Source organism: Zingiber officinale, chromosome 1B, assembly GCF_018446385.1.
Source record: "Zingiber officinale cultivar Zhangliang chromosome 1B, Zo_v1.1, whole genome shotgun sequence".
Classification (NCBI taxonomy): domain Eukaryota; kingdom Viridiplantae; phylum Streptophyta; class Magnoliopsida; order Zingiberales; family Zingiberaceae; genus Zingiber; species Zingiber officinale.
The window spans coordinates 120,163,620-120,235,708 of NC_055986.1; the positions used below are offsets into that span (position 1 = coordinate 120,163,620).

The following is a 72,089-nucleotide window of genomic DNA, read 5'->3' on the forward strand; positions in this document are numbered from 1 at the left end:
CAGTTTTTCTTTCTGTTGTGATTTTATTTCAAAGTTTTAAAAAATTACTCTGGTTTAAAAAACTCGTGATTCACCCCCTCCCCCCCCTTTCTCTCTCTCATGATCCAACATAGATTGCTGTAGCAAAGGCATAAAGTCAGAAAGTGAATGGAATAGATGCTCTGTGCCTATATGATGATTACAATGTTCAAAGTATCAATTGTATTCAAGAGTGTGTGGAGGAGTGATAAGATGACTGATATCATGAGTAGTAAGAAAGGAGAAAAGGGCTTAGAATTTACCTCCATTGTCAGTGAAGAGTGTTTTGATAATAATTGAGAATCGATTTTCAATAGGAATTTTAAATGCAATAAAGGTAGAGTATACATCTATTTTTTTGCATAAGGGATAAAACCATATATACATTATAAAATAATCAACGAAGATAACATAATCTTTGAGTCCATCAAATGATGATATAGTAGATGTCCAAACATCAGAAAAAATAATATTTAAAGGAGTATGAGACGAAATACTAGATTCATAAAAGGGTAATTTATGACTTTTATTAATATTGCACGAAGTGCATGAAAAATTAGACAAAGTATCCGTACGAAATGAAAGACCCAAGGATAACAAAAAAAAAAAATTGCAAAACACCTAATGAAGGATGACCTAGACGACTATGCCATAAGGGAATAGATCACAAGATAGACACAAAAAGGCGGAAGGAGATGATAGTGTAGACACAAATAATACACACCAGCTCTATGGACCCCACAAACTAGAATTGTCCCAAACAACGATCCAACACTTGAAAATCGGAATCAAAGAAAAGAAATGTAATAGGATTAGTAACATAAAGTGCAGCGATAGAAATCAAATTTTTTTAACATGGATGACACATAAAATATTAGAGAAAACTAAAGGCAAAGATAGAGTGGAGAAAGAAAAAGAACCAGTATAGGTAATGGGTAGTCTAGAACCATCACTAACAACGACACTATTATTCCCTGAGTAAGGCTCATGCAACAAAAGAGTAGTGAGATTAATGGTGATATAATGAGAGGCGCCAGAGTCAACCATGCATCCATTCTCGAGAATTAGATGGCGGTGTAAAATGAATGACAATGTGCGCAAACGGTGCACTATACGCGGGACTTGAAGCACGCGGAGGAGCCGACCAAAGCAGAGCAGACATCGAGGTAGTCATATGACCGCACTAGCGAACAAAGTGACCTTGGACACCACAGATCTAGTAGTGCCCAAGATAATGATTGGGACTGAACATAGCTGGATGTGCAGGAGGACGCATAGACAACCCTGGGGTAGACAGGCATGTCTGATGGGACATTGATAGAATCGACTAGCGACCACCTCGATAGTTTGAATACCAATTATGAGAATTCCCTGTTGGAGCCACAAGAGCAGTCATTGGCGTCAAAGATGGAGATGATGTCGAGACTTTTAACTAGGCCTCATAGTTGAGGAGCTGCTTGAATAACTCATCAAAGGTAATAGTGATGTTATGAACTTGCAAAGCATGTAAAATATTACAATAGTCTTAGCTAAGACCATTAAGGACACGAATAGAGAGTTCATCAAAATCAACTTTAACATTCATAAACGTAAGAGTATCAATATTTCTTTTGATGTCTTGCATATAATTAATAATAGATTTGTTACCCTAGTGAGGGCTGGTAAGATTTTAATGATGTGTCATAATCTTGTTATGTGAGGGAGCAACGTAGGTTCTCTCTAGCATCTGCCACACCTCTTTAGATGAAGTTGATGAAGAAATAAACTACACAAGAGTAGGAAATATTGAACCTATAATAGCGTTGAGGAGAAGTTGATTTTGACGGAGTCAGATAATATGATTAGGATTCGCTTGTGGGAGTGTGGTGCCTGTAGATGTTATTTGCATAAGGGGCAGGAACGTGAGCCATCAACAAATCTCAATAAGTCATATCCGAATAGAAGAGACTTGAACTGTAAACGCTAGGCAGAGTAATTAGAGGTGATGAGTTTCAACAGTGTCTGAGCATTAACATTGAGAACCACAAGACCGAAAAGTGAATCAGGAGCATTTGTAAGAGATAGCCGACGAGGGATGTCATCGGCGACAACCATTGTAGAAGATGGTTGATGGATATTATGGAGAAAAGAAAAAAAAGTTACTATTAAGTTTAGTGCTCTGATGCTATATTGATGATAAAATTCATATATTTTATTAATGATAATACGTAGTATATAAATATTATTATAAGTGTAAAATAGAAAAACAAATAAAATATTAAGAAATAAATAAATATTCTTTAATAATAAATATTTTTTAATAACACATAAAATATTAAGAAATAAATTAATATTTTTTAATAATAAATATTTTTTTAATAATGCACGTACTTTTCGAGAGTTGAAGAAACCCAGTACAAGGAAATACTAGGCTGTTTGCACCATGGAGAGGCTTCAAGCCCGAGTGGAGGAGCTGAAGAAGCAATTGGGAAAGTATGACTCCGTTCTCAAGAATACTTGATCGAACTGTGTTTTTGCTCACGACAAGTCATATTTTGTAAGGTTAGCAATCTTTCTATTATCTGTACGAAGGTTGTCTATCTTTGTCTATCATTTAGCTTATTTTGTCTCCGTTATCTTTGTAATTTTTTTACACTCTGAAAATCTGACGATAAGAACTTTTAATGTAATCTAGTTACCCTAAATATAAGCCGGATATCTTTGTTAAGTGGGTTTTCCTTAATATTTCTTAACTTCACGGCAAAATTTACGTGCAATCTTTAATCATATTTAAATTTTATATGTAATCCTTATTGCTAACAAACTTTATTTCTACTTCCTAACTAAATATAATAGATATTAATTTATCTAATTTATATTTTTTAGGTATAAAAATCTAAAAATAAATATATATATTTTTAAATTCAGCATACTATTTTTTTATTAAATTGAGCACTTTTTATTTACCTTAATTGAATGAAAAATATATTATATTCTTTTTAAATAATACTCAATTGGATGGAAAATATACTAGATTATTTTTAAATGATGTTAAATTTTTTAAAAAATATATTAAGTAAAAAAAATTATACTTAATTTGATAGTAAATATACTAGATAATTTGATAAAAATATACTTGATTTTAATTTAAAGTGTTGAATTTAAGAAGAATTATATTTATTTTTAGATTTTTTTTAATTTAAAAAATATGAGGGTCAATTAGATAATGATATTTATATGAGAAAGTTAATGAAAGAAATAGAAATAAAGTTTTTGATTTTTTTTTAAAAGATGGCATATATGCAAATTGAAGATATATTTTAAAAAATTTCTTCAATTTACTCTTTTTTGGTATTTATAATTCATATATTTATTTCAATTAAAACTTTTTGTTTTTAATAACAGCTGGTGCATTCGAGGCATTTTGGGGAAAAAACGGAGTCTCACTGTATACATTTTTGTTCTTCCAAGTTTCTCCAGCGAAGCAAAGCATCGTTTGCAGCGGTAGAAGAAGAATTGATGGTGGCTCGCAATTTGTTCGTCCGTCATGGCGACACTCAATTCTCTATTGAGTGCGACACAGATTTAGGTTTCGAGGTAATCCATAATCTTCCTTCTTATTGATTCTTATCTCTCATGCTTTGTGCTTGCTCTCGATTATCTTCTTCGGTTTACTAGGTTCTCCAGTATCAGATCTTCTCCGTCACTTCCGTGCCGCCTGAGGATCAAAAGGTACTATTTTCCCCTCGATCTATTCCCATTTTATTTTATCTGTTTGATTATGATTGAAAAATCCTAGATGATTGACTTTTCCCTCTAACGCAGATATTGGTGGAGAATGGGGGTGTTGCTGTCTCGGATGAGTCAGACCTTGAATGGATTTCGGAAAATCTTCTTCTGGTATCCATTCAAGATGGAATGGGGGAGAGTTCACGAGCAACCAACGTTGACAAATCCGACGAGGAATTGGCTCGTATGTTGCAGGTTTCTTTTTCTTTTTTGTTGTTTCCCTTTACTTTCTTCTCTACTAGGAAAAGGTTTTGTTAGAAATGGATTTAGTGGACTTTGAAGTTACCTGTTGCGTCTATCAAGGTCGAGAAATCAGACGAGGAACTGGCACGTATGCTGCAGGTATTTTTTTGTACTGCATTTCAAGAAACAATTCGTCATATACTTATTAATAAAGCTTCAGTCATCTGTTGGAATTGATAATTTAACTTTCAGTTATTCGTTGCTTATATTGTTATTACCAGGCAGAAGAGGAGGCACTTATGTTTCAACAATATGCCGTCAAGAGTGATGGGAGAGAATTTGAACAGAGAATCCGTGCATACGTTCAGCAGGTTCTCATGGTCAGTTGACTCAGCTTGTGATATTGAGTTCTTAGGTTGTTTCCCCTTTTGTAGAATGACACTAGATAAAATGCAGTATGAGGATCCTGTCCGCCAAGATGCTGCAAAGAAGACAGTTCCTCTTGACGAGATTGAGGAGAAGGCATCAGTCGCCCTTGCTAAGGTACATATAATAATAACTTTGTGTGTTTCTTTCTAGTATTCAGTTGCAATAAGGACATTCTATCTCTAATGTAAATGGATATGGGGAAAGATTAAACTTCAACAACAGAATTGTACCATAAATTCAAAAGGAAGCTGTTATAAAGCATAAGTGCTGCATATGATAGATATTTACACAGAAATGACCCATATCAATGTCATTTAATGAAAACGAACTATAGAGTAGATATTTGTATTAGAAACATGGGTGATTCTAATTCTAGAATAACTGGCAGAAAATAATATAGTAAATCGCTGATGCTAGAGTACAGCAGGACATTTCCACTTTTGACTGCTTGTATCAAACTATCAATAGGACAGTCATTGTTTGAGTTGACTGTGATGAAGGCCTTGTGTTGGTGGAGTCAAGCCAAATCCTATTTTGACCAAATTCCAGAAGCTTTAGACTAGTTCATAATGATACTGCTTCAAGTCAATATGCGCAAAAATTATAATTGTGATTCCAAAATTACATTACAGTTGTGGTTAGTGCAATGAAACCTATTTGTACTTTTAGATTCAACAAATACAAGATCCTAATTTTGCCATTCGAGTTACCATGTTTGGAAGTGTTTTGATAGGTTAGAAATTAAATTAAATCAAATTAGGGCTTTCTGGAACCCAATTCCAATTTTCATACAATGATTTGATTGACTATAACTTGAATTATTTGATTCCATAAACTTTTGGTTCCTTGCTTGTAATAGGAGGGAATCTTCAAACCTTCAAAGAATGAGTTAGATCATGCAATCTTGCTACAATTGCTTTTCTGGTTCAAACAATCATTCAGGTGATTCTAAAACACCCAAAAATGTTTCTTTGTTTGTGCTTAGAAGATGATTCAGTATGGGTATTACCTTTCTGCAGAGCAATTGGTTTGGCTATTTCTTTTACCTGTTTATCGTATAATTGTTATAATTCTCAACCTACTCTAGCTTTAGTTTGATGAAAGTTCATTAAAGAATTCAAAATAACACTATAATGCTAGTAAAAAGCACATGTTTGGACAGGTACAAGGAGAAACAGACTGATGATATGCTCAGTCACATTGTTTGTATACATAAAATAGTAAAATTTATACACTGATTCTACAAGTCAAATTGATCTTTACCAATGTATTTAAAATCTTTGGATTTGTAAATGAACTTGCATACATCCAGGGCATATTTTAGCTAAACACAAATGAGATCGCTACATTAACGGCCCCCCTAGTGTCCCATGGATATGGAAGGAGGTAAATGTACGTACACAGGCGTTAGGCGCATGGTGGGGTAAACCTCATATCATCAGTTCCTGAGAATCGACCTGGCCATTACACCAAAGATGTCATGCACCCACCATTTGCGCTATGCCCTGGGGGCTTTGTAAAACCCCTTTTGAGGTCATATATGTCGTTGTCTACTTTTGTCGTCGTCTACTTTTGTTGATTATGTGTGATAATTTGGGGGCGTAAACTTTGTGCTCACAAGGGTTCATTTTTGAAACAACTAAGGACATTTGAGGAATTAGAATGTAGTGAAGTTTTGAAATGTCTAATCTTGAAACTAAACCAACATGGTGGCAAAAAGGTGATTCCCTCACTCGCAGCGCCTCCACCAGCCCGTCCCAGGCCAACACGGAAAATGATTAACCAGGTTAGGTAACGGACGATCGGCCAGACCCCACAGAAGTTTTCCACCGGCTGCTACGGTAAATCGAGGAAGTATACATGGAGGCCTATTATGATAACCAGTATTCTCAAGTCCGCTACCCATTAAAGAGAAAAAGTTCAATAAGTCTCGAATTCTAGATCCCTAATCTACCATTGGAAGGTCTAACCATGACACCCTGCTCTCGGGGGCACATATCTTCCATGAATAAATGAAACTAAACCAGCATGATAGCATTGAAGATGTTGTTCTTATACTGCTGTAAACTTTGATATCATATGACTAGTGCAAGTTGGTGAACATAAGTAATATTTGCTTCTACAATTTAATTATCAATGATGAGGATATATGAGAAGACCTTGTAACAAGGTTTTGTAGTCTCTACATCTAGAGATCGAATGTGCTAGAAGTGGGAATACACAAGAAGTGTCTCAAATACTAAAATGTAAAAGGAACAATAACTCTGGAAGAAGAAGAAGATGGTTCAAATACTAAAATGTATTGGTTGAGAAACTAAATAAGGAATTTTGGTGTCACAGTAACACAAGTTAGTGCATCAACTGTAATATTTTCTTTGACAATTTAATTGTTAATGATGAGGATTTATCAAATGATTTATTTTTCTTTATACTCATACTCAATATGTTGGTTGAGAAACTAAACTATAAGTACGACAAGTTACAGCAGCATTATAGGAAGAAGAAATAGTTATTGCTTGAGAAACTAAATAATGACACAAGTTATGAAAACATTATAGGAAGAAGACAAGATGCTGGTCTAGATATAAATCTCACTGCACTTAACATGGAGGGAACATGGGTGTTGTTTTCTTGATGACCTTGTCGTGTAGGGAAATGAGCTGTGGGGAATACAAGGGATGCTGGTGTTGACATGCCTGTGTCAGTTGACCAGTTGTTTTACCTGTTCATGGTTCTTGTGACCCCCATATCTCATGGTTTACAATGAGATGTCAGTTTGCATCTGAACCTGCATGTAGTGTATGCTTATTTTTTTATTCTTTTTGCACATTAAATTTACTGCCCCAGCAGGTTGATAAATTTTACTTTACAATTCTAGAATGTAATGTACCCTGCTGAAATCTTCTGTTTGGACTTACATTCATCCAAGATTCCGTTTCTCTGTTGACTAGAATAACCAAAGAAGTGCCCTAGAGCTTTGGAGAATGGGGACCTTTGGGTGTTTCTATGCCATAAATAACCAATGAACAAGCAGGGGTCGTTGAAGTTATTATGAAATTGCTACTCAAACCATGCAGATACATGCATGATGAATATACATGATGCATTACTATCTCATGAAATGGAATCGTGAGTGTGAATTAAAGCCATTTATCTCTCAAGTCTCTTCTCTCTATTTTAGTTTCCTGCAAAGGAAGATGCCTGAAACCTAGAGTGTGTTGATTTAACTAGTTATGCATGAAAGGCTACTTAATAGATTCTTTTTAGCTTAAGCATCTAATGCAAACTATGTTTGTAAATTAACTAAAGTAAACATTGTCCCCTCCTTGCTAGGTCATTGTAGCAACAATAGCCAAAGTCACTTTTGGGGAGGAGGATTTAAATCTAAAATCTCTCTAAAAGAAACAATTTTTTTATAACCCATTTTAAGTTTATATGGTGTTAGCATTGGTTGCCTTTGTTTTTTTTTAGCTGTATGATAGCCAAATGTATTAGGTCGTCTCTTGTCACTGGGAGATGGGCATAAATTGGTTCTCCTCCAAATTGAAATTTTATTTTAGGCATACAATGTGATGTTTATTTGAGGACTTACATTGGAAAAGGCTTGGTAAGAATGTCTTGGAAAGTTTTGGTAAGGTTAGATGAAAATTTATACTCATATATAGTCAAATTTAATGTTAGAATACACTCAACAACATGAATGAACAAGCACACCTTTGTTAATGAATAGGCAAAATTATAGTTTCAAATGGCTAGAATGATTTTTCTTGTGTTATTGAATTAACAATATAGAACTTTGCATTGTGCTTTCGAATGAGCATTGTCATATATCTTGTAGGTCAATTTACAGGATTATTAACTTGATGTGGCACAAGAAGAGAGATTGAGTGTTGGAAGGTTTGGGGAGTAGAAATCTGGAATTAAGTGAAATTGTAGAAGCTTAGGTATCACACCTAAGGTTCCTAGGCATCTGTCACACTGTAGGGAGATTGCATCACACATTTTAAGAGAACTCTCAAAAACTCATAGACACATAAAGGACTCATAAAGACTCACATAGTGAACATAAAGGACTAATAGGGAACTTAAAGGACTCTTAATTCTTGATGGAATTGTTGAACTTTATATCATTTACCAAGTAGGTTCATCATCTTCCAAGGTATGCCATATTAATAGTTGAGCTTTAGAATCTTTATTTCTACGTTTATAAACTTTTAATGGAGATTGCCACTTATATTTTTGCGGTTATGAAACACATGTCTCAATGAGTCAACTATATCCTTTAATTTAGTTTACATTTTGCAGATGGGTCAATTCCCCTTCTTGCGAAAAATGTGGTGGTGAAACTATGAACATTGGCATGGGCAGTGCTGAGCAGTCTGAGATAAAATTTGGCGGTCATCGTGTTGAGATTTATAGGTATCTATTTAATATCAAGATTTAATTTGAATATCTTAGATATATTTGTACATGCTTCGCACAAGTTTCTTTTATATTGATCCAGTTAATACTTACCTTACAAAATTTAGACTAGAAACATACTAGTTTCTTTTATATGTGTTTTCCATTGCGTTTAATAAGTTGTTTTGTACTGCTTGACCTGTTTTCATTTCTCTTTTTTTTTCTTTTTCTTTTTCACCAGACCTTTACTGCTTGGAATGGTATAGTTTGTTCATTACAGTCATAATTTTTAAACTCATGATACTCCATTTTGTTTTTTGGTGGTTAGTTGGCTAGGTTCCTTTGAGAGAGTAGTTATTTATCTTGTAGACTATGCCATCACTCTCTAATTAATATCATTAATCCTATAAAGTCTACATGTTTAGGGAGACAACTTGTTATGCTGTAGTCTCGTGCTTTCCTTTGGTACTCTTTTAATTTCTGACTTCCATGAGTATAGATCAACACTTTTTCATTCTGAAACACCTAATCTATCACTTAAATGCCCTTACTTGACTTCTCACTGATTTTTAATCTTTATTCAGATGCAAAATGTGCTCCAGTATCACCCGTTTTCCACGGTACAATGATCCACTCAAGGTAATTGCTTTTTAACTAACTATCGGGATGCCCAATCTTCCAAAGTCCTTTAATGACACTACTATTAAACATCTGTTTTCCAGCTTCTAGAAACCAGGAGAGGTCGGTGTGGAGAATGGGCTAATTGCTTTACACTCTATTGTCGAGCTTTGGGTTATGAAGCTCGTCTGGTAATGTTGAAAAATGAAGCTTAAGCATTGCATTAAATTTTTTATGATTTAGATTCCTTTCATAATTCTAATAACTTTCTGTATTTCTCGACATATGCATGTCTTACTAATTCCATGTGCCAAAAGGAAAAGGCCATCAAGATTCAAGATTAAATGTCTGGCTGAACCTTCTTAATGGCATATTTTTCCTTGAAGGACGGGCCAATTTCATTATCATTTTACTAGGGATTCATTCACTCTAAGAATCTTTTATGTTTTATTACTCTGATGCAGTAGAAATCTCAACAATTTTATGAATTTCAATTTATTTGAAACTTTTCTTACTTTCTTTTTCTTCTATGATTCATGCATAGGTACAAGATTTTACGGATCATGTATGGACGGAGTGTTTTTCTCAATCTTTAGGGAGGTAATGTATGGACAGTATATTTGACTTTTTCTTAGATGGTCTTATAATTTCTGTCACTAATTTGTGAGAGCATGTGCAGATGGATACATCTTGATCCATGTGAAGGGGTTTATGATAATCCATTATTGTATGAAAAGGGGTATGTTTACTACTTTGACAACTTCTGGGTTCCATACTAGGTAATCTAAAAGTTTTTTTTTTTTTTGGTGAAGCTGGAACAAGAAGCTGAACTACACAATAGCTATTGCTAAAGATGGAGTTTATGATGTTACAAAAAGATACACAAGAAAGTGGCATGAGGTTAATACATAGGGTGCTGAGTCGCTATCTAATTTTTCCCTCATGGAAACAATTGGTCATGTGTAGTTATTTTCAGGTCTTATCAAGACGGAGCCTTGCGACAGAAACCAATGTTGCTGCAATTCTTTCCTTGATAAGAAAAGAATGTCGAAATGGATATTCAGTTGAATTACTCATAATGCTTGAAGATCGTGATAAGAAAGAAGCAGAGGAACTTGAGAGAGAGGTTTATTGTCAATTGGATGCCTCCATTTCATTACCTGGAAGGCAAAGTGGTGCTATAGAATGGCGAAGAGAAAGACTCGAGTGTGGTTCTAGTGACAGCAACTCATTAAACAGTTCTTGCCCAAAACGATTATGTGTAGATGTTCATGTCACAGAAATTTGCACTGCCATGACTAAGTTGTGCTCACAAATGCTTACTGAAAATTTTTCATTAGCCAACTTTGTTGGAGTTTTAGAGACAATTGAAAGAATGATGAAAGATCTTAAGAGTAAATCCTTCAGGAATCGAACATCTTTCATGGAGCTCAAGGGATCTCAGATCTCTAATGAAATGATTCTCTGCATTGAAAGTTTGCTGTCAGCCACTTCCTTGAAGCTAGAGATAGGGGCTGATGATGGAAAGTTTTATGTGTCTTTATCTGCTGATCCTGTTCAAACTTCTATTGCTTTGCCAGTGATATTGGACGTGATTAATGAAATAATTGATAATATCAAAGGAAAGAATGCTCTTCCCAAAGTTTTGCAATTTCCTAAACCTAATAGATTATGTTCTGGTTCAGTTCTTGCAAGTGGTGAAGAACTTCCTTCAGGGATTGTAAGTAGCTTCAATTGACCATCTTAACATTCAGTTATTGTTAATAATTTCAGTCGCTGGTTCTTTGAGTGTTCTAATTATGTAACTTTTAGGCTGCCTCAGCGTTTGATGGTACTTTTTCAACTAAATGGGAAGAACCAAATGGAGCAAAAGGTAGGCCAATTAAGTCTGGAAATTAACTGCAGAACTCATTGGCATGTTTTATTTCAAGATCCTATTTACCTCTACGTGGTGTTCCTTTGTGCATTTTTGTACCTAGCCAGATTTTACTACTATAACTTGTTAGAGTGACTGAAATTATTATAGATGTGCATTCATCCAACGGCACAAATATATATCTGAAGTTTCCAATATGCTGCATAGTTTTGTTAATATCCAACTATTGGTTAGACTTTGCTAATTATCTAAAGTATATGCATTTTTTAAAGGTCTGTGACAATTCTGTTTTGTTTAGTCTCTTTGGAATACTATTTCTATACTAAGGAGATTAAACTGAACCTTGACAATTCTGTTATGTTTTGATAAAAAAAGAATTTCTTAAATCTTTCTAGTTGTGTCCTTTGACCGTGTAGATTATTACACTAAGATGACATATATGGTAGCTATGCTTCTCTAAAGAAATATATCTAGAAAAATAGGTCAATTCTGTTGTTTCTTAGAGATTTCAGTGCAAGCTTATCATACAAAAAACTGCAGTTACTGGAGAATGTCACTGTTCCGTTTGCAATTTGGACTTGTAGCAAAACTCATTTTGATGAATGGTACATTGCAAATCCTCCACTCCTGTCTCTTTGTCCATACATTGTACTAGATTATTAATCCCTTTCTTGGTTTAAGTAATTTATTCTGAAAAATTTACTGATCTCATTTTGGAATTTGTTTTTATAAAACTAATTAGTTGTCCGAATGGTGATGTCGTTTGGTTCCGCCAATTAAATTTCTCAGGATGTTGGCTCATTTATGAAGTTCCTGGTGAGCAAATGTGCGAGCTTCAGTCATATGATTTTGTATCGGCTAATGATGCTCCAGAAAGAGATCCAATGGATTGGTAAGATATTCCATTATCAACACATTCATGATCATGTTGAGAGATGTCAAATTATATTATCTCTGCCACTTTTTTTCTGCCGTGTCTAATGCTTATTTTAGTTCTCTAAAAAATAAAAATCACATCTATAGTGGCTACTATAGTTGATTACATAGTGCTATTAGTCAATCCGATTCACTTCCATCTAAGTAGTTCAATGATAACTCCTATTTGTGTTTGATACCTAGGAAAGTTGGATGATGTTTTCTTGTTATATATTGACAAAATATTGCTCTCTGTGACTCAACAATTGCACGAGTCAAACTAGCAACGCAGGATGACAAGGCCATCGCATAATAAGCCTGATGCCAATTATAGTGAAACTTTGTTTTGAAGGATTTTAGAGGCAAAGCAAATTGGAGGTTCTACATGGATTCCCTTGGATGAACAGAAGTCTCAAATATTTGATAGACGTTTCCAACGGAAAGCTTTTACAGTAAAAATGAAATTCAAGTCTAATTTATTTAGGTAAATTTCTATTGAAGCTACTTGAATGTTATCTCTAATTAATTGCGTGCTAAGTTCACAATTGTGATTCTTGATTTGCTAGATTTAACTTCCTAGCCGTTAAAGATGGTCAGGCAAATGGGAGATTTCAGATAGGAGGTATTAACCTGTATGCGTATTGACCTGTATACTTTAAAGGATTGTTTCTATCTTATAATGTTTAACGTATTGATAAATTGAGTTGATGAAGTTCATATGTATGCGCTAGCAATGCTGGACGATGAGCTAAATAAACAATGATAATGTCCACCAAATAGAATTATGATGACGATTGTACTATGTTTTTTTCTCTCGGATGGATTTAGTGGTTAGCGCATGAGGTGTTGTCGTCATAAGGTCTGGGGTTCGAATCTCGATAAAGTCGAGATAAATATTTTCTTTATGTGCTAGTCACTATTCTAAAGGTTAGTAGTCGTTCGTGATTTTCCTCCGTGTTGATCCTGGGATTGATTGACGGAGATGCTGGGGACGAATGTATTCATTTTTTGTCATCATGATGACGATGGTACTCGAACAAAGACATGATTGAAATTCATTTAGTGTGCATATATAAATATTTACTGATTTTACGCTGATAAATTACTTAGTAAATTAATTGGAGTAATTTTAACATGTATTTACTAAGTTTTAATTTTAATTAATTTTAAGAAATATTTTAGTATTTCACCTATATTAATTTTGATAAGTTGAAGTAATCTAACAGTGCAAAAAAAAAAAAAAAATTGAGGGTGAAAAATAATATGAGATATTTTTTGAATATGGATTCGCTTTTTGATGATAACGAAAATAACAGGCAATTTTTAATTTTTGAACGAAATATTATCAGCCCATATTCTATGCCCATAAGCTAAAAATATCATCAGCGGTAATACAAAGAAAGTGCAAAAGCTAAAGACTTGAGGCAGACGGTAAGAGAAACAATGCAATAGGTATACATTTAATTGTCAACCAAATCGAAATTTCACATTCTATATTCCTTTGTCGTCTCTTAAGCCACAATTTCAGAAGATTGGATGGCATATCTCAGCCGTTTCGACCAAGCATTCAAGCATGCAAGCCACACAAACACACACAACCTAAACGGAAGAAAAGTAGTAGGGAAAGCAATTGCTTGTTGTTATTAAATATTCTTCTTCCCCAATGGCATGATCTGAAAGGGAGCTGAGTTGGATGATGACTCGAGGAATTATTGAGGTCGTAGTGGTCAGATCACATGGCAATACATGCTAATTGCTGTCAGCTCACATGCCATGTCCCCTCGGCACATGCAATTATCCAATCTCCTGCCTTAGCATTCCTATCATTAAATTTGAGTAAAAAAAAAGGAAGAACACTCAATCACACACACTTGACAACCATGTTACACAAGTGGTCACAGCTCACTAGATTCCTCTATCACAAATAAGCAGAGGGTACCTAATCTCACTTAGCTAATCAATTTACAAAGTGATGGTCAAGCAGGGTAGTCATTGGCATTGGTGATTGTTGTCATGGAGCAATGAAGGTGGCGGGGGCATGAGACGAGGTGGTCATTTGTCAGCCCAGCAGCCTGCATGAAGGAATGGATCACGGTCGGGCCAACGAACCGGAACCCACGGCGCACCATGTCTTTGCTGATGGACTCTGATTTGGATGTCTTAACCGGGATTTTCCTGCAGGACCTGTAGTTGGGAGAGAGGGGCTTGTGGTTGATGAACCCCCACAAGTAATTGGCAAATGATGCAAACTCTCTTCTGACCTGTCCAACCAGTCACATGTGCTGTCTGATTAGGAAATTCAAATTGAAGAAAGCTAAATTTTAACAAATATAAACAGGAGGGAATAAGTGAAGTGAGTTTACTTAACGTTTGTGAATTCATGCCATGGATATACCAGTGACATAAACAATCATGTGTTAAAAAAAGGAGTACTTATCAGAGTGCTTGTAGTTTTTCAGAGATATTGCTAAATTTTGTAGGATAAAGAGCACTACAATATAATCTTTAATGTGGGTTGAGGTCACGTTAAAACTTAAATACGTAGCCTATAGAGTACTTATCAGAGTGCTATTAGAGATTTGGCTGGAAAATTGTAAGATCAAAATGACAAAAAAACTTCTTGAGGTACTCTGACCTCGATCACGTTATTCCATCGGTGGCTAAAGGAGGCAACTAGCAGCAGCTTCCTCCTGTATAATTTATTTTTTTTTGGGTGTTTCTTTGTAGTCAAATGCACCAAGACTCTATATCGTAATCGCGATCCTTTATGGCCTCATTATGAATTTTCAGAAAGAATTAAGAGGCTTCTTTATGTTCTTGATTAGGATTGTTCTGAGAATTACTAGTCCTTTAAGAGAACAAGGTTGTTTTGATGATGTATGAGAGCATGCAAAACATAATGCAGACGAGGAACAAATTAACATTGTAGTTATTCAAGTACCTCAAGGATTCTCTTCGCATTGTCGATTACTCCCCTAACCTTTCCTATGTCCAACACACAAGCTGCACAAACTGATGCCATTTGCCTCTCAGTGAACATGGCCACCAACTCTGCGTCGAACTCAGCAAAAGCAGCCCTGCAAACCCAGTAGGCATATCAGTAAACTTGAATCTTAGTGTGGCTTCACGGATTCTACGTTCCATAATTTTTGTTTTTCTCACTTGAATTCCTCCCTTTTCTTCAATATGGTAGTCCAATCCAAACCAACTTGAACTCCTGCCAATACGAGTAATTCAAATAGCATCCTGTGAAAAGTACAAAAAAAATGAGGAACCAACTTCTTTAGTCTAGTCTCTACGCAGAGAGATAAAGAGAGGAGAGAAGGAAGCTTACTTGTCATCATGGACGGGCACTCCCCACTCCTCATCATGGTATGCAACATACACAGAATCTAAATCGTAGAACAAGAAATTAGTGACGATTCAAAGATCTCGCTGAAGGAAAAAGGGAGTAAAAAAAAGTCATGTTTTTTCACCAGAATTTGATGTGATGAAACTGCATCTCTTCTCATCTTGACTATTCACATCATCGATCGTTGATGAGTCAACAGGAACTACGTTTCCGTCAAGTTTCGCCGGCGTGCGGCCGTAGTGCGCAATACGCATCTTGCGCTTCGCTTGAGCGAGCACGGCGTGCTCCCTCTGCGCCGCGGCGATGCTGCCGGGAGCCCTGTCAAAACCAAGCAAAGACATCGATTCCGACGACACAGCCAGTTGGCCGGCTCCTACGGAGCTCATTGACCTCTTCATCACTGGACGCGGTAACTTAGTGGGAGTCGGCTTCGGCACCGCAAGCTTATCACTGCTCGTACTCAACCCGTTCGACTCAATGCCTCGCTGAGGAGCAGCCTTAGCCTGCTTCGGCTTGGGCGAGACAGGGGGCGAGAGCTTAGTAGGAGTCACAGGAGCATTGTGATCCGCATCCGCTCGAGCAGCATTTTTGGCGAACGAGGAGGGCAAAGAGAGGGACTTCTGCAAGGTCTTCTTCAGCGGCCGAGCAGCCTCCAGCGGGCCGATGCGGTTGGAGGCAGGCTGCAGGACCGGACGGCCGCCGATATCCGCCACCTCCATTGTATGGCCGGACTTTACCTTGGAATTGCACATGTTGGTGAAGGGATTATAAGTGAAGAAAAGGTGGCTAATTGATTGAGAGATGGGCGTTCGATTGTAGGAAGGATGGAGGAGGGAAGGTGTTTATTTATAGGGCGCAGGGCGGGGGAAGGAAGGCGAGAGGAAGGTGGGGACAGGGAGGTGATGGAGGAGGAAGGGAATGGAACATGGAACATGGAACATGGAACGTGGAACATGGAACATGGAACATGGAGGGAAGGGATAAGTAGGGCGGGCGTCTGCCATTGCCAAGGACAGGTGGTCACTTTAGGTAGGACTTAGGGGGTGGGAGTTGGAGATACTTTGCAGCTGCTCGCTCACCTAAGGTCTGAACTCAAATTTCGATTAGTTCGATTCATCAAATCAAGATTTGGAAACTTAATTTCAAAAACCCTGAGCTTAAAGAAATAGTATTAGCAGGTGAGATGAAAGAAAAATAGCTCCAAAGTGCCTTCATTTGTAGAATAATATACGATTAAATATATTACTTTAGATGTTTCATGCGGATTAACATATTGCTAATTTAATGTGTTACTTCAATAAAGCTCTTTAAGCATTTTGTTGTAGCCGAATTGGTCCAATATACAATATAACTAGCAGTTAAATACTATAACACGCGATAGTAAGCCTGTGATTATGTACTATAAATTTTGAAATATAGAATAACAAACAATAACAGTTCAATACCTCAAATTTATTAATATTCTTTTAGGGTTAGAGGTACTGCTGAAACGGGGAATTGAAGTAGGCTTGCATTTATTCATGCCCACTAGGAGCTGCAAGTTGGGAAAGTGGCAGTGGTCTCCAAAGTCCATTCGATCGTGGGAGATTGAATCATTGGCATCAGGAAAAGGATGGAGTGTCACAGAGTGGATAGGGCAATCATCCAGGATTGCGAAATATTTAAATCTGACCTTTATAGTTGGTGATACAGGTTATAATAAGTAGATTCAAGAAGTGATCTGGCGGTAGAGGTTAAAGTGATCTGGAAGTCAAAGTCAAAGTGGTGTGATAGTCAAAGTCAAGATAAGAGTTTATTCCTATCTAGTTTCATGGCCCACTTAGTATTAGGATTTTTTTTTTATCTAACTCAAGCGGTCTACGCTCGGCCGGATGAAATACCGGTCGGACATAATGCACTTAACTTCATAAATCTCCATGCGCCCGGTTAGATAAAAGACCGGCCGTACCTATTGCACTTAGTTTCATAAATCGACATGCACCCGACCATATGAAAGACCAATCGGACCTAATACACTTAACTTCATAAATCTACATGTGCCCAACCGGATAAAATGTCAACCGGACATAATGCACTTAGCTTCATAAATCTATATGAGTCCAACCGAATGAAAGACCAGCCGGACCTAAAACACTTAGCCTTAAAAATCTATATGTGCTCGGCTAGATGAAAGACCGATTGAGCTTGAGTCACTTTATCTTATAAATATCTCTGTGTGTGCCCGGCCAAATGATAGGTCAGTCGAGCTCAAGTCTTATAACCTCATAGATATTTCCATATATGCCTGGACAGATGCAATGTCGGTCGGGTTCGAGGCAGTTAATTTCGGGAAGTTCTTTACGTACGACCGATCATAAAATCGGTCGGAGTCAAGAGACTTAGTTGCATATCTACTTCCAATGAATCTTTAGCGTACACAGTTTTATCGAAGTGTTACTTAAATAGATTTCTAGCATGCTCGGTGCATCATATGGATCTCTGATCGGATTTATAATATAACATTCCATACATGATAAGGCAACTTAATACAAGAACAAGTGTAAAGACGGTCGACCTTGTTAACTGGCTAAGACATATTCAACAGATAGACAACAGATAATATTTTAACAACCTGTCAGAATTGTTGGGAAATATTCCTTTGGGAATACCTTCGGAGGTTATCCTATTTCCCATTGGGCGACCGTGTATGATAACATACTTCTGTAACGGTTCATCAAAGGTCTGAGCCATAAACGATAAAAGAGATACATCTATGGGTAAATAGAAGATTCCTCATATACTCGTTATAGAATAAACTAACAAACTCCGACACACGATGCCACCTCATGATTACGGAGGTGGAATATAAAAGGAGCTTCCTCTCCATGGGTAAGGTATGCAATTTTACATCTGAACCCTATTCTCGTGTGACTACTTTCTTTTCAATTCCTTCACCTAGGACCATACTAACTTGAGCGTTGGAGGATTTTGCTAGGGACCCTTTTCCCTAATTTTTGGTCACTAACCCTCTGTCGGATCATCGGCGTGTGCGCAGGATCGCAAGGTCTCTCCAAGAAGGGAAAAGACTTGCTCTTGGCAACCATTCGACCATCGTCGTCTATGGGAATCTTCGCCTGAATCTGAGGCGCAGAGACGGAGGAGGCTGGAAAACTCACCATGATTACTTTAACACAAGAGGAGTTGGAGATGATCGTCAATGCTCCAGTGCAAAAGGCATTGTAGTAGCCACAACAAGCGACTACTGGTGGTATGTTGCCACCACCAAATCATGTGACATCCTCAACAACTCACCAAAGAGAGAGAGGGGAGCTCAAGAGGAAGTCCTCCATTTTTCTTCGTGCACCCCTCTCACCAATCCGGCATCCTCGAACACTTTTTCGTACACAGCTTGACCACATGGATCTAGAGGAACTATGCCAAGAATCCTCTGGAGAAGTACTTGTCCTAGAAGGGCGTAAAGGAAAAGCTCCATTGACTGGTAACTCTCCCGAGTGAATTAGTACCCCATTCTCTCAACAGGTGCTAGATGATAAGTTGCCGAAATATTATCAAGCCCTAAACATAGGAGAGTACTCGGGATCAACTAATCAGGAAGGGCATCTCCTTAAATTAGAACATGTTGCCCTCCTTCAACAATTTACGGATGGTGTAAAGTACCGAATGTTCCTCACTACATTTGGCAATTCAGCACAACGATGGTTCAAGCGACTACTGGACAACTCCATTAGCCGATTCAAGGATTTTTGCAAGGTCTTTTTGCACCACTTCTCCAGCAACCAACGTTATCATAAGACCCCCTAGAGCCTCTTTTCGCTCAAGCAAGGGCCTAAGGAGACTCTTAGAGCTTATATTATGAGATTCAATCAAGTGGCTATGGAAGTCCTCATAGCTACCACATAAATTTTGGTGAGCGCTTTTTCTCTATGGCTTACCGATAACGACTTCTTTCGTGATCTAGCGAGAAGACCTCCAAGGAACTTTAATCTACTACTCGATCGGGTAACTGAATTCATCAATGTGGAGGAAGCATAAGCTTTTCCGAAAAAGGAGGCCACCCCACCCGCTTCACCTCCAACTCCGAGTGCCTGACTCTACCTGGTCCTCAATTTCGTCACCAAGAACCATGGCCTCAGGCCGTGCAACATGTAGGGATCCCCTGAGAGGCACTGTGCAGGTGGTGTACATATCATCTGTCAACTACGTATGATACTCAGGAGTGTTACTCTCTGAGAAATCGCCAAAACCCCAATTCAAGATTTTGCTAGCGCACCCCATCATCCAATCACCACCCTTATCAATGACTAGATGGTTCACCCAAGAGAGATCAGTGATAAATCGAGCGGTGCCAAAGAACACCTCTATCGCTAGCAGACCGGGCGCAAGTTCCAGCCCGGGTTTAATCTGAGCAAACAACTTGGCAGGAGGAGAATCATAACAATGCTGCCTGGGACAACATCAGCATGATAGCCGGGGGGCTGACCGATGGAGATTCTAATCAAGCGAGAAAGTCATGCACCCAGCGTTTGGAGGTTCATGCGGTCAGGTGTAATACAGAGCATATGGTCAGGCTCGAAATCAACTTTGGGCCCAAAGACCTGGAAGGGGTAGGAGTACCCTATGATGATGCTCTAATAATTAAGAATGCTATAACCAATTATAATCTTTCTCATACTTTTGTTGACACAGAAAGCTCGATTAACATCATTTTCAAGCAGGCGTTCGAGTAGTTGCAGATCGACCCGAGTGAGCTTTAACCCATGATAACCCCTTTGTATGGATTCATGGGTAATGAAGTTCAACCGTTCAGTCAAATAAAGTTGGTCATATCCCTAGGGGAGAAACCCCTGATGAGGATACGTCAATACATCTTCATAGTTGTGGATGCACCCTCAGCCTACAATGTCATTTTGAGCCGACCAACCCTAAATAAATTTCGAGCAATCGTCTTGACCTTTTGTCAGAAAATAACATTTTCAGTGGATGATCAGGTGGGGGAGGTCAAGGGAAATCAATTGATAGCAAGCAAGTGCTACATAGAAATCTTCAAAATGGAGGCTAATGTTGCTCAAAAAAATTCAAAGAATGGAGGTCAACACTATCCGGGAAGCACCTCTTGCCCTGGTATACAATGAGAAGGAAGAAGTGTAGATCCAACCTGGTTGGCCGGAAGCTACTATTCAAATAATGGCCGACTTGTCTCCTGAACTTAAGCTGAACTGATCAAATGTTTGTCGCGCAATAGTGATGTTTTTGCCTGAACACCCAAGGAAGTGATGGGTGTCTCACTCGAGGTCATGGAGCATGCACTCCATGTTCATCCAGATGCCCATCCGATCAAGCAAAGGAAGCGGGATTTCTAGGTAGATTAGAATAAAATCATTAAGAAAGAAGTGGACAAATTATTGGAGGTAGGTTACTGTTGGTTAGTCATAGGAAAACGTACCAGTTTCACTGTACAAAAATTTTTGTACAAGTACCGAACCTTTCCTTAAATAATCTATTGTGTTCTTTAGAAGTTAAATTAGGAATCGCAGACGGAACTTAACATCATTGATTCCAAATTTAACTTATCTGTTTTTAATGGTTTAGATTTGAATCGCAAGCGGAACTTAATACTATTGATTCAAATTCACCTATGTTATTAATTCATTAAATATTAATTTCCAAAATTAGCTTCCAGGACTGCATGGCGAGGCACATGTCCTTCTTGGATATGGGAGCAACCACCACCGCCTAAACAAAGCCTTTTAAGGAAAGCTAATATTTAATTTCCTTAAATAACTCTAGGTTAACTAAAAAGAACAATCGAATCACAAATTCGAAAAAGAAGAAAACACAAACTCGAAAAACTAATTCGAAAAACTAGATCTAATGTCTCTTGTGTTTGGAATTCTTACAAAAAGAAATAACTAGCATGATGCGGAAAACAATTGCTAATTTTACCTTCTCTTTGTAAACTAATGACCTCGAGATCTTCTGCCGTATTCCTCGCCTCGTCTTGGACGTCTTGTGGGCGACAATCCTCCAAGATGAACACCACCCAAAGAGTTTTCTTCTTCCTCCTCTAAAATCTGGCCACCACCACCAATTTAGGAACCAAAGAGAGCAAGGGAAAGGGAAGGGGAGAGATCCGGCCATCATGGGTGAGCACAAGCAAGAGACTAGAATTAGATGCCTCCTCCTCCTCCTCCTCCTTCTTTTTCTTCTCCTTCTCCTCCTTCTTGTATCCGGCCACTTAAAAGAAACCACAAGCAATATATGTGGCCGGCCCTAGCATGATAAAGAGCTAGGGGCCGACCCTAAGGAGGAGACTAGAGAGAAAAGAGAAAAAGAATTCATTAACCTATGAAGCCTCTCCTCCCCTTCTTTTATAATACTTGCCCAAGGCAAATAAGGAAAAAAATTTTACAAAAAAAAAATAAAATATTCCTCATATTTTTCCTTTTCCCTTTTCTTTCCTCTTGATTGAATCAATCACCAATCATAGATTAGTTTTAATTTGATTGGATGATGATTTAATCCTATTGGCCGGCCCCTATAAGGAAGGAAAAAATTTCTTTTGTAAAAATTTTATAAACTCTTATAAAATTTTACAAACTCTCTTTTAATTTCCTAAAGTGGATGTTAAAAAGGAAAGTTTTAAAAAAATTAAAACCATATTTTAAAATTTAAAACTTCTCTTCTAAAAATTTCCTTTTTAAACATGTTTACAAAAATTTAAATTTTAAAACTTCTCTTCTTTTTTCTAAAACTATGAGGATGGTTAAAAAAAAAAAAGTTTTAAAACTTTTAAACTTTCTTTTAAAACATGTGATCTAATTCAAATAAGGAAAGTTTTTAAATTTTAAATCTCTCTTTTAAAATTTGTAGTTTTCTACAAAGAGAAGATTTTAAAAATTCAAAACACCCCTTCCTATTTGAAATATTGTGGTCGGCCCTTCCTATGCTTGGACACCAAGCATAGGGCCGACCCTCTTGAGAGGAGATGTGGCCGACCATTACTTGGTCATCAAGAAATGGACCGACCCCGTTCTTGGACACCAAGATGAGTCTTTCTTTGGATGGACTTGAGGGTTTAATGAGGCTACGACAGGGACCTAGAGGAGAAATTAGTTTTGGCCCTCCGATGAGCTTGAGTATCCCGTGTTCGTCCCGAACACACAACTCAAGTTCATCGATAATAACTCATTCCACTAGAGAGTTATTATCGCACTACCGCACCAATCCCAAATTACATTATGGGCTCCTTCTTATCATGAGTGTGTTAGTCTCCCTGTGTTTAAGATAATGAATGTCCACTAATTAAGTTACTGACAACTCACTTAATTAATATCTAGCTCCAAGAGTAGTACCACTCAACTTCATTATCATGTCGGACTAAGTCCACCTGTAGGGTTTAACATGACAATCCTGATGAGCTCCTCTTGGGAGCATTCTCAACCTAGATAACTAGGACACAGATTCCTTCTATAATCAACAACACACACTATAAGTAAAATCATTTCTCAACTTATCGGGCTTATTAACTTATCGAGTTAAATCTCACCCATTGATAAGTCAAAGAAATAAATACTAAATATATGTGTTTGTTATTATATTAGGATTAAGAGCACACACTTCCATAGCAACTAAGGTGTAGTTCTTTTATAAAGTCAGTACAAAAAGAGCTTACCTAAAATGGTCCTACTCAATACACTTGGAGTGTATCAGTGTAATTTATTAGTTAAGATAAACTAATACTTAATTACACTACGACTACTTCAACGGTTTGTTCCTTTCCATCTTAGTCGCGAGCAATTGTTTATAATTTATAAAGAACCGACAACATGATCTTCTGTGTGTGACACCACACACCATGTTGTCTACTATATAAATTAATTGAACAAATTACATTTAACAAATAAATGTAGATATTGACCACTGTGATTCTTTATTTCTTAATAAATGTTTATACAAAAGCTAGGCTTTTAGTATACACTCTAACAGTTACATCCGGAAAGTTCAGTTCCCAAGTTAGTTGGCAAATGTTATCCTAGTGTCTAAACCAGGAAACAAGTGACGGGGCTGCATAAACTTCAGAGATCTTAATAAAGTCTGTCCGAAAGATTACTATCCATTACCCCATATCAATCAAGTGGTGGATTCTACCTCTAGGTGTGAATTCATCTATATGCTGGACGCCTACCAGGGATATCACCAAGTCCCACTCGCCAAAGATGATAAGGAAAATGTTAGCTTCATAACTGCCAAGGACACTTATTGTTATAATGTTATGTCATTCAGAGTAAAGAATGCAGGAGTTATCTATCAACGACTTATGAACAAGGTCTTTCAAAAGCGGATCTTGCAAAATATGGAGATTTATGTGGATAACATCCTTATAAAATCCCTCTGAGCAAGTGACCTGTGCGTGGATGTGGAGGAGACCTACCCAACTTTGAGGTGATACGGATTAAAGCTCAATACCAGTAAATGTCTGTTCGGAGCTAGGAGCGATTGATTCCTAGGATACATAGTGACAGAGTGGAGAATTGAAGCCAACCCAAGCAAAGTGCGAGCTCTACAAGACATGACCCCCCCCAGTAATCTAAAAGAAGCGCAAAGGTTGACCAATCAAGTCATAGCATTGTCTCGCTTCATCCCCCGATCAGCTGACCGGAGTCTGCCTTTCTTCATGATACTTCGTCGGGCCACCAAATTTTAATGGGATACGGATTGCGACAAAGAATTTGAAGAGCTAAAAAATTATCTGTCCACCTTTTCTGTATTAACTAAACCAATAGTAGGTAAAACTTTATGGATTTACTTGTCTGCCAATGAGCATGCTAATGGGGCAGCATCAGTAAGGCAAGAGGAAAGAGAACAACAACCTATGTATTTCTTTATCCATTTATTAAAAGGAGTTGAGTATCGCTACACCACACCCGAGAAATTGGTGTACATACTGGTTTTATCTACTCGAAGGTTGCGTCCTTATTTCTTATCTCATCTGATTATCATGTTAACCAATAACACCTTGGGTTGTGTGCTTGTCAACCTTGAAGCTTCTAGAAGGTTGATAAAGTGGACCACGAAACTCAGTGAGTATGACATATAATATCAACCCGAGCAACCATCAAGGCTCAAGCCTTAGTGTCACGCCTCAGGTAGTCCCTGCCAGAAGAAATTTTGGAAGCATCTCTCCTGTACGGATGACAATATGAAACTTCCTACAATGCCCTCAAGGCCACATATACCTCCGCCAACACGGCCGGAACAATAACAATATATATAATAACATACCACACAGTTTAGTATCACAATCCACTAAAATAACGATAAGAAAAACATCTCAAATATCCTACTTAACTACACCCATAAAACTCAAATCACATTCCTACTCAACTACACCCATAAAACACAAATCACAACGACACAAACAAAATCAACTCATCTCTTCTGCCGTCCAGGCAGGCATGTAGTAGAACATATCCAACTAAATATAAAAAGAAAACCCAACGATAATAAAGGATCATACAAGATCCAAGTGCCAAAACCAGAACAAGTCTAAAACACAGTCTAGATAGTATAATAAGAAAAAAAAACAAAAGACCAAACAAATATCCTTGCGATCTGCAGGGGGACTAGCGACTGGAGATCTCCGGACAACCTCAACCTGAAATGGTAATATCAACGGGGTGAGTCAACTCCTCAGCGGGTAACTATAGACATGCATAGTAAGAAAATAACCAATAGCAATAATTATGCGTACAGTCTCCTGATATAGGAATGATAAATACAAACTGAAATAAACAGGAGAAAAATTGTACTGACCAGGACCTGATATAGAGATAACAAGGTCATCAGATCGAGAGTATCATAAATTTTGTATGCATGTCAAACATATGCATCCACCAAATATGCAGCAAATAAGTGCAACAAACACAAGCAATAAATGCATCAATCCGTATGATGCCAATGACATGTCCTGGTCACTCCTACTGTCAGTCAGCCGTCTCACACACGATGGTGAGACCGAGAGGGTAGGGTTGTGACAACCGTGCACTCTGTCATCACTGCTCCTGATGAGTGACCGAGTGGACGGGATACTGTCAGAGTACACCTATCCTCCTTACACCAAATCATAAGTGGGGGAGCTCAATGCTCTCATCTCCCTGAGCCAGTCCAGAGGAGGGATCCCTGCCGGCTACCATGCTGTGTCACACTACCCGATGAGCGGACCAACAGAGCAAAACATAGCAAAATTATCTACTAGCTACCACGCCGCGTCACCAGACTAGCGGAGCTTAACAGAGCAGAACTATCTACCGGCTACCATGCTGAGTCACCGGTATCCGGTAGTGACAAACCGATGCAGATATAAAATATAATCATTACTACTTGTTAAAAACTACTATGCATATCAAATAACATATCAAAATAGATAAGTCAAGGTACCCGCCTCTAATAAGAGGATCCAATCCGGTCCAAATCCGATGTCGAGATGCTCGTCTCACGTCAAAGTCCTGTGTCACCAATATATATATTTTTTTATTTAGTTACAACTCAATGAATAGGTAAATAAAAATCCTCAAGAACAATTTAGGGAAAAACCCTAAATCATAAACCTCAACCTACCTAAATTAAATCCAACGGTTAATTAGGGTTAGTTACCTAATCCCCAATCAACTCATTAGATTAATAATCCAAACCTAAATCAATTATACTAATCATGAAGTCTACCTCATACCTAATTCAACACATAAACCTAATTCATCAACATCATGTACACCATACCTCAAGCTCAGCCAACAAGGTTGCTGCTGGAAGGAGGTCCTGCCGAAACCAAGGTGAGCTGCTGGATCAAAGAGAAACCCACAACACAATTTCAAATCCACAGAACACTATACCTCACTTGAATCAATTGGATCAAGCAGGAGGTCACTGATCAAACATCAACCCCTCTAGTCTCTGCCTGATAGCCCAAGCACAACTCACTGATCCCCAACGTCTCCAATCCGTGACCTAATTCAGCCACAAAGAAAATGAGGATCAAGAACAAAGAAGGATCGGTGAACAGAGAAGAGGATTGAACAAAAACAGTGAAGACAAGGTTGTTACCTCACCACACCGCCGTCACTGGACAGATCCGACTAGGGCACAACGCCGCCAGAAGAAGAGGAGAAGGATCAGGAGAAAGGTTCGGCGCTGAGGCTTACGGGAACACCACCGGCTGAGGAGGACAACCCGACAACCGTACCCCTGGTCGGCGGTGAAGATACGATGGTTAAAGTGAGAGAAAGGAAATAAACATTTATAGAATAGTTAAAGTGAGAGAAAGGAAGATAAGAGATTTTATTAAATAAAATATATTAAAGATGAATGTAATAGAGTACTAGTAAACGATGGAGAAATAAAAGAGCGGTGGAAGAGGTATTTTTATCAACTTTTTAATGAAGGTTTAGGTGACTAACTTAACTTAGGTAATTTAAGTAGGTCAAATGAGTATACAAATTTAATTTTTTATTGTAGAATTCAAATTTTAGAAGTAGAACAAACTTTAAATGAGATGAACAATGGAAAAGTCGTTGGACCAGATGATATTTTGATAGAGATATGGAAGTGCTTAGGGAAATAAGATATTAAATGACTTATAAAATTATTTAACATGATAGTGAAAATAAAAAAAAAAATCTGATCAATGGAGGATAAATACTGTAGTTCCCTTATATAAGAATAATAAGGGAGTTATACAAACTATAGGAGTATTAAACTAATGAGTGGTACCATAAAACTAAAAAAAAAATAATAGAAAAAAGATTAAGAAAGGGGACCACAGTAACTGAAAATTAATTTGAGTTCATGCATGCTTGGAAGGTTGACAATAGAAGCTATATATCATCTTAGACAACTAATTAAAAAATATCGTGAGCAAAAGTAAAATCTACATATGGTATTCATTGATTTAGAAAGAAACTTATGATAGAGTCACAAGAGAAATTATATGGAGAATTGTAGAAAAGATATGTGTTAGTGTAACATATATTGAACTAATTAAGGATATGTACGAGGATATAACGACTAGAGTAAAGACTTCGGATAGAGTAATTGAAGCATTTTCAATAAAGATAGGGTTATTTCAAGGTTCAGCTCTAGGTTCCTATCTTTTTAAACTAATTATGGACGAACTCATTACACACATTCAAGACACAATACCATGGTGCATATAGTTTGCAGATGATATTATTTTGGTAAATAAAACACGTGTAGGAGTAAATACTAAACTAGAATCTTGACGGGAAATACTAAAAGGGAAAGGTTTTATGCTTAGTAGAATAAAGATAGAATATATATAATTTAAGTTTAGCAATATTAGATGTAATATGATAATTGTTAAGATAGGAGATGATGAATTATCTGGAACCTAGAATATTAAATATTTAGGATCATTTTTACAAAACGATGGAGGGATTGAAAGAGATGTCTTACATAGAATACAAGCATGATGGTTGAAATGGAGGAGAGCGTTGGATGCTTTATGTGACTGTAAAGTACCTCTAAAACCTAAAAAAAAGTTCTATAAAATCGTAATTAGACCTGCTATGTTATATGAAGCTGAATGTTGGGCTATGACTTGAACATATGAGCAGAAGATGAGAATTACAGAGATGAAGATGTTAAGGTAGATGGTGGACATATGAGGATGAATAAAATAAGAAATGAGAGCATTAGAGGAAAGACGGAGTTGCATCTATTGAGGATAAGCATGTACTTCAACGATCAATAAATGCTCCAGTTAGACAATGTAAAACTATAATAAATACACATATTAAACGAAGGAGAGGAAGACAAAAAGAAATTTGATTAACAATGTTGGTGCAGGGAGCACCAGACTGTCGAACCTGATAATGGCAAAGGGTTCAAAAGTTAAGATATTTTGTGATCTAACAAGTATGACTGAGCTTGTAGAAAAGTCCTAAGTGTTCTTAGATAAAAGTTCCAATGGATTATAGGAAGGTAGAAAGCTCTAGGGGGAGGTAACCCTAGGTCCTAGGGGCCGGGGAGGTAACTATAGGTCCTAGGGAGAGGTAATCCTAGGTTATGGAAAGTTCTAGCTGCGGTTAAGAAACGAAACCCTGGTCCGGAAGACTGGATGAAGTCTTGTCGGGTCAAGGATGTTGGGTGATATCCTAGAGTCGAGGATTCTAGGTGAAAATGCTGGGGGTGCGGATACTAGGTGGAAGATTGAACGGGTCGGGATTAGACGTTTAGCACGAAGTCCTAACATCTCGGACACTGAGCAAAAATCCAAACGGTTTGGAGGACCGGTCTGGTAAAAGGTAAACTCTCCTGAGAGGAGTAGGTGAGGATGTGTTCCCGAAGAGGGAACAATAAGCATCGGTCCAACCTAGAGTTTCAGGGAAACTTAAAGTTAGGACCGGGCAGTCTGAAGGCTGTCAAATCTTATCTTTATTACATGTTATTTGCCTTTTATTCTAACTCTATTTTGCAGGAATACTAACACTTTGCATGTTAGAATTTTGACTTGTTCGGTCGATCGAACGTTCGGATCGATCGACTGAATCCTCAGGATCGATCGACTGAACCAACAGACAAAAAGATCAGATAAGTAGCGACTTGATCAGGTTTGATCAAGGGATTGGTCGACAGAACATCGGGTTCAGTCGACCGAACAGTGGATAAGCAGTAGGGACCGGGTTGATCGGATCAGATATAAGTCGGGGATCATCGACGGATCGGTCGATCGAACGGTGAGATCAGTCGATTGAATGAAGAGTCATATCTGAGCAACACCATCTGGACAAAAAGCTGGGCGGATTAAGGCAGGATCAATCGACCAATCAGGGGGGATCGGTCGACTGATCAGCGTCGAGTCAAATTTGATCCTGAGATCAGTGGATCTAGCTGATCAGGCTCAACTCGGCTATAAAAGAAGGCCTCGACCAGCACTTCGATAACAAATTATTCAGAACAACTTGAGCTCTTGCACGCATTCCAGAAACATCTAAACGCTGCTCCGACAACGATCAACCCAGAAGATCAATTTATCTAAGTCATCGGTAACCGATTTCTTCTTATGCAATACTTGTACGCTTCATCTTTGTAATCTAAATTTGTAAATATTTTTCGATACTATAGTGATTGTCCAACAAAAATGATCAACGATCGCGGACCTTGAAATAGGAGTCGTTACAGACTCCGAACCAAGGAAATCCTTTGTGTATTAGCGATTGCATTATTTCTGTTTCTTCTTATTCCACTGTCTTTACTCTAATTGTTTTCAAAACAAGGTTGAAAGCCACGAGTGTTATTCCCCCCCTCCCAGCATGTATCGATATTACAAGGAATAATAAAATAAGATAAAATTTATTTAAGTATAGACGATAATATAATAGAAAATATAATTTAATGACGTCAAAGGATCTATATAACCGATCCCATCTAGTAAAATAAAACTTCATTCTTTTTGTTATTGTATATATACCAAACAAGGTGTCTGTACCTAACAGACAACATCCCCGATATAACTCGCTACTGCTAACCCCTGACTTTGATACTTGAGCAGCGAGACAACATCCCTGAAATCATGCTTAAAAAACCTTCTTTTAAAACAAACCTTGAGGTATTAGTCTCGATAACGTACTTTTCATTATTAATTGGCACGCTTATTTTGTAACATAAGTTTCCATGGCCTTCAATTTGCCTGATTTCGACGTCACCTCTGAAAACTTCGATGGATATTCCCCATCATGACATGAATTTGGTTCGTGCATGCATTTCCTCAATCAAAACTTGTGTTTTTTTGGACACATAACATGCTGCAGCCTTCGGGTCATGATCAGTCACTGAATGATCTAACACTTGACAGTACTGCTCTTTCAGATTGAAGAAGAGAATGCATGACACCTGAAATTTGGTAGCTTCGAGGTTGAGTCCACATGCCATGCCTTCAGTACTGAGGTTGGTTTCAGATTGAATGTATTGGAAGTAAACGGGGATGATGTCGATGGTAGTTACAAGGTTCAGTTCTTTTCAAATGTTCTTGGAATTAAGCATGGATTAGGTTTTCATTGCTACCCACTGATGCGGGATGATCCGTGGATGCCACATAGATAAAAAAAAATTAATAAACTTACTGAGGGGTTCTACCAGAGGAGAAGTCGAGTCGAAGCATGGCTCCTTGGCCCTTAGCTCTTTGGCCACATGTTCCCGGGCCTCACGACTCCTTGGTCTTTCTACTCCTTGGTCTTTCCTTGGCTATTGCCTTTCGGACCTTCAGGCTCCTTGGCTCATGGCTCCCAAACTTTCCGGCTACTCGGCCTCTGACTCCCTACCTTCCCGGCTCCTTGGCCTCCCGACTCCAATTGACCCCTGGCTCCTGCACCTCCCAACTCTTTGACCTCCAGCCTCCTTTGTACCCTGGCTCCCGGACCTCCCAACTCCTTAGCCCTTAGCTCCTGAGCCTCCCGACTCCTTGTCTTCTAGTTCCTGGGTCTCCCGGCTCCTTGGCGACATGCATCATAACACAGGACTATTTTAGAAAAAGAATAACCATCAAATAAATCTTGGATTATTTCGTAAAAGGATAATCCTCATATAAACTTTGGATTATTTCGAAAAAAAATAGTGTGTGAATAAGTCTGGCATTATTTAAGGAATTAAATAATGATAACGTAAATATCGGAATGAAAGAAAAAGTCTATTGTCTCTCTATAAAAGGTAACCTATCTGGCATCCAAGGTATATAATATTTCTATGTATATCAAAATCTTAATACGCATCTTCTTCTTAGTTCTCTAACTTGAGCGTCAAAATGGCTACCCAGAAAACCCCTGACTGTCATTCTACATGTTTGCTTTCACCTAGACCCTAAGAATCACAACATCATCCTCGTTGTTATCTAGCTATTGGTGATTAACTTTACAATAATGCTAATTCATCGATGATTCATTCGTTGACGTTCACGAATAGGATCACCCACAATATGATTATTTGCCATTAATGTGAGGATTGATAAATATCTATAATTAATGAATCAAATTTATGTAAAGTACAAATAATGACAAATATTTATAAGAAAGATAATGAAATTGATGTTTCAATGAGTTGTCTAGTTGGTTAGAGGATGATAAATTTATTATAATAAGGAATGAATCAATTACTGATGATGTATGTCCTCAATGAAAAAAATTCCTTTCAACTCTAGTAAACTTAACGGATAATTATCTTTTTTATCATTATCATCCTACTGACATTGGTGCCACAAATAAATAGAAAAGATGGGAAACATTGATATTGCAAACAGTTTAACTAGGACGAAGATAAACAAAAAAGCGGGGGACGTGGTCTACTTTTTCGATCTCTATGATAGGAGACAAGTACTAAGATTGTGATGGGTTCATTCACCTCTGTGTTTTGGTTTCGTACTATAATGTCAGAAACCTGACGGGCCTGGCTTGATAATTGTGTTTGGGACAGATGTCAACATGGCAGTGGCAATTAATTCTTTGATAATATGCAAGAAAGAGATAGTTATGGTCTCAATAGTGTGTCGTGCAGACAGCGCATTCAAACAATGCAAACTCTACCTTTATTGCTTCCATACAAAGTATGCAAGCAGCTGCACAATTGTCCCCAAAGAAAAACGAGTGTAACCTTTACACACTCTTTGCCAATCTGTGAGTTTCGTCGTATCGTATCCGATAACTTGCTTGTGTTCTACAGTTAATTGTTGTGACAGAAAGGAACCAGCTTTAACAAACGGTTTAAATTGAATCAATAACAGCTATAGACACTTCAAGCTTGCCTGGCACAAGTGTCGCAGACAGGTTAATAACTTCGTCTGGACAGCAGAAAATTAACATGGCGATGTCTCCATCGCTAATTATATAATTGCGAAAATGTGATACTTGAACTACTACTTGCAAACGAAATTAGCAGGTTTATTTACAAAATGTAAACGACTACCGCAGAGATATTAGCGGGTCCAATTCATCTCACTCTTAATGGGTCGGTTTGCTATGGATAGCAGTTTGGCCTAGTTAGATTTGGGCATATTTTTATTTATATATTTTGATAAATATGATTTAGAATTTAATATTTAGATTATAATATTTAAGTTAAAAAAATTAAAAACAATAAAAAAAATAATTATATATGGTGCTCACAAGATGAGAACCATAAGATAAGATAAATAGTGTAACAATTCTCTCTCTATATATAAAGGTTTGGTATGCCGCACACTTCAAGCACACCTAAAAAAAAAATTTTGTTTTAATTTTTTTTATGCTTAATATTATAACATAACCCTAAACCTTATAGGCAAAACCTTAAATGACATACCCGCAAGCTAAAAAATTAAAATAAAATAAAATAAAATAACTTGAAATGCACAGTCGTATAGCATTCGTCCGCAGCGTAAATCCACAGTGTGTGTGTGTGTGTATATATATATATATATAATCCAAATCCTATCTGAAATCGGGGGAGATGAAACACTGCCATGTGACTCTGATATTGACTATGAAAAGATTTTGCGCTGGAAACAAAAGATATCGTGCGATCCTACATGTCAACAATAAAAAGTAGAGGGAAAAAACGTCAACAACCTGGCCAGGGAGGGATCTTCAGTGCAGACACTCTGACGCTCAAGTCAAATAGGTGTCCGAGAGGAAATGCAATAAATACTAGTGAAGAATAATGGAATCTGGGTGCCTTAGGTTGCGTAGTGTAGTGTTTGCGTTAGTGTACATATGCCTATAGATGGAGACCCCTTTATAGTGTTACTTTTACTCTCTGCACGAATCTCAAAGCATTGCAAAAAAGGAATTGACCCTTCTGTCATTTTGATAACTTTCCAAAAATGGACCCACTATTTTTGTGTTTCATAGTGTAGAAGTTCTCTCACACAAATTGCACAGGGAATATTTCCTTGATTCTCTGATAGCTATTACACCAAGAAGAAATATTAAGCCGTTGAGTATGTGAGCCACCTATATGCTTAATGGATAGGTTGGTCGGTCGACCGAGTCCCCTTTGTAGTATGATCAGCTCTTGTTGCAAACACGATCAAGTCGGATAAAGGATGGATGTCACTCTTAAGGACTCAGCCTACGTTCGGTCTTAACACTTGTGTAAAGAGTCTGATCAGGTCGAGACATGTGTCCAGGATGTCTAATCGAACCTTCGGTCTAATAGGCCATAGCACTTAGCGGAGACACCTAAATCATCTTTGAATGTCACTGATACAACTTGAGGTTTTGTCGATTCTGAGGGGCTCAGAGTTCGATCGACCCAGCGACCTGATCGACTAGACCACTCGGTCAAACCAAATGACCATGCTAAACCCAAGTGTTGATCCCTTCTTGACTTTGACCGCCATATCAACCGGCCTTCTTGACTTCGACCCCGACCTTGGGTTCCACCTTATTTGCTGTATCACAAGCCTCTCCTTCAAGTTTAGTCAAAAGAGGCTGCAAGCCCGATTGACTAGACACTTATGTTTCTTGTGCCTTTTGTTTGCTACCCAGACACTCGATCCGAGTTCCGCAGCTCAGTATTGAGATGACATCACACTGATGCCTTAAAAACTAGGGATGTAACTCGCCATTAATGATTAGTATGATAAACACACTTTTTTTTATCATAAGTGTGCTTGCTGCCTCCCATCCCTAATAAATACGGCTCATATCTCTCTACCATGTGGCATACTTATGTGGATAGAATATCTTATTGGACAAGCGACTGTTGAGATTTGATGTGACCTTTATTGGTTCAAATTTTAATTCTCCAGATTAATCCTCTCTCCTTCACCCTTATGATTGGACGACTGTGAGAGATGACCACTAGGATTTTTAAGGTTTGTATTCTTTGATGTAACACTATAATTTTAGCATTTGTTCCTTTATCTCCCTCCTTGCCTTCTTCCTCATCTTCTTCTACTATCGTCGATGATTGTTTGAATTCCTTGTCTTCCTTGTAAGTTCTTTTTCCTCCTTTCTTTGACTCATTTTTCTTCTTTCTCATGACTACCGCTCCTTCTGTTGCTGTCCATGGGCTCTGGTGCACTTCCACCATCTCGGATTTCAATGGTGGGAAATTGGACCAGATGCGTCTTACTTACCATCTTCCCCGTACTCATCACATTGTAATCCTGTTGGGCCATGATTGCCCCAACCTTTTCTAGACCGACAATCTAACTTTCGTTAAGGATCAATTTTTGACCGGTCTTCATTTTTCTTTACATCCTTTCTTTACTGAAGTTTGCAACTATTTCCACATTCCCCTCCAACAATTAGTTCCTAACTCCATTAGGCTACTGTGTGGGGTTATTATCTCATTTTGTTTGTACAAAATCCCCCGGCCCTACACCCCAAGTCTTTCATTACTTTTATTATTCAATAAAATCCAAGCCAAGTGTCTTTATCTTCCAAGCTCGAGTGAGTGTTGTTTTCTTTGATAAAATTCCCACTTCCAACAAATGTAGGAAGTTACATTACTTCTATCTTTGATCAGTTCCTCTGATAACTTAACCAAAAGGATGAAAAATAGAATTGCCCCTGATCCCCAAGTTAGAGCATCCGATGGGAGCTAGTCTACCTCAATGCCTCCAATCAGTCGGCCGATCTAAAGTTTAACATCCACAAGCTGGTTTTAGAGGGTGTTCTATATATCTTTGAGCTTAGCCCCATCAAAGTATGACTGTCTGACAATTTTGGTAAGAAATTCAACCTCCTTTTACTATTATATCTTTTCTTATTTTGCAACCAAAACAATGTGGAAGGCCTGTCTCGAAGAATCCACCAAGTTAGACAATGAGGAACTTGATGCGCATGGTGAGGCTGAGCTGGAAAGCCATGACCTTGAGCCGATTGGCCCCACCGAGGTGCTAACCAAAGAGGGGCTTATGCCAAATAGCTTGACTGAGGGGCCGATCGGCGAAGAGGCTGCTAGGTAAGTCATGGGGAGTGACACAGTTGAAAATACTAAGGAACTACTGCCCTGACCATCTTTACTGCCCGTAGAGGTTCTCTACGAGTCTGCCACCTCAGGGGAACCTCTGATTCTACTTCAGTGGCGCAAGAGGCAGTGATCGGCTACCCCCACTAAACAAGTCTCCTTTGAACCATTGGCCTCGTATCCACCGTCAGAGTCGGGAGAGAGCTCTTCCTCCATTCCTCTAGCACTCAGAGCCAACCTTCCAATTCTAGTCTTGTATGATTGAACACCCTTTATCCCTAAGCTGCTGACCAGAGTGATTCCAGCACGACATGTCTCCTTTTTGCTGCCACCTCCGACCGAACCCTCACATGCCCAATCCAAGATATGCTCAACTCCCAAATCATAGTTGTTACAAATCCGTAAGTGTACAGAAATATCATCAGTAATATAAAAGATTATCGAATCCATAGGAACTACTGATTAAGAACTAATTGACTTCACATGGTGAGTTATCTTGACAATTGAAAGGAAGCTCACGAACGCTAGTAAGAGAGAGAGAAGGAAGAAGAGAAAGAGATTACGAGAAGAGAGGGAGAGATTGAGTAGAAGTCTATGGGTGTAAGTGATTGTGGTTGGTTTGAGAAGACAACTCTAGGACTTCAGTCTCATTCCAATGCTAGTTGATGTGTCCAGTATTGGTAATCTCCTACCTTCTATGTGTATGACTTGTAAGAATTACCTACTATGTATCAGCACAATCCTCTCAAGTGGATGCTCCAGAGTGTGTCTCCTCATGGCTATCGAATGCCCAAAGTAGAGAAGAAAACTTAAAGATGTTGGTGCAATTTCCAATAGGTCAAGGTTGACCTAGTTGACCAAGAGTAAACCTTGGTCATGGTTTCGATGTTTGACAATACAGAAAGACGTGTAGACATGGACAATGCAGGTGCAGTTGTCCATGCGGAGAGATACTGATCAGGGTCTGATCAGGTTGAATGAAGAAGAGTCAAGTAGGTCAAGGTTGACCAGATACTTGACTGGGAAGTCCTAACTGGGATGTTAGGCAGTTCGGAAAGTCCTGGTAAGTGAAACCAGGCAGTTCGGAAAGTCCTGGTGAGTGAAGCCAGGCAGTCGGGAAATCATGGTGAGTGAAGCCAGGTGAAAATCCTAGTGAGTGAAGCTAGGTGAAAGTGGAAGTCCTGGTGAGTGAAGTCAGGCAGTGGGAAAGTCCTAGTGAGTGAAGCCAGGCAGTTGGAAAGTCTTGGTGAGTGAAGCCAGACAGTTGGAAAGTCCTGGTGAGTGAAGCCGGGCAGATTGGAAATCCTGGTGAGTGAAGCCAGGTGAAAACCCTAGTGAGTGAAGCTAGGTGAAAGTCCTGGTGAGTGAAGCCGGGCAAGGGAAAATCCAGATGGATCAAGGGTGATCAGACATCTGGTGTTGAGAAGGTCAAGTAGGTCAAGGGAGTGACCGGATACTTGACACGAAGAGAAAAGTCCAAGTGGGTCAAAGGGATTGACCGGACACTTGGTGGGGAGTCTTAGCAGGTCAAGGGAGTGACCAGATGCTAAGCATGAGATACCAATAGGTCAAGGTTGACCGGGTATTGGTTTGGAAGACTTGGAACTTGGTTTGGGCAAAAACCAAACTCTGGATCGATCAGTGGATCGATCCAGCGATACGCTGGGTATCTGATCGGTCTGGTGACCGATCAGATAACGATCAGTGGCTTACTGAGGTTCTTCTGATCGGTCTGCAGACCGATCAGAAAGCGAACAGAAGGCAAAGAGAAAAGGAGGGGATCGGTCTGTGGACCGATCCACATGCACCCTGATCGGTCCACAGACCGATCAGGAGACGATCAGAGAGTTGGGCAACTCTCTGCGAAGTGTGCTGATCGGTCTGGGGACCGATCAGCATAGGGCCTGATCGGTCCCCATGACCGATCAGAGAGGCTCTGGACCGATCAGGGTGGAGCCTGATCGGTCCTGGTCCTAGCCGTTGCGACACAACGGCTAGTCTTCTTCGCTGTCTTCTGCAGGTTATAAAAAGGAGATCGAGCCTCTACTTCTGGTTCTTCTTCTTGCTCTCCTTCCTACTGAGCTGCTGCTGTGCTCTTGAGCTTTGTTGAGTTCCGAAGCTTCGTGTGAGCTTCTTCGACTGGGTTCCTGCTGTTGTAGGCGTCTCGTGAAGTTGCTGCTTCAACCAGTCGATGAGAAGGCAAGCGTGTTTGTTTTACATTCATATTGTCTTGTGCTTCTTTGTATTTTGTGTACTTCTATCTTGCTGTTGCAAGAGTTATTGTGGCGAGGTTTCTCCACCCACAAGGAGTATATATTAGCCGGTTCTCCGGGGACTCATCCACCGACGGATTGATAGGCTTCGTCCACCTTACAGACACGCCGAGGAGTAGGAGTTCATCTCCGAACCTCGTTATATGGTTTGTCTTTCTTCTCCTGTTTTCTTTCTACGTTGTATTTCCGCTGCACTAACCTAATCGTAGGAAGAAACGCGAAAGATTGGGGTCGGCTATTCACACCCCCCCTCTCTAGCCGTACGAAGGATCCTAACAAGTGGTATCAGAGCGAGGTCGCTCTTCGCCGGATTAACACCCGAGGGAGCACAAGCTAGAGATGGATCAACTCGGAGAGGACATCACGATTCCACCCTTCTACGATCGCGACGACTTCGCGTTTTGGAAGGTAAGAATGAAATATTTTCTTATGACTAATCTTGAGAATTGGAGGTGTGTGCAAGTAGGTTTCACTCCTCTGGAGGATGAAGAAGGAAAACCTCTCAAGAAGAAGAGGTGGACGAAGGAGCAAATCCACCAATCAACCATCAACGATGAGGTAACGAAAATCATTGAATTTTCTTTACCTAATGATGTTTTGTGTAGGATAGGTGGATATAACGATGCCAAGGAGTTGTGGAATAACTTGGCAAAGCTCCATGAGGAGAACTCCACTTCAAGTCATGAAGAGGAGTCAAGTGAGCCAAGGAGCTCATTTCATGGAGGAATGGATTTAGAAGTTGAGGGCCACTCAACATCTAAAGAAGAAGAGGAGGAGAGTTCTTCTTCAAGAATGGAGCAAGAGGAAGAAGCTTCTACCTCCGGAAGGGATGAAGAAGAAAGCGTTCATCCCACCTCAACCCTAGGTAACTCAAGCAATTTAAGTTCTAGTAAATTGCATATATTATGCTTTGAGTGTAGGGAATTTGGACATTACAAGAGTAAATGTCCTAAGAGGGTTAGAAAGACTCCACCGGCGCCAAAGATCAAGGAAGCCGGAGTCCCGATACGCAAGAGCAAGGAGCACGTGGTGTGCTTCCAATGCAAGCGAAGGGGACACTATAGGAGTCAATGTCCGAGGGGGAGGCAACCTCACAAGGACAAGAAGACGAGCACATTGATAGGGGGAGCTAAGGCAAACCCTAAGGTAATCTCAAAGGCACATTCTTGCAATAATAATAAGACACATGCTAGTAGCCTTATTGCTATTGTTAATAATAGTAAGCATGATAACATTAGAAATCTATACACATGCTTAAGTGCCAAACATGTGAGCCTAGATAAGGATAACACTAGGAAAGCCAACCCTAGAATTAACCCATCTAAGGCTAAGGAAAACCTAGGTAGGAATCCCAAATCATCTAGACATATGCCTAGGAATACCTCAAAGAAAAATGATAAATTAAAGCTTGAGGTATTAGAGAAAGAAAATCAAGTCTTGAGGTCAAGACTTGACTCTCTAGAAAAGGCTCTTGAGGATTTGACTCTAGGGTCTAGGGGTCAAAAACCCAAGTCCAAGGACAAGAAAGGTTTGGGTCACAAACCTAAGTTCCAAGTGGTCAAGCCCACTTATCATAATGTTCCATTCGATTATGGAACAAAATCTAGGGCTAGGAAGACCATCACCAAGGTCACAAGGGGAGTCACCCCTAGAGTTGATCTTGATGAGTCCCAAATGACCAAGGCTTCAAAGCCTAGGAGGGTCATTAGGAGGGTTGCTAGGGAAGTCATCCCTAGTGAATACTTAGTGAACTCAATGAGCTCCAATATGTATTGGGTTCCTAGGAGCGTGATTTCATCACGCTAGATGAGTTAGGGTGTGCCAACCTTACTTGAATAGGTAGTTAACTTAATCTTGGCAAAAGGTGGCACTTTAGGAATTTTCAAGGTGCAATCAAGCCTTGAAAATGAAAGTGAAAATTATTCCTAAGATAATTAGGATGTGCCAATCACATTTGAGGAGTTCTCTTAGGTCAATTTAGTTGGCACATAGTGATCTAAACATCTTTGGTATATGATTTGAGGTCTATCACACTTAGGAATATAGAATTTATGGCAAAATGATCGAAATTATCAAAAATGGCAACTAAGGCTAGAATTAGGTATTTTCTATACCTTTACATGTTATTTGCCATATATTGTTTGCCATATGCCATGTCATGACATCATATTTATTTTATGATCATTTAAAATGTCATGATAATGCTTAGGTTAGTTTAAATGTCATGCTTTATTTAAGTCTCACACTTTATGCCATGGCATCATGACATTGACACATGTTTCACTTATGATATCATTATATGCCATGTCATCATCTTTTGCATTTATAATCAATGAAATTGATTTAAGGTTAAAAACACAATTTGATATGGAGATCAAATTGATGTTTAGAAAATGCATGAGACCTTAGCCTAAGATAACCTAAACCCATATCTCACATCAAAATTGACTTGGATGTGTTTGATACATCTTAGGTGTGTGTGAGATATTAGGATCGTGAGTTAGGATCAAGGTGCATAGTTCTTGTACCTAGATGAGCCTAATTCTAATTGGGGATCATAGGGAAAGCTTATGTACAAGTCATGTACATTTAGCCCTAAGATTGTGGTCCTAAATTAAAGGGTTTAAAATCATTTCAAAATTGATTTGAAAAACCTTGATGAAGCTTTTCTAGTGATAGCATTCATCATTGATCAAATTGATACAAAGTTTTTGAAACTTTGAGCTATTTCAAAACTTTTCGAACTTTGTATCAAGATTTGAAAATGGAACTTATTTTCATAGAAAACTATTTTTCCATGATAGTATATGTTATGAGGAATGTATGCTCAAAATTTCACAATTTTTTGAATTTTCTGTGATTTTCTAGAGGTTTCTGAATTTCGTGGAGAGAAATCAGAACTAATCAGACGTTGTGGACCGATCAGAAGGGTTCCTGATCGGTCCAGGGGAGTCTGGATCGGTCACTAGGACCGATCCAGGAGAATGTGGATCGGTCTGGGGTCCGATCCAGTGAAGGTTGATCGGTCTGGTGACCGATCAGCGCGTGCCAACTTGCTGAAATTCGACTGGTTGTCTGAAATTTTAGCTCGGGAAGTGGTGTTTTAGGTTTCTAAAGGTTTGAAACTCACCAAGACATTGTTGGTGCAATGGTCAAGGGGGAGTTACCTTTAGGGGGAGTTTTACCTATTAGTCAAGGGAGAGTTGACTTTTAGGGGGAGTTTTTACTCCTAAAGACTTGAGTGATATGGGATTATCACTAAGTTGATTGTTGAATTTAGTATAAAGGGGGAAATTAAGGGTTTCAATGAAAGGTATGAGACTTTCATTAGGAAGAAACTCTTGACCTTGATTCACTCCTTTTGATGTGTGTCAAAAAGGAGAAGAATGTCTAGAGAATGTTCAAGGAAGAACATTGGAGTTAGTGGGAGAGTTTGTTGATCACGATGAGTGAAGTTGTGAACAACGATAACTTACTCTTCAGGGGGAGAGTTTGTTGATGTGTGCCAATAGGGGGAGAATGAAGGGTTTAAGTTAGGCCTTCATTATCTAAGAAGGAGGTTGCCTTCTTAGAAGGAGAATGTAAGGTTGTAACTTATGTTTCATTACCTAGTGGCATGAGGAAAGTTGAGGCTATTGGATTAGCCTAACTTAAAGGTATTGTCAAACATCAAAAAGGGGGAGATTGTTGGTGCAATTTCCAATAGGTCAAGGTTGACCTAGTTGACCAAGAGTAAACCTTGGTCATGGTTTCGATGTTTGACAATACAGAAAGACATGTAGACATGGACAATGCAGGTGTCCATGCGGAGAGATACTGATCGAGATTGATCGAATGAAGAAGAAAGTCAAGTAGGTCAAGGTTGACCAGGATACTATTAAGCGAGAAGTCCTCATAGGTTGAGGTCGACAAGTCCTGGTAAGTGAAACCAGGCAGTTCGGAAAGTCCTGGTGAGTGAAGCCAGGCAGTCGGGAAATCATGGTGAGTGAAGCCAGGTGAAAATCCTAGTGAGTGAAGCTAGGTGAAAGTGGAAGTCCTGGTGAGTGAAGTCAGGCAGTGGGAAAGTCCTGGTGAGTGAAGCCAGGCAGTTGGAAAGTCCTGGTGAGTGAAGCCAGACAGTTGGAAAGTCCTGGTGAGTGAAGCTGGGCAGATTGGAAATCCTGGTGAGTGAAGCCAGGTGAAAACCCTAGTGAGTGAAGTTAGGTGAAAGTCCTGGTGAGTGAATCCGGGTAAGGGAAAATCCAGATGGATCAAGGGTGATCAGACATCTGGTGTTGAGAAGGTCAAGTAGGTCAAGGGAGTGACCGGATACTTGACACGAAGAGAAAAGTCCAAGTGGGTCAAAGGGATTGACCGGACACTTGGTGGGGAGTCTTAGCAGGTCAAGGGAGTGACCAGATGCTAAGCATGAGATACCAATAGGTCAAGGTTGACCGGGTATTGGTTTGGAAGACTTGGAACTTGGTTTGGGCAAAAACCAAACTCTGGATCGATCAGTGGATCGATCCAGCGATACGCTGGGTATCTGATCGGTCTGGTGACCGATCAGATAACGATCAGTGTATGGTGACCGATCAGTAACCACACAGTGAGTCTGTGAGATCTGATCGGTCTGGAGACCGATCAGAAGACCGATCAGAAGGCCGATCAGAAGGAGGCAACGCTCTGGAAGGCTGCTGATCGGTCTGGGGACCGATCAGCATAGGCCTGATCGGTCCCCATGACCGATCGGAGCTCTGGACCGATCAGGGTGGAGCCTGATCGGTCCAGGTCCTAGCCGTTGCGACACAACGGTTAGTCTTCTTCGCTGTCTTCTGCAGGTTATAAAAAGGAGATCGAGCCTCTACTTCTGGTTCTTCTTCTTGCTCTCCTTCCTACTGAGCTGCTGCTGTGCTCTTGAGCTTTGTTGAGTTCCGAAGCTTCGTGTGAGCTTCTTCGACTGGGTTCCTGCTGTTGTAGGCGTCTCATGAAGTTGCTGCTTCAACCAGTCGACGAGAAGGCAAGCGTGTTTGTTTTACATTCATATTGTCTTCTGCTTCTTTGTATTTTGTGTACTTCTATCTTGCTGTTGCAAGAGTTATTGTGGCGAGGTTTCTCCACCCACAAGGAGTATATATTAGCCGGTTCTCCGGGGACTCATCCACCGACGGATTGATAGGCTTCGTCCACCTTACGAACACGCCGAGGAGTAGGAGTTCATCTCCGAACCTCGTTATATGGTTTGTCTTTCTTCTCCTGTTTTCTTTCTACGTTGTATTTCCGCTGCACTAACCTAATCGTAGGAAGAAACGCGAAAGATTGGGGTCGGCTATTCACACCCCCCCTCTCTAGCCGTACGAAGGATCCTAACAAAAGAGTCTGGTTAAAAGGACACCACCTATCACATGAGGCCCCCCTAGTCATACGTCTCTAGATTACACAAATCCCTTCTAACACTAGATAGGGAGAAGGCCATTAAGCATATAGGCAATTCCTTGTAGAGAATTAACCTACATTTCAAAGCAATGCTTGAAATGTTTGGTTAAAGGGATATCCTTTGTCATAAAGGGCCTCCGGTCATACGATCTCTAACGTTCCTCTATGTGGTGACCAATCAATACAACACATTCATCAAACAACACATATACATAATTAAAGTTCACACAAACATTTAATCAAACATGAACAAGACACTCACCTGTCATGGAATAGGAAATTACCAAATACATAGTGTTTACATCAACAATCACATCGCAACTACTTCCTACATCCTAAATCTAGAGGATATACTCCACAAAGAAGGAAATACAACCAAGAGACAAAAATTAATGCAATCTATAACTCAAAACATAAAGAGAAGAGAAGGCTTATCCATGTGGTGCCGATCTTCTTTGATAGAATCCTTGCTCCGAAGTTAGATAGATCAGCGAAGATGAAGCTTCTAGGGTTCCCTAAGGGGGAGAACATTTTCCCAAGGAATGGGGGCGAGTCCTAAGCTAAAGATGAGTAAAAAGAGGAGAAACCTCCCCTTTTATAGGGTCTGACACGCTCCGTCACACGGGTTGTGTTTCACGAGCATAGCACGATCGTGTGAATCTCTGGAAGGAGGCATGGTTGTGCCACTAGGGCATGACATGACCATGTGTTCCTTGGATATAGATACATGGCATGGTCATGTCTGGTAGACATGGGCCATGCCTTAAAGTAGTGGCTCTAACATGTTCTCTTGATGCAGAATACACGACATGGTCATGTCTAATAGACATGGGCCATGCCTCAAATTAGTGAGCTCTGGTGTTCTCTAAATGTAAGATACACGGTATTACTGTCTCTCACAAACACGAGTTGTGCCTCAAAGTAGTGAGCTCCGATGTTCTATCTTTCTTCTTGTCTGAAGCCACTTTGGTGGATTGTTTTTTGTCCATTTAAGCTTCCAGTCATGCCCTGAAAGTGAAAACCAAGAAAAAATAGATCTCTGAACAAACAAGAGCAATTATGCTGATAAATAATCGAAAGAGGTGAAATAACATAAATCATACATAGAAAATGCAAGTGATTGTGTGTCAAATAATATATAGAAACACATATAACCTATGCGTATCAACAAGTCCAAATCCAAGTCTAGCCTGCAAGAGCTGAGTGGACAAAGTAAGCCCAGGAGGATTAGCTCTACACTTAGGCTTCCCTCTCACGAATGGGTCTGCATGCATCCAGCTGAGTCACTTGCCCCAAAACACCTAATAAAAAAAATACAAGGTTGGGCTTAGATTTGGACAGACTCTCGGGCATGCATGACCAAGTACTCCCTAGAGGAGCTGGTTGACCATTTTCACAAGATGTTACAGGGGTAAACTTTCTTTACTATCACATGTTTATTTTTCTTATGTGTCTCTTGATAATTTCTTCTTGCTTCGTTAGTTTTGGGTAGCTGACTTGTCCTTGTGCCAAAAAATGACAAAGCTGAGCCATGATCACCAGAGTCTGTAAGGCTTGGTAGGGGGAGCCAGAACCTATCAGAGCTCTATTGAGCGGCTCCAAGGTGAAGTGACTCAACTGAAGGGGGAACTTGAGAGCTAGTCTAAGCTGCTACTAAGAGCCAAGTGAGCTCTTATAGAAGAAAAGGATAAGGGGTACGACCAGGAGGTTCAAATTGAGAGGCTCAAAATATAACTGAATACTTCAGAGGCATGTCTCTGATTGGAGAACATTCGGAAACTCTAAGCTATAACCGACCTAGATCTGAAAAATATTGAATCTTGAGCCCTCGCCAAGAAATTAGAAGAACATAGGCCACCCTTACTTCCGAGCTGGTCGAACAAATGGTTGAACTGATGGTCAAGGACCTTCGGCTCAAAGAGAAACAACAAGATATAGACTCAAAGAACGCCAACATAGAGGCTTTAAAGGCTGAGCTGGAAGCTTACCAAGCCGAGCTAACAAATTACAAGGCAGGGGAGCCCGATTGGCTTGAGGTCTTTTGAGTGGAGTGTCTGTACTCTAAGGACTTCAATACGATGCTTGCTTGATGGACTTCCAAAATGTTTAGATATGGCACTGAAGGAGCCATAAAACAACTGAGGAAAGTAGGACACTTGACCGCAGGCATCCCTAAAAATTTCATTCAGTGCCAGAAGATCTTGGAAGACATTCCAGAAGATGCCTTCCTCGATTTTGCTTGATGTATCTAAGGGACTATTTTATTTCTTGGGGTGTAGTCACCTTGGTCTTGTAAAAACTTAAAGATTTTTTCTATTTCAATGTATATACTTTTCCATGCCCCCTTTTCTTTTGAAGCTCTTTTTTAGTTGTTACAAAGCCGCAAGTACATGGTTATGTCGTTAATAATAAAAATATCGATCCCACAGGGATCTGGAACGCTCAAAGACTCACATCTCAAATTAGCTAAACTAACAAATTCATGAAGAAGTATCTTACATACAAGTGAAATGTAGAAACAAAGTAAAGTAAACTAAATATAAAAGTGAGGAAGTCTTGATCAAGAAAACGTTCTAGGGGTTTCAGTTCCAAAGTGACAAGACTTAATGTGGTTGGCTTCACCCATTCCCTATCATCAATTCTCATACATGTAGGAAGTCTAACCAAAGTACCACCACTAATCCATGACTTAGTATTGGAGTGTTATCCCTATGCTCCTAAATGGGATGGTAATCTAAGAAGTCCAGTTAAGAGGGAATCTCAATCACTAGAACTCCCCGATCATACATTTCTAAATCACATAAATCACCTATGAGCACATGATTAGGGAAAACTCATTAAGCATAGTTAAATCACCCTTGTGGGACAATTGCCCTCTTTATCTAGATCTACCCCTAGATCTCTGGCTAAGGGGGAATCCTTATCACTAAGACTCTCCGGTCATATAATCTAGGGATTAGTCCATACTAAGCTAACTATCCACACACATTCATCAAATATAACATGAGAATTAAGCACAAATTCACACATGTACATTAGATTTAACAAGAACAATAATGAAAACATCTTTTGAGCAGGACATTAGCGTAATCCAAGAATTTTACATCAAATCCACATCACACATACTCCCTAATTCCTAGAATAGGAAATATACTCTATGACAAAAAAGGAATTGAATCCGAAGATAAAGAAACCAAGCCTCAGCATTCAAATCAAGAAAAAAGAGAAGAAGAGACTTAGAAAATGCTGATGAGTGATCTTCAGAACAATCCTTACCAATAGAGAGATAAAGAGCTGGATTTCGACCTTAGATCGTCGATTTGAAACCTCCGAGACACTATATCTGAACTTTGGATCGTCTTCCCCAAGAGGGAGAAACTTCCTCCCCTTGAAATAGGGGAGAATCCCCTATTTATAGGCTAGCATGGCCCTTGCCATGGGTCGTGCCCTTTGGGCACTGCCAAAGCCTGTTGGCCGCAAGAGGGTGGTGCACAGCCGTGTCGAATCCACACAACCCCAGTGAAATTGGTCTTTGGAAGCTAGGCACGTCCGTGCCAATTGGCATGGCCTCAATCAAGTTGAGCTCTGATTGCCCCCACACGACTATGTGAATCCACACGACCTAAGTGGGGTTGGTTGCTGGTTGTCCCACACGGTCATGCCTGGGGCCACGACCAGGTTCTTGTTGTGCTATGGTGAAGTAGCACGGTCGCGCCAAGAGGCACAACCTTGCTCTACTCCTTTCTCCACAAGATACTCCTTAGCACGTTTCCGTTTCATTTTTACCCTAAAAGTGTTCCTATTATAACAAATTATATGAAAGCATATCTCCAAACCAAAAGAGTAATAATGCTGAAATAATGATGAAAGGAAGTGTAAATGTGTATAATATATTCAAGATAAAATCGTGAATGTGTGATAAAGTATGCATAAATGCGTATGTAAACTACGCACATTATTAGTATTGTGTCATGTCCTTTTTCCTTGGCGTGATATCACTTTACTTACTTAAAATTTGGCAAGTAGTACATGAACTACTGTCCATCCGTGGCAACAGCACTTTGACTATTTGAAAAACTTTAAACACACAAATGGAAAATCACAAACTCGGGGAAACCCTACTCATAGCTTGACACTAAGGCTTGAGTGTCCAGGACTTATGCACGTGAGCAAGAATGCTTATAACTTGGTCGAGCAGCATAAGAGTCTAGAACTTGGGCACGAGAGCAAACTCGCTTATAACTCAACCGAACAACATGAGATTCTGGGTCATAAATGCGAGAGCAAGCTTATTTATAACTCGACCGAGCGGCTCGAGATTTTGGAATATAGGTGTGAGAGCAAGTTCACTTATAATTCAGTCGATCGACATGAGAATCTGACACTTAGGCACAAGAGCAAGCTCACTTATAACTTAGCTGATCAGAGTGAGATTCTAGGACTTAGACCTAAGAGCAATCTCCCTTATAACTTAGCCAAACGATGAGAGAGTCCGGGACTTAGGCATGGGAGCAAGCTCGCTTACAACTCGGCTGAATGGTCCAAGAGTCTAAGATATAGGCACGAGAGCAAGTTCACTTATAATTCAGTCGATCAACACTAGAGTCTCAGACTTATGCACAAGAGTAAGCTTGCTTATAACTCGTTTGAATGGTGTGAGAGTATGGGACTTAGGCGCAAGAGCAAGCTACCTTATAACTCAGCCGAACGATGCAAGAGTCTAAAACTTAGGCACGAAAGCAAGCTCACTTATAACTCGGCTGAACGGTCTAATAGTCTGGGACATATGTGCGAGAGCAAGCTTGCTTATAACTTGGTCGAATGGATTGAGATTCTCGGATATAGGCGTGAGAGTAAGCTCGCTTATAACTCGACCGAGTGGCTCGAGAGTCTGGAATATAGTCTGAGAGAAAACTCACTTATAATTCATCCGAATGGCTCAAGATTCTAGGGCATAAGAATAAGAGAAAGTCCACTTATAACTCGGTCGTGTGGCTCGAGAGTCTGGAACATAGACGTGAGAGAAAGCTCACTTATAACTTGGTCGAATGACGCGAGAGTCTCAAACTTAAGCGCGAGAGTAAGCTCACTTATAACTCAGTTGAATGGTTCGAGAGTTTGAAACATAGGCGCGAGAGTAAGCTCACTTATAACTCGGTCAAACGGTTTGAGAATCTGGGACATAGGTGCGAGAGCAAGCTCGCTTATAACTCAGCCAAGTGGCTTAAGAGTCTAGAACATAGGTGCAAAAGCATGATTGCTTATAATTCGGCCCAATTGACACGAGAATTTGGGACATAGGCAAGAGAACATCCTCACTTATAACTCATCTGAACAACATGATAATCTAGGACATAGGCGTAAGCGCATACTTGCTTATAACTCATATAAATAACAAGAGAGTCTGGGATATAGGCGTGAGAGCATGCTCGCTTATAACTCGGTCGATCGACATGAGAATCTGGGACACAGGCATGAGAGCATGGTCACTTATAACTAGGTCGAATGACACAAGAGTCTGGGACATAGGCGCAAGAGCATACTTGCTTATAACTCGGCCGATCGACACGAGAGTCTAGGATATAGGCGCGAGAGCATGCTATCTTATAACTCGACCAATCAGCATAAGGGTTTGAGACATATATACAAGAGCATGCTTGGTCGAGTTGCTCGCTTATAACTAGGTCAAGCAAGTCGAGAGTCTAGAATATAGATGTGAGAGTAACCTCACTTATAACTCGGTCGATCGGTATGAGAGTCTGGGACTTAGGCACAAGAGCAAGCTTACTTATAACTCGGTTAAATGACACGAGAGTCTGAGACATAGGTGCGAGAGCAAGCTCTCTTATAACTCAACCGAGTGACTCAAGAGTCTAGGACTTAGGGGCGAAAGCAAGCTTACTTATAACTCGACCGAATGACGCAAGATTCTGAGACTTAGGCATGAGAACAAGCTCGCTTATAACTTGGCTGAATGATGTGAGAGTCTGGGACTTAGGAATGAGAGCAAGCTCACTTATAACTAGATTGAACAACGCAAGAGTCTAGGACTTAGGCGCAAGAGCAAGCTCGCTTATAATTCGGTCGAAAGGCGCGAGAGTTTGGGACTTAGGCATGAGAGCAAGGTCACTTATAACTCAAACGTACAACGTGAGAGTCTGGGATAATCAAACTTTTCGAGCAAAATTTGCCTATACTTTTACATATTTATGCATCACAAGCATACCCTTAAGTCCGATAAGGCTACAAATGGTTCTCACTCCACTACCACTCCAAGTTTCTTCCCTTAGTGTCTTGAAGTAGGATCTTGAGGCTAGTATCTGCACCACTTCATATGACACTCCCCATTACAGTTCTAATTTGTTGACATCCCTGACTGACTTAATCTGCTTCCAAATGAGGTCAGCTACCTGAAAGAACCTTGAGATGACTCTCCGATTGTAGTTTTTCTTTATCCGTTGATAGTATGTCATCAACCGAGTGGTGGCTTTATTTCTAGTCTCATCAATCAGATCGAGCTCCATAAGACACCGACCAAAATTATCCTCATCATATAATTACCTCCGATCGGACTCCACGCCAACTTCCACTAGGACGACTATTTCTCCACTATAAACAAGGTGAAAAGAAGTTATACCTATGACTTTTTTTTAGGGGTGGTGGTGATGAGATAGGCCCACAACACACTAGCAAGCTCCTCGACCCAACTTCCTCCAACATGATCAAGCTTATTTTTAAGTTCTTTGATAATTTTTCTATTGGTGACTTTCACCTGGTCGTTACTTTGAGGATAGGTCACAGATGTAAAAGCTTGCATGATGTCATAACTTAAATACCATTCTAGGATCTTCAGATCTTGAAAATGTCTTCCATTATCTGAGACGAGCTTATGAGAAATTCAGAACTGACATACTATGTTTTCCCACAAAAACTTGATAATCATCAGATCAATTATCTTTGCTAAGGGCTCAGCCTCCACTCACTTAGAAAAATAATCAATGACCACTAAAAGGAATTTCCTCTGACCAGACGCTATTGGAAGGGTCCTACAATATTCATTCCCCATTGGTCAAATGGTTATGACACAATGGAAGTCTTCAACAACTCCGTGGGGTGGTGCAGATGTTCTGGTACTTTTGACATGATAAATAGGTAGCTACCATCAAGCTGAATCGGCCTGCAGAGTAGGTCAAAAATATTAGTCTAACAAATTTTGTAAGCAAGTGACCAGCTGCCCAGGTGACTTTCACAGGAACCCTGATGAAGTTCTTGTAGGATATACTAAACATCATCCAACCCAATGCACTTGAGTAGGGGGCGAGGAAATCCCTCTTGTAAAAGTTGTCCCCTATCATTGTAAATTGACCGACTATTTTCTTAATCATGTGTGTTTGCTCCCGATCGGAGGGTAAAATTCCTTACTGGAGGAACAAGATTAACGATGCTCTCTAGTCACTCTATAATTCTAATTTGGCTTGCCTTTTAATGTGAACTATCAATAGTGTCTGTTCAACCAGCTTATCTAGAGTCTATGGGATTGAAGAGCTAGCTAACTGTTGGTGTAGTAAGCACTAATGGTAAAACTCAGATTTTGGTGAATGACAAATGAATTAAAGTTAGATGTTATGTTTGTCTAACCTCTTTACTGAGTGTGCATGAATTAATAAGTCTAGAGGACCTGACACTAGGATGAAGCTCAGATGTGTAATTCTGAAAGAAGTCCAGTTGGGTTGTGAGACCTGACAGTTGGCTAAAGTCTAGTCGAGATGTTTGATTTCAGATGATTGCCTGAAGTTAGGATGTATGATTTTGGCAAGAAGACCAGGTGAGTCAAGAGACAAGTCAAGAGATTGCAAATGATAAGTGAGACAAGTCACTAGAGAAGAGTGATCCAGTGAGGACGAGTCCCAATGGGACTGTAAGTGCTGATCCAGCTTAGATCCATTTTGGAAGTCTAAGCAGAAACCATGACTAGATCTTGTTATTCGTAAGATAGTATCTAATTAATAATCATTCTATTTTATATACTATAAGCCAGTGGTGCAGTAACCATGACAGTGATGGAGTAGTAAACTCGAAGGAACCACGAGTCCATAATGCAAGTAAACACATTGAGCGCAAGTACCACCTATTACGAGACATCGTAAAATGAGGAGAGGTTGTTGTCACTAAGATTACATCAGCAGATAACTTAGCAGATCCTTTCACTAAGGCCCTTCTGGCGAGTGCTTTTGATAGGCATGTTGAGGGGATGAGAATTAGATGTATGGCAGCATAGTCTTTTAGTATAAGTGAGAGATTGTTAGGATGCATATTATAAGCCTAGCTTTTGTATGAACATCTATTTTGAAATATTTTGAAATGAGAATAACTTTGGTCAAATGTTTGCATTTTATATTTATATATATGTCTGTTGGAATGTATACTAAAAGCTTAGCTTTTTGTATAAACATTTACTTAGAAATAAGAATCATATTGGTCAAATATCTACATTGATAAGTTAAGTGTAGTTGTTCGATTAATTTATATTGTAGATAACATGATGTGTGATGTCACACACAGAAGATCATGTTATCAATTCCTTATAAATTATAAACAGTAGCTCACGACTGAGATGGAAAGGAACAAACCATTGGAATAGTCATAGTGTAATTAGGTATTAGTTTATCTTGACTGATAAATTATGCTAGTACACTTTGAGTGTATTGAGCAGGACCATTTAAGGTAAGTTCTTTTTATACTGACTTAATAAAAGAACAAGACCTTAGTTATTATGGAAGTGTGTGCTCTTAATCCTAATATAATAACAAACACATATATTTAGTATTTATTTCTTTGACTTATCAAAGGGTGAGATTTAGCTCGATAAATCAATATGCCCGATAAGTTGGGAAATGATATTACTTATAGTGTGTGTTGTTGATTATAGAAGGAAACTGTATCCTAGTAATCTAAGTTGATAATGTCCCCAAGAGGAGCTCATAAGGATTGTCATGTTAAACCCTGCAGGTGGACTTAGTCCGACATGACAATAAGGTTGAGTGGTACTACTCTTGGACTAAGATATTAATTAAAGTGAGTTGTCAGTAACTCAATTAATTAGTGGGCATTTGACATCTTAAACACAGGGAGATTAACACACTCATGATAAGAAGGAGCCCAAAATGTAATTTGGGATTTGTGTGGTAGTTCAATAATAATTCTTTAGTGGAATGAATTATTATTGATGAAATTAAGTTGGGTGTTCGGGGCGAACACGGGAAGCTTAATTTCATCGGGAGATCAAAACCAATTCCTCCTCTCGGTCCCTATCGTAGCCTCTTATTAATAGAGTATTATACCCACCTATACTCATTTTTATACCCATCCTAAGGCCGGCCAAGCAAGCTTGGAACCCAAGCTTGGGTCGGCCAAGCAAATAGGATGAGCCAAGTTGTGTGGCCGACCCTAGCTTGAATCCAAGCTTGGTGTGGCTGGCCACATTAAATTAAAAAGGATTTTATTTTTTAAATCTTTCTTATGTGGATACCATGGTTTTAAAAGAGAGTTTAAAATTTAAATCTTTCCTTTTATAGCTTTCTACAAAAGATTAAGTGAAAGGTTTGATATCTTTCCTTATTTGTAGTTAAAAGGAAGATTTTAATTTTTGATAAAACTTTCCTTTTATGAAACCATCCTCATGATTTTAAAAGAGAGTTTTAAAATTAAAATTTTCCTTTTATAGTTTCTACAAAAGATTAAGAAAAGATTTGATATCTTTCCTTATTTGTAGATTGAAAGGAGATTTTAATTTTAGAGAAAACTTTTCTTTTTTGAAATCATCCACGTGTTTTAATAGAGAGATTTTAATTTATAAAAGTTTCCTTGTATAACCAACCATGAAGGAAATTTTAATAGAGAAATTTTTATTAAAATTTCCGGATGCGAATTAGGAAGTTTTAATTCTTATGTTATTAAAACTTTCCTTGCTTGGAGCTATGAGGTGGCCGACCACTTTAATTTAAGAAAAGGAAATTATTTTTAATCAATTAAAATTTCCTTTCCATGGCAAAGAAAATAAGGAAGTTTTTATTAAAACTTTCCTTATTTGCCAAGACCAAGGATTATAAAAGATAGGGAGAGGGTGCCTTCATGAGACAACTCTCTTCTATTTTTCCTCTCTTTTCCTCCTTGGTGGTGGCCGACCCTAGTGTTACGCAACCGCAAGTGTACGGTTTCGTCGTCAGTAATAAAAATATCGAATTCACAGGGACTATTGATTAAGCACTAGAGATGTCGCAAGGTAAGTTATCTAGACGGTCGAAAGCTGGCTTTGGCGTTTGAAAACTAACGAGGGTGATTGAAAAGGGAAAGAGAAGGATGAGAGAAAGAGAAAGAACTGATCTAGGATGGAATGAGCTTCGGAAGATGGATTCTAGGATTTCGGTTTCATTGTAATACTAGGAGATACTACATAGATTGCTTAGTTTCCATCCTCTATGTTAATGTTCTTGTAGGAAGTTAGATTGGCCAGTATCCCTAAGTATCACGTAGAGACGTTCCCTGTGAAATCCTATAACGGTTAACCCCCCTATCACGAGGGAGCCTCGGTAGATCACTGGGATACATATCTAGTAAAGAACAATAAGGATAAGGGTAGAGGTTCGGTACGGTTACCTACTTCCTTATGGAGGAATTGCCTCTCCTTTCAAGAGAATGTCCTAGACGTCCGTGAATGGTTTACCCTTGTCACTAGGGCCCCTCGGGTATACGATCTAGAGAACTCTCTTTACGAGAGTAGCAGTTCCTAAGGGATTGTCTCTCCTTTTGAGGGAGCGTCTTAGACGTCCTGAAAATGTTACTCCTGTCAATAGGGTACCTTGGTCAATACGCTCTAAGGCATCCCCTTTGCGGGATCAACAATCCTCCACATCAATCAATCAAAGAATAGAAATATAAACATCTCACACAAGCATGAACAAGAATTGACAAGTCATCGTATAGAAACAAAGTGAATCTACATAGTTCTACATCTCCATCGCATTACAAATACTCCCTAATCCTAGAAGAGGACGTATGCTCCATTGTGGGGGAAGAACAACCCCAAAACATAAAGAAGAACATACTTACAACCCTTGATATGAGAAGGAAGGGAAGAAGCGATGCTTGCTGAGGTTTCCGATGTCTTGGAGATGCCCCCTTGCTCTGGAGATGGATGAAACGTCGAGGGATGACAGTGGATGAAGTTCTAGGGTTTCCCTTGAAGGAGAAAACCCTTTCCCAAGGAGAGGGATGAAGTCCCCAAACCAAAGATGCCAAGAATAGGGTTCTTGACCCTTTTATACCTCCTCCAAGCCGCCCAAGAAAACCAGGATTACGGGGCGTCTGGTAAACTGAGTTTTTCACCCATTAAACCAGGTTTTCTCGTGATCTCCCCTGAACCAAAGTTGTATCTCTTGAAATTATTTTCAATCTGATACTTGGATCGAGCCCTGGCTCTAACCAAGCCGAAAGTTATGGTGGTTCGAAGTTTGGTCTGCGGTTTGGGCGGAGGTCCAGTTGAACCCACGGTTGGGAGGCACGACTGTGCTATTTAGCATGGTAAAAAAATTCTTTCTCTCTGTTGTATCTGAAGAAAAGTTGTAGATCTTGAAGTCAGCTACGTTTTGGTATAAAGAACAGCTCAAAACTCCAACAGAGCACAAAGTTATGGCCAAATTACGATCGGTCTGCAATCTGCCCAGAATTCAGCACAGCTCTGTTTTGGCGTGGCACGACCCGCGTTCTTCGTCGCACGACCGTGTGGAATCCACACGGCCTCACACGGCTTCCTCTCGGGTTGAGTCACACGGCCATACGAGGTTGCACGGCCGTGGCCTTCTTCGTTTCTGCCGAGGTCACACGACGTTGTGGATTCACACGACCGTGACCTTTCTCTCCACTGGAATGTTGGCACAGCCGTGCCATTTGGCATGGCCGTGTGCTGCTTGGCCACTGCCATGGGGGTACGGTCGTGCATGGTTGCACGGCCATACCTTGCTTGGTTGTTGGTGGTGAGGCACGACCGTGCAGGGTTGCACAACCGTGCTCTGATTCCTCTTTGGATTGGCCACACGGTCGTGCAAGGTTGCACGGCCGTGCTATCTGCTTTGTCCTGGTGCGTCGACAATCACCGTTTTCGCTCCAAAAGTTATCCCTGTCAACATAAAATCAAACAAAGAGCAGATATCCAAACAAAAGAGTATATATGGTGAATACATGCTAAAAGAGGCGATCATGCAAGGAATATCTATGTATAAAGCAAGTGAATGTGCGTCAAAACATGTATAAACGATCATACTATTTACGCACATCACCTAGCATCTTCTCCTCCTTTTCTTCCTCCTTTGTGGCCGAACCTCATCAATCTCTAGGAGCTTGTTTTGGTGGCCGGATCTAGCTTGGAGAAGAAGAAGAGAAAGGAGGATTTTGTTTCCTAGTTTTTCCTTGGAGCTTGGTTGGTGGCCGAGACTTATAATCTCTTGGAGAAGGTTGCTTGACCAAAACTTCGAAGAAGGAAGAAGAAGGGCTTGGATGGTTCTCATCTCGGTAGATCATCGCCCACACGACGTCCGAGATAAGAAGAGGAATACGGTAGAAGATCAAGAGATTGTTGTTTACAAAGAAGGGTATAACTAGTAATTATTTTCCGCATTATACTAGTTTTTATTTGTATGAATTCCAAACACAAGAGGCTAGAGATTCTAGATTTTTGGATTTGTAATTCGAAGTTGTGTTTCTTTTATTTATTTGTCGATCTTGTGATTCGATTGTTCTTTTTGGTTAAACCTAAAGTTATATAAGGAAATTAAATATTGAATTTCGTTAAGAGGCTTTGTTGAGGCAGTGGTGGATGTTCCCATACCCAAGAAGGTCATGTGCCTCACCATGTTTGACCTGGGAGCCGATTTTCAAAAATAATATTTAATTAAATTTGTAACCTAGGTGGATTTGGATCTATAATGTTAAGTATCGTTTGCGATCCAAGTCTAAACCACTAAGAACAGATAAGTTAAATTTGGAATCAATAATGTTAAGTTCCATTTGTGATTCTGAATTTAATTTCTAAAGAACACAATAGATTGTTAGGAAAAGTTCGACACTTGTACAAAATTTTGTACAGTGGAACCGGTACGATCTTCCTAGGACCAACCAACAATTGGTATCAGAGCTAGGGTTTGCCTCTGTGTGTTTGATTTTCAGTTTAATTATGCATATGTCATACATAATTTAGGCAGGATAATAGTAGGATATACTAACTCTGTGGTTGCAGGCTCCAACTATTATGGCTTATGGTTATTGTGTGTGATTGGACCCTTGGACATGTCAAGGGCATTTTATTGTGTGTGCATGATTGTATTTAACTAATACAGCAGGAGTTGTATTAGCTCTAGGATTTTACATTTATGTTCAATCTAGACTTGATGTACATTCCCTTGTGAAATATAAGATCGATGTATGTAAAATTTTATTTTTTTGTCGCGGATTGTATCCTTGCGTAGCGTGATGCTATTGGAGGACCAGAGGCACAGCGGAAAAGGAAGCTCGATGGACTCCACGTCATGAACCCTAGGGCTGGCAGCACGCAAAGGACAGTGATGGAAAAGTCCATAATAGTTGGAAAATTAATTTCCATATTTATTGCTTTTATTTACTGTGATGTGTGTGATGTGTGCTTGCTAGGTTAAAATTCCTCACCTTAAATAACTAAGTGGGAGAGAGATTTTTAAATAAATTCCATGGTCTTTATTACTGGTTTGTAAGTGATGTAACAAACTTACGTGTTGGCTCTGAGTGCCTCCCTCCACAATGGATGGGTTTGTTGTGGATCACTAGATCAAACTTCCTTTATAGATGGTTATAGGAAATTATTTAGGAGCGTGTGATCTTCTCCAACTAAAGGGGCACAATTCTATTTAATGGACTAAGTATCAAGTAATGGTATACACTTAGACACATTCAATAGTATCCTCCCCAACGGAGTCACTGCTATTGTTTTGTGTGACCAAGGAATACCAACTATTAATTTGTCATGAAGCTAGGTGAAACCCCCTCTTACAAATGTCTAAATTTGTATATGTCCACACTAACGTGACATACAAAATTCACGGTGTTTGAGGTAATTTTGTCATAAAGTTAGGTTGATAAAATAAAATGGGTAAAACCTCCTCTTACAAAAAAATGAATTTGTATACATCCACACTAACGTGGCATACAAAATTCATGGTGTTTGAGGTAATTTAAGGTTGACAAGATAATTAATGGGTAAGACCCTCCTTTTACAAATGTTTGATTTTGTATACATCCACACTAACATGGCATATAAAATTCACTGTGTTAGAGGTGTTGGTGAATTTAAATAATATTATTTTAAGGAATCAATATTATTTTAGATTCAAAGTTTTGATCAAATATTTGATCAAAGACAGACCAACTATTAATTTTATTTGTCATAAAGTTAGGTTGACAAGATGATAAAATTAATGGATAAATCACAAGGATTTTGAGATGTTGGTCTTGACAAAATATTTTTGTGATTCTTAATATTTCAAATGTTTGTCAATCCCCTAATTGTTATACTATAGAATAGACTTAGTAGTCCTAATTATAATGATTGGAAATAGAACTTGGACTCTAAGGTAGACTGTCCTCTCAGAACTAAGAACAATATAGGTGTATTTTATTCATTAGTTGTTGAAACATGTTTAGTGGTGATATCTACCGGTACTTGGCGTGTAGATACAGGAGCCACTGATCATGTTTGCAATTCATTGCAAGGTTCCAGGAAACCTGACAACTATATAAAAGGGAAAACACTGTCTACATGGGCACTACTGCAAAAGTAGCAGCTATTGTAGTGGGAGATGTTTATCCTCTGATAAGAATAAAATATGAATTTTGAGAAATTATTTTTACGTACCAAGTTTAGAAAGAACTTGATTTCGGTTTCTAAACTATCAAAGAACTTGATATTCTATTTTTTTTATAACAAAGTTGTTATCAAGAATAATAGGGAAGTTATCTATTCTGGTACGTTAGTTGACAATTTATAATCCAATAACTCCCACGATGCAACAAATGGAAATTAATAACACATCTTCTAACTCTAAAAAGAGAAAGCAACATTCGAAAATGAACCAATCATATCTTTGACATCTAAGGCTAGGTCATATTGACTTGAGTAGGATTTAAAGGATAATAGCCAATGAACTTTTGGGTTCATTGGTGGGGGAAAACTTTCCAACCTACAAGTCTTACTTGGAAGGAAAAGTGACCAAGAGGTTTTTTAAGTCTAAGGGGTATAGAACCAAAGAAGTGTTGGAATTGGTTCATTCTGATTTGTATGGACCTATGACTATCCAGGCAAGAGGTGGTTTCGAATATTTCATCTCTTTTATAGACGACTATTCAAGATACGGATATATTTACTTGATGCGCCACAAGTCTAAGTGCTTTGATGAGTTCAAAGAGTACAAGACTGATGTGGAGAAACGTCAAGGTAAAAGTATCAGGACACTACGGTGAGATTGTAGTGGCGAGTACCTCTTAGGAGAGTTTAGGAGTCACTTATCAGAAGTCAAGATTCAATCCCAACTGACTGCACCTGGTACACCCCAACAGAATGGTGTAGTAGAACGAAGGAATATGACTCTTATGGAAATAGTTAGATCAATGATGGGTTATTCAGAATTACCAAATTCATTTTGAGGATATACTTTAGAAACGGAAGTGAACATAGTACCTTCTAAAGTCAGAACCCTCTACTCCCATAGAATTATAGAATGAGCGTAAGCCTAGTCTGAAGCATATTCGGATTTGGGATAGTCCAACACATGTGCTGAAGGGAGACACTGATAAGTTGGACAGGAGTTCACTTGTTTGTGGGTTATCCTAGAGAAATGAAAGGAGATTTATAGTCCTAAAAATCAGAAGGTCATTGTACTGACTATATAAAAGAACAAAACCTCTGTTATTATGGATGCGCGTCCTCTTAATTCCTATATAATAACAGACACGTATACTTAGTATTTATTTCTTTAACTTATCAATGGGTGAGATTTATTTGTTAAATCAATAGGCCCGATGAGTTGGGAAATAGTACTGTTTATATGGTGTGTTGTTGATTATAGAAGGAATCTGTATCCTAATTATTTAGGTTGATGATGTCCCCTTGAGGATCTCATAAGGATTATCATGTAAACCCTGCAGGTGGACTTAGTCTAGCATGATAATAAAGTTGAGTGGTACAACTCTTGGAATCAGATGTTAATTAATTGAGTTGTCAGTAACTCATTTAATTAATGGGCATACGATATCTTAAACACAGGGAGATTAACGCACTCATGATAAGAAGGAGCCCATATTGTAATATGGGATTGGTGCGGTAGTTCAATAATAATCCTTTAGTGGTATGAGTTATTATTGATGAACTTGAGTTGAGTGTTCGGGCTGAACACATAAAGCCCAAGCCCATCAGGAGACCTAAACCAATTCCTCCTCTAGGTCCCTGTTGTAGCCTCTATATAAAGCCTCGCATCCACCCATCCATGTGTTGTTGTTGTTGTTGTTGTTGTGGTTTTTGGTTAGCCTCCTCCTAGGGCCGGCGCCACCTCCTCTTCCTAGGGTTGGCACCACCTCCTCTTCCTAGGGTCGGCACCACCTCCTCTTCTTAAGGTCAGCGCCACCTCCTCTTCCTAGGGCTGGTAGCATCTCCTCCTCCTAGGGTCGGCACCACCTCCTCCTCCTTGCTAGGGCCGGTGCAACCTCCACCTCCTTGCTAGTGGCCGGTACCTCCTCCTTGCTAGGGTCGGTGCCTCCTCTAGCTTTCCCTTGTGGGCGGCGGCTTGGAAAAGAAGAAGAAGAGGAGAAGGCGCCCCATCCTAGCTATTCTCTTGGTTGTCGGCGGTTTGGAAACAATGAAGGGAAGGGTGTTTGTTATCTTGGTAGATCGTCGCCCACACGACGTTCAAGAAGAGGAGAGGAATACAACAGAAGATCAAGAGGTCTTTAGCTACAAAGGAAAGGTACAACTAATTCTTTAATTCCGCTGCGTAATTAGTTTAGTTTTCTTTGTATTGATTTTGGATACCAACACAAGAGGCCATCGATCTTGTACTTTGATCAAGGTGTGCTTTGATCCATCAAGAACTTGCTTGATTGATCAAACGCATGTCTGATCGAACATGCGGGTTGGTAGGAAAAGTTCTGTACTTGTATAATTTTTTTACAGGAAAATTGAAACAAAACAGAATTCCAGCGCCTTTAAGTGGTATCAGAGCAAGTTTTCTGGCTCTGTGTGATTGGTTTTTGGTTAAATTATGCACTGCTCATATATAAGTTTAGGCAGGATAATAGTAGGATGTGTAAGAAAGATTAACTCTATGGTTGCAGGCATCATAGGTCCAACTATTATGGCTTTTTGTGTTTATGTATGATTTCAACCCTCGGGCATGTCGAGGTTGTTTTGTGTTGTGCATGATTGTAATAATTAAATACAGCCGGTTGCTATATTATTTTTTACATTCTGTTCAATCTAGATTACATGTAAATTTTCTTGTGGAATATAGGATCGATAAATGTAAACTTTTATTATTTTTTTTGTTGCGGCTTGTATACTTGCTATGTGTGGTGCTATTTTGAGGACCGGAGGCGCGGCGAAGAAGAAAGCAAGATAGATGTGATGGCTTGATTCATTGGTGACATATTGGAGGACAACGATGGATGAGATCATAATAGTTGGAAATTTTATTCTCATATTTATTGCCTTTATATGCTGTTTTTATGTGTTGTGATGTGTGTGCATGTTAAAATTCCTCAATTTAAATAACTAAGTAGGATAGGGATTATTTAAATAAATTCCACAGTCTCTATTACTGGTTTGTAAGTAATGCATTCAAACTTGCACGTTGGCTTTAAGTGTCTTCCTCCATATCGAATAAGTTTGTTTACGGATCACTAGATCAAACTTTCTCTATGGATTATTATAGGAAATTATTTAGGTATGTACAATCTTCTCCATCTGAAGGGGCACAATCCTAATTAATGGACTAAGTATCAAGTAATGGTATATAGTTAGATGCATTTAATAGTATCCTCCCCATCGGAGTCACTGCTATTATTTGTGTGGCCAAAGATGAACCAACTATTAATTTTATTTGTCATAAAGTTAGGTTGACAAGAAAATAAAATTAATGGGTAAAACCTCCTCTTACAAATGTTTGAATTAGTATACGTCCACACTATCGTGGCATACGAAATTCACGGTGTTTTGAGATGTTGGTGAACTTAAATTATATTGTTTGAGGAATCAATATTATTTTAAATTATAAAGTTTTGACCAAATATTTTATTCTCAGGATTTCAAAATGACTTTCAATCCTCTTGTTGTTATTTTAAAAGAAAGCAAATTAAACTTACTAGTCCAAATTTTATTGATTGGAAATGGAACTTAGACATTGTCTTAACTATTGAATAATACAAGTTCGTACTTTTTGAGATCTTTCCTAGCGTGCCTGATAAGGATTCTAGTGAAGAGGAGATAGAGAGACATAGGAAATAGGTCAAGGCAGATGTGATGGCGCGGTGTTACATTTTGGCTTCTATGTCAAATGTGCTACAACATCAGCATCAGGCCATACCCACTGCCTATGACATGATGCTCAATCTCAAGGAACTCTTTGGACACCAGAATCGAGCTGCCAGGCATGAGGCCATAAGAAACTTAATGATGACCACCATGACTGAGGGGATACCCGTAAGGGATCATATCCTCAAGATGATGACTCATTTGAATGAGATGGAAGTCCTTGGAGCTGAAATTGATGGGGAACCCCAGGTCGATATCATTCTCCAAACGCTGCCCAAGAGTTTTGAGCAGTTCTGCCTGCACTACAACATGAACAAAAGAGTTTATTCGTTGGCGAAACTTCTGACAAAACTCCAAGCGGAAGAAGGGCTATTTCGTCAAAGTTCTCAAGTTCACATTGCTGAAAACGTTTCTGCCTCTAAGCTGAAAGGCGGAAAGAAGAAGAAGAAACAAGTTGGTTCGGCAAAGAAAGTGATTCGACCTTGATCCGGTGGTTAGATCAGGGGACCCCTATTTTGAGGGGTCAACGCCCTGCGGAAGTCAAAGGGCCAGTTGGGCGACTGGAGAAGGATGGGCCGGCCGGGACCTCCCGGCCGGCCGACCGAGGAATATCTGACGGTAAAAGGTGCCCCGGCGGGACTCGGGGTTCCGACGCTCAATGGAACAGTAGCAAGGAGCCGAGCGGAAGGCCTAAGAGAAGGTAATATACTATTAACAGTCCTTACATAGCACCTTACCGAAATTCTCCCCAGCATATCAAAGTAAATGGCAGTTCGGACGGGAGGGGAGTTCCGTCCAGCCGGAGCGTGAGATGAGGTCCGGCCGGCCGGCGCGTGAACTTCCCGTCCAGCCGGACGGACGGACGTCCCGACCTGTGGTGGGTAGAGATGGACAAGGACACCTTCTGACAGCCGTCAAGTCCTATGGCTAGGCCATGCTCCGAGTCTGACAACGAGGTGTTCTGTTGTCCCATCAAGGACATACTCGGACTGTAGCAGTATGGCGTCAGGTAAGCTTTCTGACAGACACATACCGAAGTATGGGTTGCGGACGCGTATGCACCTCGGTGGACGTGCAGGAGCTCTTTCACCGCTCTATATAAAGAGTCACATACTTCGCCGGAGGTACGCGTTCAAGACCTCTGGAGCCACTTTCTTCACTGTTTGCTTGCCTGACTTGAGCGTCGGAGGGTCGCCGCCGGGAACCCCTTCCCGGCCCGACTTTTATGCAGGTTCGCCGGAGGTTCGTGCAACCAGTCGAAGATCCACGTCAGCAGCCGGGAGTGCCACGTGCCCAGCGTCCATTGATTCAGCATTCGGACAGGATCAACTTGGCGCCGTCTGTGGGAACGCTCTTGCATCCGAACGGAAACAATGGACGAGGCTGGACGACAACACACGGTGACGCTTTCGACGGAGGAACTCGACGCTCTGGTCGAATTGAGGGCCGCCAAGCTTGTGGAGCAAAAACAGAAAGCAGCAGCCGAGCGGCCGGAACAGCAAGAAACGTCAGGGTCAGGTGGCCGAGCGGAGGCAATTATCCCTGAGCGGAGGTAATGATCCCCGAGCGGACGCCTCCCCTGAGACAATGATCCAACCGGCATTCAAGGGGGAGCACCGCCGAGCGGATGAAGATGGATTGGGACTTGGATCAACCATGAAGCGTAAATCATCTCCAGCCGTACCGAGCTGGGTGAGAGGTGCGCTGATGTAATTTTATATATGTTTTGGTCGCCTATGTCCTTGTAATGCAAGAAGCAGAAATAATTAAAGGATGGCAAATAGCTTCGCCGAACGGCAGTGTCAAAATTAGCCTTAATGGCCGTCGAGCTCCGACGTTAAATATCGAGAGACGAGCCGGCGTCTATAAACGTCCGAGCGGAAGACCGTCGAGCTCCGACGTTAAATATCGAGAGACGAGCCGGTATCATCTCAGCGGAAGACCGTCGAGCTCCGACGTTAAATATCGAGAGACGAGCCGGCGTCTATAAACGTCCGAGCGGAAGACCATCGAGCTTCGACGTTAAATATCGAGAGACGAGCCGGCGTCTATAAACGTCCGAGCGGAAGACCGTCGAGCTCCGACATTAAATATCGAGAGACGAGCCGGCGTCTATAAACGTCCGAGCGGAAGACCGTCGAGCTCCGACGTTAAATATCGAGAGACGAGCCGGCGTCTATAAACGTCCGAGCGGAAGACCGTCGAGCTCCGATGTTAAATATCGAGAGACGAGCCGGCGTCTATAAACGTCCAAGCGGATAACCATCCAAGTGATACATTCCGGCGGTAAGAGCTGATCGACGACAGATCCGGTCCTTTAAGGCCAACATATGGTCGATCGGCTCGCTTAGCAAAAATAGATGAAAAACCCCTTTGAGGTAAGGTGCAAAGCAAAAGATGGTTGATACGAATTAAAGATGGGAGCGCGTGAGAGAATAATGCTCGCGCGCCGAGCGGCTGTGCAATCGCATGGCGAAAGGCGTTTTTTGAAAACAACCGGCTCGAGCTCATGTTAACGTACGAAGCCGAGCGGAGGAGTTTTAAAGAACACTTCAGACATGACGAAAGAAAAATTTCTTGCCAAAACAAAAGTTGCGAGAACGGAAAGATGATCTATTTAAGGCAAACATTGGGCAAACAAAAGATGTTACAGCAGAAATAAGTTTGGCCGAATGGCGAGGGTACAAAAAAGTTGATAAAAAACCCTCCTCACGCGTCAAAATCAAAAAGAGCATCAGGAATGGCGCCCATCACGGTAGCCAGATCCTCTGGAGGGATGGTCAGCTCGGCGGGAAGGTGGCTTTTAGTCTTCAAGTAATCCACTGCCGCCTTGATCGCCTCTTCGAAAGTGAGGGAAATTTTGTCGGTGAATTTCTCTCCGAATTCGTCCGAGCGGACAAACGCCTTCCTCACTTCGTCAGAGCGAGCCGACTCCCCATCCTGATACTCTTTGAGCGCGGCTAGGGAAGCATCGTTAACAGCCTGGAGATCCTTTAAATCCCCTTCAAATTTGAGCAGATCGGCCGAGCGGCTCTCCTTCTCAGTGGCCAGAAGGGCATCCAGATCCTTGATGCGTTGCTCTAGCCCTCTGATCTCCACCTTCATATGGTCCATGTCGTCGATGGCCTTGCGCTTCCGAGTGGTCGCCGTCTTGATCTCTTTATCCCGTTGTTTGACCACAGCTTCAAGCCGAGCGACCTCGTTTGCCAGATCGGAAGCGCGTTTCCGTTCGGCTTCCAGAAGATTTTTACTTTTCTCCAGAGCAGCCGTGGATTGCCCCTGGTTCACCTCGGAAAGCTTGAGTTTTTTCATTTCTTCCTCCAGCTCGGCCAGTCGATTGCTGACCGCAATCTGCTCTACCCAACTCTGCGAACAAAGGTAGTTAGGTTAAAAGCTAAAACAAAAAGCATCAGTAAAGCAGAAAGACATACCCCGGTCGCCTGCTGCAGGTTACTGTCCCCTAACTGACTGGGGGACATGAGCGCGACGCGTAAGCGCGCGTCCTCGCAAACTTTGGCGAGCGGACCGGTGAGGGTGATCTGTTGTTGGGGAGCTGATGGCCGATCGGAGACTTGAAGGTATTTCTCTGAGGGAAATCTTAGGACGATTTTAATCACTCTCGGGCCACTCGAATCATCTTGAGATGCAGCGGTATGGCCAGAAGACTTGCCGATCAGGACCGGACGGTCGCCCAATCGCCTAAGGCGACGTATAGTCCGGGAGGTGGAAGGTTGCGCCTCAGGGATGGTCGGCGTCAAGTCAAGTTGAGTCGGAGTGTGCTCCGAGGAGACCGCCTCCAAAACCGCTTGAGCCTCATCACTCCGCTGGCAAGCTGTTCCCTTAGTGAAGGCTGTTGAGCGGCTTGCTCTAGCTGACGGCGCTTTCGAGTCACCAAAGGTGTCTCGTCAGCCGACCGGCCTTCCTCCTCGCCCTGGGAAGAGGTTGTGATATTGATCGCAGCCTCGTCAGTGGAGATGCGGGCAGCCGATGCCTCAGGAGCAACTTGAGTTCCCTCGCTCCCTTCAGTCGCAGCGCCGGTCGGAACCAAACCCCGTTCGGCTACCTCTTTGTCCTTTACCGCCTCAATATTGGCGGCTTTTAGCTTGAGCTTTTCGGTTGCCTTAGCACGCCACATAACTTCAGCTGCGGAAACAAAGAATAAATCAGTTAGAACAAAAGAAAAAGGGGGATAAGAATCGCTTACTCATGCTACAAGGCAGATCGGCTTCAATGGGAGACAAGCCAAATATGTACATTACTCCAGGAAGGAGTAACTTGTCAATATCGTAACGTTGGCCGACCAGCTGGTTTGCCGCATGAAGATACGTCGGATGACTCTTGAATTTGCCAAGGCCCGGTTGATTCGGCACCGCCGTCTGCCACTTCGTTCGGATGGCTGGCCGCTCGGGGAGACGCATGAAAAAGAAGTGCTCCTTCCAATGCTTATTGGAGCTCGGCATGTTGCTAAATAGAACGAAACCCGACCTGGATTGAAATATGAAGGTTCCCCACTCGGATTGTTTTGGGTAGAAGAAATAGTGGAAGATTTGGGGGTCCAAGGGGATATCGTTTAATTTGAAAAGGACTATCACCCCGCTCAGCAACCTAATCGAGTTCGGGACTAATTGGCCGAGCGGGAGGCGAAAGTGGTTGCATATTTTGATGATGAACAGATGTGGAGGAAAGTGCAGCCCGGCAAAAAATTGATCACGGAAGAAGCAAATGGTGCCGGGCGGCGGATCATTGGGTCGATCGGAAGGAGTGGCTACAACTATCTCGTGGTCGGCCGGAATTTCATACGTCCGAATGAGACGCAAGACATCTTCTTCATCGAATCGACTCTCCATAGTCGTATACCAAAGACTAGGAGTTCCGACTGTGGGCGTAGAAGTACTCGCCATGATCGAAACAGAAGAGATATCGACAGAAAAACTAAAAGAAAATGCCGTGCGAATGAAAAAGAAAGCAATGCAGGAGAAGGGGAGCTGAAAAGGAAGGCTTATGGGTACGAGAAAGATCAAGGAAAGGAGGAAGAGGGCGAGTGCACCAAACAGGCGAGGAATAACGATCGCCGGAGCAGAAGCAACAACAGCGCAAAGACAAAGGAGGATGAAGCAACAGTGCGGCGGAAAATGAGTCGCGGGCCTTATATCGCAGCCCGGGAGCAACCTCCACCGTCCGATCCAGGTCGTGAAAGACGAGGCCATCAGCCAGCCGTTTATTTCAAACGGCGGCTGTCCCGTCGGAAGTGACGCCACCGCCATACGCTGACAAACGTATGATCGCCACGTGTTAGCAGAATACTGGTTGCATTTAATGAGCGCCCCTTATCGTGCGCAGCACACGTGATGGGCAGCAGGGGAGAGAAGCGGGCATGGGTTCCAAGAGAATACAAGGCACGGACAAAATACCGCCGAACGGATGAGCATCCCTAAGTCTGGTCGAGCGGATTAAGATAGCGGTCGTTACTCACTCAGATCGTCAGTCCATTCAGTCGAACTTCGTCTCCTTCGACTAGACTCGAGGGGGAGGGAAGTGATCCGGTGGTTAGATCAGGGGACCCCTATTTTGAGGGGTCAACGCCCCGCGGAAGTCAAAGGGCCAGTTGGGCGACCGGAGAAGGATGGGCCGGCCGGGACCTCCCGACCGACCGACCGAGGAATATCTGACGGTAAAAGGCGCCCCGGCGGGACTCGGGGTTCCGACGCTCAATGGAACAGTAGCAAGGAGCCGAGCGGAAGGCCTAAGAGAAGGTAATATACTGTTAACAGTCCTTACATAGCACCCTACCGAAATTCTCCTTAGCATATCAAAGTAAATGGCAGTCCGGACGGGAGGGGAGTTCCGTCCAGCCGGAGCGTGAGATGAGGTCCGTCCGGCCGGCGCGTGAACTTCCCGTCCAGCCGGACGGACGGATGTCCCGACCTATGGTGGGTAGAGATGGACAAGGACACCTTCTAACAACCGTCAAGTCCTATGGCTAGGCCATGCTCCGAGTCTGACAACGAGGTGTTCTGTTGTCCCATCAAGGACATACTCGGACTGTAGCAGTATGGCGTCAGGTAAGCTTTCTGACAGACACATACCGAGGTATGGGTTAGGGACGCGTATGCACCTCGGTGGATGTGTAGGAGCTCTTTCATCGCTCTATATAAAGAGTCGCATACTTCGCCGGAGGTACGCATTCAAGACCTCTGGAGCCACTTTCTTCACTGTTTGCTTGCCTGACTTGAGCGTCGGAGGGTCGCCGCCGGGAACCCCTTCCCGGCCCGACTTCTGTGCAGGTTCGCCGGAGGTTTGTGCAACCAGTCGAAGATCCACGTCAGCAGCCGGGAGCACCACGTGCCCAGCGTCCGTTGATTCAGCATTCGGACAGGATCAGACCTCAAGGGACTGGGCCGCAGGCAGGTGTGAAGAAGCCAAAAGGCAAGTACTTCACATACAAGCAATCTGGACATTGGAAAGTGGACTGTCCTTGCAGAAAGGAGAACAATAAAGGTATATCTTATTCATTAGTTGTTGAAACATGTTTAGCGGTGTAATCTGTTGGTGCAGTGAGCACCAGATGATCGAATCTGAGTTTTGATTATGGCAAAGGGCTCAAAGTTAAGCTGTGGTGTTATCTAACAAGGTTCATGGAGCTTGCAGGAAAGTCCTAAGTGATACTTAGGCAAAAGTCCTAGCTGCGGCTAGGCAGGTAAAAACCCTAGGGGGTGGTAACCCTAGGTCCTAGGGGGTGGTAACTCTAGGTGGAGGAAAACCCTAAGGGGCGGTAACCTTAGGTCCTAGGGGGTGGTAATCCTAGGTGGAGGAAAACCCTAAGGGGCGGGAACCTTAGGTCCTAGGGGGTGGTAACCCTAGGTGGAGGGAAACCCTAAGGGGCTGTAACCTTAGGTCCTAGGGGGTGGTAACCCTAGGTGGAGAAAAACCCTAGGGGGCGGTAACCCTAAGTCCTAGGGGGTGGTAACCCTAGGCGAAAAGTCCAGTCGGTCTGGAGGACCGGACTGGCATCAGGTAATCTCTCCTGAGGGGAGTAGGTGAGGACGCGTTCCCCGTAGAGGGAACAGTAGGCGTCGGGTCGACCTAGGGTTTCCGGTTGGAAATCCGAAGTCAGACCCGGACAGTCCGAAGACTGTCGTTTATTCTTTACTATGTTTTATCATATTCTAACGCTGTCTTGCAGGGTATTTTGCTCGGACTAACCTTTGTTTGCAGGTGAGGAACCTGCTGGAAAAAGGTGGTCCGGCCGCCCGGGATGGATCCGGGCGCCCGGAACAGGTCCGGGCGCCCGGGACCAAACTTTATCCCTGCCGCGACTTCTCCACGTGGAGCATCCTGGTTGGTTGGCCACGTCACACTCCAGGCGCCCGGAAGGGATCCAGGCGCCCGGAACCGCATATAAAAGGAGGGTTGAGGTGCAGCTTCAAACAACAAGACATTCTAAGCTTTCTTCTGTGAAGTGCTGCCATCTAGACGACCTTGAAGTGCTACGACTCGACGCCGACGACCTGAATCTCAGACTCTTCGATCTTTCGTTGTCGGTATTAGTTTTAGCTTTACATTATTGCAATCTCTACTGTATTCTAGTTGTAATATTTTACGAGCTTATAGTTGTTGCCCACGGAAAGCGATCAAGGATCGCGGGCCTTCGAGTAGGAGTCGTCCCAGGCTCCGAACGAAGTAAACTCCCTGTGTCGTTCTGTGCTTGCTTTACTTTTTCCGCTGCGTTACTTAATCTTACGATTCCGATATTTCGAGAAAAGAAATAGCCACGAGCGCTATTCACCCCCCTCTAGCGCTTTCGATCCATCAATTGGTATCAGAGCGGGGTCGCTTTGAATTGGTGCAACCACCATTCAAGCATTTTTCGTGGCTTTCGTGCCTTTCATTTTTTCCCTCCAAAACTGTTTTTGAAAAATTAATTTTCATCTTTTCACCATTGGTTGGAATTAACAAAATATTACATTTTCAAAAATTTGTAGTAATATTTTTTTAATAATATTTTATCATTTTTTTCTCAAAATTCCTGAATTACTATTTTTATCTCTCTCCCGCATTACTAATCCAAGACTAAGTCTTGGAACAAGTTTTATTGTATTTATTTTGTGAGATTGTCTTTCTAAGATGACCCATCAAGAAGGCTACAACACTGCTCGCCCACCGCTCTTCTCTGGAGATAATTTTGGAGATTGGAAGGGTCGGATGGAGGCGTATCTCCAGACTCACTTTGAAGTCTGGATGATCGTCAAAACCGGGCTTCAACTGCCAACTAACGGCGCCGGCAAGCCACTACCGTACGAGAACTGGGACGCGAACCTTATCAAAAAGGTAGAAGCAAACGCAAAAGCAACGTATACACTTCAGTGTGGCTTAACGAATAAGGAACTGAATCGTGCCGGCCCATTCTCAAGTGCCAAGGAGCTGTGGGAGAATCTGATTGAGTTACACGAAGGTATTCCTGATACAAAAATAGGTAAGCATGTTTTAATAAATAAATTATTTGAGCAGACTAATACTAGTCCGGCCGAGGAAGGTGTTGCGTTATTTGCAGGAACAAGCAATCAAAAGGGTCACATCAAGGCAAATTGCCCGAACGAGAAGGATCCAAAGAAACCCAAAAGAAAGAAGGCATTGAAGGCAACATGGGACGAGTCTTCTTCCGAGGAATCCGACGACGAAGAACTAGAACAGACGAACTTTCTCGCCTTGACAGCCCGGGACTACACCAACGGATCCGGAAGTGAGGACGAATCGGAAGCCGAGTCCGAGAGAAGCCACGGATCCACATCCGTTTCCGAAGGAACGAACCCCTCTGTAAGTAAAAATCGTTTATATAGCTTAATTAATTATTTAATGCATAAAGTAGCTAAGTCCAAGATTTGAATCAAATCGCTTCTAAAGGAGGTAACACTCCTTAAAGAAACGCCTAACAACGAATCCTTAACTGATCAAGTTCAGACTGGAACCTCAACTCAAGTTCAAAAACTTGAGGAAGAGAATTCCAATCTGAAAAGTCAGGTAAAGGATTTGAAAACAACCCTAGAATGATTTTCCTTGGGATCCAAGAATCTTGACTTGATTCTTGGAACACAAAGGGCAATCTACAATCGAACTGGACTAGGATATAAAAAGAAATATAAATCTTACCTATCCTTAATAAACAAACCAAATAGTAAATCGGTCCAAGCTTGGGTTGCCAAGTCCAACTTGATCAATCAAGTAGGACTTGGACATTATTGGGTTCCTAAGGATCAAATACATTACCTCGATAAACCTTATCGAGGCTATGATCCAGGGGGAGCTAGCAGAAAAACAATTAAAATTAATAATTAAATTTATATTTCAAAATTCGTAATTTAAAATTCAAGTTTAAAATTCAAGTTCAAAATTCGTTATTAAAATTCAAAATTATTAATTACTAAAATTCAAAATTCAAATTCAAAATTATTAATTATTAAAATTCAAAATTATTAATTATTAAATTAAAAATTAGTAATTACTAAAATTCAAAATTCAAAATTCGAAATTAATTACTATAATTCAAAATAGAAGGAGGGACCAGAATAGCTGGCAACTCCGAAACCTATTTACCCGACTGGGTAACCGAACTTAATCTACCCGAAATGGGTAAAAAAAAAAAAGAGTAGATTACCCGGCAGGGTAATTAAGGTTAGATCAAAATGGCCTAGGTTTAACTTGACCCACAGTACTGGTAAAGTTTTTGGATGATAGTACGTTAGGGAAGCTTGGGCATCGCATGTCTAGGAAGATATGGCTTCGACCTGGTGCATTTGGCCAAGTGGAACTGACCGAAGCTACCCTTAAATAGATCATAACTAGTTAGACCAAGGTTTAGTATTAAGTTCAATGGGTAGGACTATTTGGGAAACCTCGAAGGCATGGTTACTTTAATGAGTACCTTGTGACTCACCATAGCCCAGAAGTTTATCTAAAGAATGCTTACTTGTTGAACCCAAAGCTAAACCTGAATCTAACAAAAAGTTAAACCAGACCCTTAAATTCAACCATAATTCATCTCACAACAATTATAGGATTCCCTGATTGAAAATTTAGATGGGTGAGATGACTAAGGAGTTTTAAAAAATTCAAACTGATAGTTGTTCAAAATCTTTTAAAATTCTTTTCAAAATTATTTGAAAAATCTCTTCAAAATCAGTTCAAAATTTTTAAAACTTCTTTTCAAAATTATTTGAAAAATCTTTTCAAAATCAGTTCAAAATTTTTAAAACTTCTTTTCAAAATTATTTGAAAAATCTT

The 72,089-nt window shown here is 40.5% G+C and overlaps 2 protein-coding genes across 8 annotated transcripts; one reads left to right on the forward strand and one right to left on the reverse strand.

The window, feature by feature from the left end:
* Window positions 1-3,402: 3,402 nt before the first annotated feature.
* On the forward strand, window positions 3,403-13,020 carry LOC121975737 (peptide-N(4)-(N-acetyl-beta-glucosaminyl)asparagine amidase-like). 7 transcript variants are annotated; one of them, XM_042527570.1, is made up of 18 exons: window positions 3,403-3,594; window positions 3,676-3,729; window positions 3,823-3,981; window positions 4,069-4,128; window positions 4,251-4,349; window positions 4,426-4,512; window positions 5,258-5,340; window positions 8,704-8,817; window positions 9,384-9,438; window positions 9,522-9,608; window positions 9,962-10,017; window positions 10,097-10,156; window positions 10,230-10,317; window positions 10,394-11,137; window positions 11,230-11,290; window positions 12,083-12,185; window positions 12,561-12,692; window positions 12,775-13,020. In XM_042527570.1, exons 1-18 carry the CDS (start codon window positions 3,517-3,519, stop codon window positions 12,851-12,853), a joined length of 2,199 nt encoding a protein of 732 aa, XP_042383504.1. In that variant the 5' UTR covers window positions 3,403-3,516; the 3' UTR covers window positions 12,854-13,020. The 7 variants fall into 7 exon arrangements, with proteins under 7 accessions (XP_042383504.1, XP_042383512.1, XP_042383542.1 ...); XM_042527578.1 differs by having other exon boundaries at window positions 4,090-4,128; XM_042527587.1 differs by having other exon boundaries at window positions 3,506-3,594; window positions 3,823-3,970; window positions 4,057-4,128.
* Window positions 13,021-14,002: 982 nt separating this feature from the next.
* On the reverse strand, window positions 14,003-16,470 carry LOC121975778. Its single transcript, XM_042527627.1, has 5 exons — window positions 15,685-16,470; window positions 15,543-15,600; window positions 15,371-15,454; window positions 15,150-15,285; window positions 14,003-14,469 (listed from the first exon to the last, which is right to left on the reverse strand). Exons 1-5 carry the CDS (start codon window positions 16,310-16,312, stop codon window positions 14,185-14,187), a joined length of 1,191 nt encoding a protein of 396 aa, XP_042383561.1. The 5' UTR covers window positions 16,313-16,470; the 3' UTR covers window positions 14,003-14,184.
* Window positions 16,471-72,089: the final 55,619 nt, after the last annotated feature.

Bases quoted from the DNA above. Each gene is read 5' to 3' on its own strand.
- LOC121975737 (XM_042527570.1), top strand. From the start codon at position 3,517: ATGGTGGCTCGCAATTTGTTCGTCCGTCATGGCGACACTCAATTCTCT. The intron at 4,513-5,257 runs GTACATATAATA...TGCTTGTAATAG, and splicing joins CATCAGTCGCCCTTGCTAAG to GAGGGAATCTTCAAACCTTC. The intron at 10,157-10,229 runs GTATGTTTACTA...TTTTTGGTGAAG, and splicing joins CCATTATTGTATGAAAAGGG to CTGGAACAAGAAGCTGAACT.
- LOC121975778 (XM_042527627.1), bottom strand. From the start codon at position 16,312: ATGTGCAATTCCAAGGTAAAGTCCGGCCATACAATGGAGGTGGCGGAT. The intron at 15,286-15,370 runs GTGAGAAAAACA...CTGGGTTTGCAG, and splicing joins AAGAAAAGGGAGGAATTCAA to GGCTGCTTTTGCTGAGTTCG. The intron at 14,470-15,149 runs GTACTTGAATAA...CTGGTTGGACAG, and splicing joins ATGCGAAGAGAATCCTTGAG to GTCAGAAGAGAGTTTGCATC.